Here is a 72,089-nt window from a genome sequence, read left to right as displayed (position 1 = left end):
CAACCAACCAGACCTTCCAGGAACTACTAAACCACTACATGGACTGACTCATGGCGCCAGCTGCATATATAGCAGAAGATGGACTGGTTTGACAAAAATGGAAGGAGAAGCCCTTGGTTCTGCCAAGGCTGGATGCCCCAGTATAGGGGGAATGTTGGGGGGAGAAGGTGGATGAGGGACCACACTTATAGAAGAAGGGAGGGGATACCATTATGTCTGGGAACCCGAAAAAGGATAACATTTTAAATGTAAAATAAAAATATCCAATAAAAAGAAAAAAAGGAAAGAAAGATGGCAAATAAAATAATTCTATTAAAAAAGAAAAGAAAAATAAAAAAGAAAAGCCAATTGGTGCTCTTCCATTGGAAGACTATTTTTCCTGGTCTCAGTAGTTGTTCATTGCCTCTTGTTCTTCCTGTAGGTTTGAGGCCTTGTCAGAATACCTGTGACTACTTTACCATCAACCAAAAATCCCACCCAACTATGACACCCATGATCTACAGCAATATCACCATGGCATCACAACCCGACAGGTACAGTAGTGGCACTCATACATGGCAGTACTCAAGAGTTTTCTGGTTGGACTTAAGATCTACTCCACAACAGGGAAATCATGCCTAGTTGGAAACCTAGTCAACTATCCGGGGCAAGTGAAGTCATAGATCTTGGAAGAAAAATTAGAACCATCATTTTATTAAACTAGTATAACCTCTAGACATCTTTAAATAAACACAAAGATTCCCTGATCTCTTTCTCAGTATGTTTTCTTTTGTTTTTTAGGAAGGCTTGATTATTTTATATTACTGTTGTATCACGCTACTTCACTGAATGTATTTCTCAGCTATAGAAGTTTTCAGGTACAATTTGTTTTAGGAAGTCCTATCATTTGACTCTAAGGATACTTTGACTACTCATATTTTTGTTTCCTACAACTTTTTCACCTGTCTTCTAGCTGGAAATATTAGTACAACTTTTGTTCATGAATTTACATAGTGTTCAATCAATAACTGTACTCTGATCCTTAGCAAATTCTGCCTCACTACTTCCCGCTTGTTTATCTGAATGGAGTAATTTGTGAAAAATCTTTTGTAGTTCTCAATCTTGTAGGTCATGATTATTTTTCTATGTTCATAATATATTTTGTCTGGGATTTTGCTAGTTACCTTTGTCTAACTGCAGTAAGCAAAATTTCTTATGGAAAATATACTCTTTTCATACTGTGATTATTTTACCATCTTCAGATATTTAGCACATACCCAATCATTTATCATTTTGAAATATAGATATGTGTTCCTTATAATCTCATAGGTATGCACTTCAACTTTATTTTGCTCTTATTATAATTTCTTTACATACAGCAATTGATTTTCAGATATTCATTTATTTATTGGGTAGAATGATCATTCTTTTACTTTAGTATACTTTTCCTTTCTTTTTTACCATTCTTTTACTTTTTCTATATCACATAATATTGTCTGTGTAATATATCTGTTCTTTTAAAAATAGGGCTTTTTACTTCTTAATACCCACACTGTAGGTACAAGAATTTACAGATATGTAAATAGGCAGAAAATAGAATATGAAATGGTCAATATCTGGGGACTGTAGTCAGATGTGCCAAGAGAACTCAAATATTTTAAAAATATGGGTTTTAGTAGAATAAACATAGAGAACACCTAGAATGGATGCTAAAGTATTATTTTCATTATAGTTAGTTGAACTATGAGAAAAGAGAACCATCTGTCTGAGTCTGTTTGCATAAAACTTAGATTCTTTACCTTTTAATATACAAATCAGTGAAGAATAGCAAGACAGAAAGAAAGAGATAGAAGGACATACAAGCACTCAAAAACATCCACAATTCCAATTTTCAAATAATATTTACATTTATGTTTTTGTACAAATATTAAAGATGGACAATCAAATAAAGGATAAACTTTTAAATTTGTAGACTCTTTTGTCAGGAAAATTATGGCTAAGAATGATCCATTTATCATTTTCTTTTTTATTTAATTTTTTAATATACATTTCAAAGGTTATCCCCTTTCCCCACCCAACCACCCACCTCCCTGCTTTGACATTCCGCTACATTGGGGGTCCAGTGTTGGCAGAACCAAGGGCTTCTCCTCCCTTTGGTGCCCATCAAGGCCATCCTCTGCTACATATGCAGCTGGAGCTATGGGTCTGTCCATGTGTACTCTCTGGATAGTGGTTTAGTCCCTGGGAGCTCTGGTTGTTTGGTATTGTTGTTCTTATGGGGTTTCAAAACCCTTCAGCTCCTTCAATCCTTTCTCTAACTCCTCCATTCTCAGTTCAATGGTTGGCTGCAACCATTCACCTCTGTATTTGTCATGCTATGGCAAAGACTCTCAGGAGACAGCTATATCAGGCTCTCATCAGCATGCACTTCTTCGCCTCTACAATACTATCTGGATTTGGTGGCTGTGTGTATATGGGCTGGATGCCCAGGTGGGGCAAGCTCCGAATGGCCATTCCTTCAGTCTCTGCTCTAAATTTTGTCTCTATATCTCCTCCTATGAATATTTTTGTTCTCCCTTTTAAGAAGAACTAAAGCATCCACACTGTGGTCATCCTCCTTCTTGTGGTTCATGTGGTCTGTGGATTGTATCATTGGATAATCTGAGTTTTTGGTCTAATATCCACTTATCAGTGAGTACATATCGTGTGTGTGTGTGTGTGTGTGTGTGTTTGTGACTGGGTCATCTTACTTAGGATGATATTTTCTAATTCCATGCATTTGCCTATGAATTTCATGAAGTCATTGTTTTTAATAGCTGAGAAATATTCCATTGGGTAGATGTACCACATTTTCTGTATCCATTCCTCTGTTGAATGGCATCTGGGCTATTTCTAGCTTCTGGCCATTTATTATTTCCAATCAACTTCCTCCAATGCTGCAATAGAGTGACCATCTGAAAATGCTCTTTCCTACTGAACAATAGTATTTTTTTTGTTTTGTTTTCTTCTCCCTATATGTGGCTTTCATAAACTTGAGTTACTTGTGCTTTAGTGTTTCTAATAAATCTACTTTGTCCTGATTTTTTTCTGTATGCCAGAAGGATTTTTATAAATCCCTTTTGTCAACATCATGTTTCAGAGCAATATTGATATTATAATGAAAAATGTATCATTGGAGAACTAGATAGATGGTAAGAAAATGGAGGAAAAGAATTGCCCCATGGGAGGATTCAGAAAGACACACCTGTTTGTCATCCACACCATCACGGTTAAGTAAGAAAGCAAGATCAGGAATCATCAGTACCATGATTACAAAACAACAGTGATGCTATCAACTCATCAACCCCAAATACTATTTTTTGGAAACATACCCACACACATGCCAACACCCGCACACACACATGCCAACACCCACACACACACATGCCAACACCCCCGCACACACATGCCAACACCCACACACACACATGCCAACACCCACACATACACATGCCAACACCCCCACACACATATCACTCCCCCACATACACACACGTGTACATGAATAAATAAATACTGGATGTTAAATGAAAAGCACTATACCCACAATATTTTTAGGAAAAAAATCATTTCTATACATGTAGGACAGAAAACTGTCTTGCCAGGAAACTTTAAATTATTTAATAATAAACATGATATTTTTTCCAATTAGATTATATTCCACTTCATGTGAAAGAAAAATAACTAACAGTATGCCATTGAAACATGCAACATGAAAATGAAGAGCAAACAAGTATTTCCCCAAGATAATTCTAAATCAACAACTTTGTCTTTTACTTAAGATGAGAGGCAACTTGGTAACGTGAGCTCTATTAGCATTTAGCATTCGATTCATTTTATGGGGTTGCACCATTATGCCTGGAAGATTTTAAGCTACGGCCTGCCTCTATAACTACTCAATGTTACCTCCCACTTCCTTTCAACCAATAAATACATATACACATGAACACATAATTAAATAAAATGTTTCCAGACAATGTCAAATGGAATGCAAAAGCACTCCTCATAGAGAACCACAGATTTAACCCATCTGTTTAATATGTGAACAATAAAGCAAATTTCACCAATCATTTCTCAGGACATTGGGAATAAAGCACAAGTCAATAGCAGGACTGACATGATCCTATGTAATCCAAACTCCAGCTAACATGACAATGACTCTCTTGGGAGCCTGTGCCTTTCATCATCTGATCTTCACAGCATCGGCTTGCCATAGGCACTTGTCCACGTCACAGTTTTCTGATTGAAGGCTCTATTTTCAAAAATGTTCTTACTTACCTCACAGACTTATATATTCACTTCAGGTTTCACCTCTTCACCCTATTCTGTCTCTCTGGCAGAATATTAACTCTGTAAAAACACAGACTCCATCTGCTTTGCTGGTATAACCTTAATGTATAAAATGATAATTTACACCTGAGAAGGATTCAATGCATTTCTTGAATAAATATTTTTAAAGAACAAATTTCTATAAATCAATAAGAAGACATATCCAGTAGCTACAATAGTAATATAAACAGGAATAAAATTAGAAATAATCAGAAAAAGAAAACTTAAAGTAGATATAATAAGATATGTAAGCTCAGTCAATAATTCAAAATTATTTTTTATTGCCAAGTGTAGATTTAAATAAATGTCCGTATATTCTATCACTGGTACTGTTTCAATGTTGAGGTGGGAGATTGGAAATATTGTGTGGTGTCTGAGAACCCTGACTATTCTAAAGACACAAGTGCAATTCACAGCTCCCATGTCAGGTGGTTCTTAACTGCCCAATGCAAGCTCTGGTATTCCACAGGCACGGACACACACATAGCATATACACACACAGAAACATCATACACATAGAAAGAAAAATCATAAAAATAAGTCATTAAAATGTTTGAAACATGAAAGAACTATTGTTAAAATTAACATACTTGGTGATCTAAACATTTGTCTGAGATTTACATAATTAATAGTTTTAGAAAACAATGTATGTTTGTATATTGTATATTAGAAAATATTGCTTAAATTTTTGATAAAAATTTCTGAAATAAAATTATAATAATTAAATTTGTTGTATATCATATCAACAAGAATAATGTGTTTATAACTTTAAATACCAGGAGTGGGTAATTTTAAGGTTTAGAAAATAATAAAAATATATTATTGATAACTTTTTATCATTTTAAAAACTTTATTTACTTATTTTGCTGTTTGGCAAGTGATAGATGTAGGATTCAATAGGATATCCAAAGATATTTCAAAGATCTGTGTTTTGTTGACTTTTAAGCTTTTCTTCAGAATAACTGTTGACTATGAGGATGGACACTAATACCCTATCTCTGATTAATCTTTATAAATGAATTTCCTGAAAAAAATAGCAAAATGTATCTTTCAACTTTTAGAATATAACTTGCAAATAAATCTTACTAAAAGAGAAAAGACAAAACAAATTGAATTAAACCCCAAAAAAAAGAAGAGAAGAATTGCTACAGAAAAAGAGGAAGGGAAGGGAGGGAAAGGGAAGACCATGTTTCCAAAGTGCAAAGCACTGGCCAGTGGCTATGAAATGAAGGGGTAAGGACAGATGTCAGGAAGGCAAAGAAGGAAGTCAGGAGAGATGGAGGAGGAGAGGTGGTAATAAAACGATCAGTAAATTAAAAAAAAAACATGAATATTTGCATATGAGTGATGGACATTAAGATTAATATTGTTTTGTACAAAAATTAGGGACATTAGATGACACTGAAATTGTTCAGAGCTATGAAAATTCACAGATGATTCCAAAGAGAAAATATTCAGAATCCTTCCTTGATTATTAGCTTTTTAAAAAAACTATATATTTTTTTAAAAAATCATTTATACGAGAATTGATGCTATCATATATGTATATAAGTAATACAAGTAATGTTGAAATGTTATATCAGTAATGCTATTATATTTGTATATGAGTAGTATTAAAATGTGTTATTTCTCTGGAGATACTACAGTAGATTGTTAATACTAAACTAATTCATTAGTTATCCAGATGATCTTCTATTCTCTGCTCACAACTGACTACTAAAGGTTAAGACAAGCATTAATGACTTAGTCTTAACTTCAGAAATGTCCAATATTTTCAAGAAATTCACTAGTCTATTAAACAATAGATTCAGTGACTAGGTTTATATAGAAAATTTTTTTCAAACTATTAATCAAAGCCATCTCCAAATAAGAAGCATACTTCCTGCATTTTTCTGATATTTCCCCTACCCTTTGTATTTGCGTCATGTCCTTTTGCTCTTAGCTTAATAACAAAATATTTCTTCTATTTTCACTGGAGTTAGTGTGTGAACCAGGCAAACACCACCAGCTCCAGCCTCTAGAACAAATACTTGGCATCTACAATTGCTGGACTGTTACTTGGTTCTCTTAGGTGTCACTGTGAAGATTGACTTTATTTGTCTTTGATTAATATGATAAACTATCAATATATATTGAATATATACAAAATGTTTCTGAAGAGATGAGGGCAATGTCAATTATGTTATATTTAGTATATAAGCTATATACTAATGAATGTGAGACTTGTAGTTAAATACAGATGCTGATGTCTAAGATTCCACATAATGAAGAATAAAGACCAGACCATCCTAGGGATGTCCCTACTGAAGGAAAGAATAGGCCAACTCTGAAACACAAGACAACTGGAAAATGATGAAGGCATAAAAAGATAATGATTCCAGAAAAAAGTAAGCACATCAATACCCTCAAACCCAAAGCAGAAGTGGTTTGCATGATGGGGCTTGATTTTTATCTGGGCAGAAAAAATATAGTGTTAGGAACAGGAGCAACTCCTGCCCTTAACCTCCTTTACCACACTGAACCTGCTTCTATTGCTCATCTAAAGGAGCCTGATATAGCTGTCTCCTGAGAGGCTATGCCAGAGCTTGACAAATACAGAGGCAGATGCTCGCAGCCAACCATTGGACTGCAAACAAGGTCCCCAATGGAGGAGTCAGAGAAAGGACTGAAGGTGCTGAAGGGATTTGCAATCCATAGGAAGAACAACAACATCAACCAACCAAATCTCCCAGAACTCCCAAGGCCTAAACCACCAAACAAAGAGTACACATAGAGGAATCCATGGCTCCAGCTACATATGTAGCAGAGGATGACATTGTTGAACATCAATGGGAGGAGAGGCCCTTGGCCTTTTGAAGCCTTAATGCCCAAGTGTAGGGGAATACCAGTGCAGTTGGGAGGGAGTGTGTAGGACTGTGGGAGAGCACCCTCATAGAAGTAAGGTCAGGGGGGATGGGATAAGGTGTTTCCAGAGGGGAAACCAGGAAAGGGAATAACATTTGAAATGTAAATAAAGAAAATATCCAATAAAAGAAAGGGAAAAAATAAGACATTTAAATGGGACGAAAATGGGAAGGGACACATTTTATAGAGCAACAGTAAGGCAAAAAGTAGAAAATAACATTGTATCTCATGAATTAGAGAGTTACCAGGGGCTAAATGTATCAACTGACCCAGGCACTCCATTTATGGATATTCATTAGAAGGACTACAAATCAACATGTCACAGAAATCCTTGAGCCCCAGTATACTTTTTAGCACTTATCACAATTGGTAAGCATAGAACCCACCCAAGTGAATGTCAATAAAATTGAGGATAAAAGAAAGAGGGTCAGTGGATGCAGTAGAGCTTCGTAAATTATAAAGGCGATAGAAGTCATGTCATTTATAGGTGAATAAATCCAACTGAAAGTCATTCTCTGAAAGACAAACATTTGCATGTTTACTGTCATTTATGAGTAATAGATTCACAGTCCTGTTGGTACCTAATTGGATACATGCAGATGGACTGAAAGTTGAACGAAAACTGTCTGGTGGGGGAAAAGTTGACTAATAGGAGAAAGAGGCATTAAAGAGAAGGAAGTAATGAGGTCAGTATATTATTAAACTGCATTATATACTTGCAGGGAATGGCCTCACACAACCAATGGTATGTACAAGGAAAAAGCAGACAGAGCAGAAGATGCAATACGTAAGTTAGTATGTAAGTAAATTTTGGTGGGCTATCACACAACACCAGGGTGACTACAGATAGCCATTATGCTCTGTGTACTTGAAAAATGAGAACTAAAATGAATCAATGTCTGTGGAACTGAGACAAGAAAAGCCCTGGGTCTAAAATTTCTAACCCCATTGCTATCAGTGGTTAAGAATCTTTGTAATGAGGGATACAGAACCTGAAAATGGCAGCCATCTTCTGTAACCAGTGAAGACTTATATTGGAAGGACTGGGACACCAATCCAGCCACAAAACCTTTGATGTAAAATGTGTCCTATCTACAAGTCGTACTGGAATAACATTAGAGCAGAAATTGAGGGAAAGGCCAACCAATGACTTGTTCATCTTTAGAACCACACCACCTCAAGAGAAAAAAAATCCATGTTTGATACAGCCTGGAGGACCAGGACACTGAGGCTAGATAGCCTAGAGACATAGAATAAATTCAAATAAAACTAGAAGATAAAAAAGAAAAGTCAGTGAAATGGTGATTTAATGATATTCTGCTATACTCATAGAGATTCATGCCTAGCCTAATTGTCATCAAAGAGGCTTCACTCAGAGACTGGTAGAAACAGATACAATGAAATATTTAAAAAAAAAAAAAAGAAAGAGCTTGAACAATCCTGCAGAAGAAAGGGAGGAAGAACTGTAGAAGACAGAGGGGTCGGGACATCACAGGAAAAAACCACAGAATCAGCTAACCTAGGTTCTTATGGACTCACAGAGACAGAACTGCCAACCATGGAGCCTGCATGGGATAAACTAGGTCCTCTGCTCATATATTAGATTTATGTAGGGTTCTCTTTCTGTGGAATTTCCCAAGAGTAGGAGAAGGATTTGTTTCTGACTCTGTTGACAGTTTTGGGGACCCTTTCCTGTTACTGGGTTGGCTTGTCTGGCTTTAATAGCAGAGGAGGTACGTAATCTAACTGCAAATTGATATGTCATAGCTACTTAAAATCAATAATAGGTGGCCTCTCTGAAAAGAAAGAGAAGAGAAATGGATGGATAGTGGGGGTTGGGATAGGAGCTGGGTGAGATAAAGGAGAAACTGGTTGGGGTGTGAAATTAATTAGTTTTTTAATCAGTTAAATCAGAATACTTCTAAACCCAATTCAATTATGTTCCCGTAGAATAAAAGGAAAGAAAACAAACAAAACTCTTATTCATGTATTTTAGGGCTCAAAAAATGCTCCCAAATGAATAGATTCTCTTAGCTATCTTATAGTATCTTAGTTTATGGGCATGGTTTGACTCAGCAGATACTGTAGTCCATGCAGTAGCATCAGTTCAAGGCTAGCCTCTGATACAGCAGGCAGTGAATACCTAACAAACTCATGCTTTTCACATTATTCCCTTGTATAAGCAGCAAATCGCAGACATAGAAAAAAATCAAACTGGTTGTCATATATGACCAGTCATATTCTAGCTATCAGACTTATTGATAGCTGCAGATAATTGTGAAAAGCTCTAATGTTAAACAGGGAATGATGGTGCCAGGTATATGAAGTAATACTATCCTAGACTCTGGTGTTGTGAGCTCTGAATTTATATGTTGCATTTTCAACTCTACAGTTTCATGTTGGGCTCTTTGGTTGTATACTGGGTTTTTGTAACATGCTAATAATTTCTCTTGTACCCTTGGAATTATTTAATTTGGGGAGGGGTAGCATCTCAGATATACCTACCTTAACCTCAAAATTATACTTCTTCAGCAGTTTAAGTGGTAAGATTAATGGTGTGTGTAATCACACCTTTATCTTTAAATTTATTTTATTTTTATTTTTATACTGTGGTAATTACACACACACACACACACACACACACACACACACGTGTGCGCACGCACACGCTCACAAATTGGGTCTAAGATTTCTCATCCCATTGCTATCAGTAGTTAAGAATTCTTGCAATGGTGGATATAGAACCTGAACTGACCAGACACTTTCTGTAACCAGGGAAGATTTTTATTGTGTGCGTGTATAAATATAATATCAATATATATTGATTATAACAAATCCATCTCTTTCTTGTTCCCTTTCAACTCCTGCTGAACCCCTCTTCTTCCCATCTATTTCTCCTTTTTTGGTGTGTGAGACTCAGTCTATTTAATTGAGGTTGCTTCTATAAACATAGCCTGAGGATCATTTGCTTGAGTATGGCAACTTACCAGGGAAGAGGACACTAAATAAAATATTTCCAAGACTCTCCCAGCAACTATTAATTTCAATGATTCATCAGAGATCTCCTACAAAATCCATGAGATGCTAATGACAGTCTTAATATCAGATTCTTGTATAGATAGCTTCAGTGGGTTTGTGAGCTCAAAGGCAATGTCATATACAGTATACACTGTTTTCCATCCTCCAGCTCTTCTATTCTCTTTCTCTCTTCTTCTGTATAATATGTAAGCATTGAAAGGAATCTTGTTAATGTCCCATTTAGGGTGAAGTATTAAAATAGTCACTTATTCTCTGCATGTAGACCACTTTTGTCTGCGTTAACAGTTGTCCACTACAAAATGAGGTTTATAGGACCTAAAATGAGCAGCATGAGACTATGGGTAAAAGCAAAGACATTTAGAAAGCAGCTTGAATTGAAGAGTACAACATATTCATTTAGCAAAATAATGTTTTACTTTCCTCCCAGGACGGATGACACCTCCCACCCCTAGGCAGAGGCCTTTGGCTAAGTTTATAGTATGAGGTTGTATCCCCTCCAGGAGTACAGATTTTAGATTCCGTATGAAAGCAGTTATCCCCAGTAGCAGTTATGTCACTCTTGCATGAGTGGGCTCATGTTACCTGCCAGTTTGTTTTAACAGAATATAAATACACAAATGGGTAAAGTTGCCTGTGTTTATTTTGTCCCTAGAAGCCTACATAGCATCCGCTGGTATCAAAAAGCTACCCAGCATCAAAGAACCTTCCAATTCAGTTCCAGCTTGATAACATTGTGTCCTAACCAAAACTGTGTCCTGTATTCAGCAACAGTATTACTAGCATTTTGGTTGTCTAGACAACAAAGAGAAACAGCAATAGCTTGTTTCCTTTTGGGCTATCAGTGCCCAAAAATTTCCAATAAATTTTAGGAATGTACTCCAACGCAGACACAGTGAATTTTTAAAATAATCTATTGGTATTTTCTAGGAACAGTGTTATTGACCCACAAAGAGTATTTCCTCTGTAATTAATTTTAACATATGTTAAACATGCATACACTATCTTGAAATGTCAATGCAACCCAAAATGATCTACATATATTATTGCTATCTCAATGATAAAATGTCCAATAAGTTATTTAAGAAAATTGAAAAATGATACTCTTATAAAAATACAAGAATCTGAGGAAAAAAAGAGGAAAGTTTAACACACTACTAGGAAGTAAAAAGAAAAATATCACAGAGATACAGTGTGTTAGTACAGGTTCTCTGGAGGAATGGAAGTCAGAGACTAAATGTATATTATAATGGCTGGCTTTGATAATAATTACTGGGAGTCCAATAGCAGCCATCTGTGCATTGCAAAGAAAGTAGTTGTTCAGTCTAGACCATTGGATACCTCAGCAGTTGTGTTCAGAATGACAAAACTGTCTGTAAGCCACATATCCAACAAAGAGTTAATCTTAAAAATGTGCAAGGATTTCCAACAGCAAAAATAAATTACAAAACTGATTTAAAATCAGCAACGGACTCAAACAGACATTTCTTCAAAGAAGTACAAGTGGCTAACAGTTACATGACAAAATGTTCAATAGCCTTACTCATATGGGAATGCAAATAAAAGCTGCAATGAGACATCACCTCTCATATGTCAGTGTATCTATCATCAAATTAAATCATAAAGCCATACTGGTGATGATGTACTTTTAGAAACTGAAACTTCTGTGCATGTTCCATAAAAATGTAAAATGTCACAACAACTATGGGAAACTGTGAGGAGATTCTCAAAAGTTTAAGACAATGATACCACATAGGATCTTGAATTCTTACCTCTGGTTGCAAAATCATATGTGGTGGTCTGAATATTAGGTGGTGTGACTTTGTGAAGTAGCTGTGGACTTGCCTTGTGTCATTGTGTGAGTGGGATCTGAGACCCTCTTTCTAGATGCCTGGAAGTCAAGTTTCCCCTGTTTGCCATTGGAATGAGATGTAGAACTCTCAACACCCACTCTAACACCATGCTTGCTTGGACACTGTCATATTTCCTGCCTTCAAGATAACTATCTGAACCTCTGAACATGTAATCCAGCCCCAATTAAACATTGTTCTTTATAAGAGTTGCTTTAGTCGAGTTGTCTCTTCACAGCAATGGAAACCCTAAGATAGTATATACATATAAGAGATAAATAAAATGTGGTACATATTCATCCCTAAAAATCATGGCACAAAACATGAGAGGTTGTAGCACACACAGTTGAATTCCAACATGGAAGCAAAGGCAGATAGATCTCTGTGAGTTTGAAGTCAGCCTGGTCTACCAGATAGTCTCCTGACAGGCAGGACAATGCAGAGAAACCCTATCTCAGAAACCAAACCAAACCAACCAACCAACCACCAACCAACAAAACAAACAAAAGACCAGTGGCACAATAGATTAGCCCAAAGACATTTGTTAATTAGTTTATCAGAGAAGGACACAGTACATATATCCACTTATGCACTATGTATTATTTGCAATGATACAAATAATATAAGCATATAATTCAATAGTAATTATTAGAATCATGAACATTTGGGAATGATTCTCTAAAGGTATAAAATCTCAGGTATTCTGTATGGGCAAAAGCTGGACATATATTCTACAGAGTAGCATAGATTCTCTACAACCACAAGTTTTGTGAGAGATAAATCTCATATTAAGAGCTAATACTATACACACAAAAGTAAAGTTAGCATGATTTTAAATATGCAAGAGTAATCCCAGAAAAATTCAGGAGCCATTGACAATGTATCACAATTTCAGGTTTTCAAACTCATAAAATCATGTGCATTAAGAATGTGTTCAATGCCAAGTATATTTTAATGAAAGCATTTATTATTCACACCAAAGCAAAGTGCACATATGGAAATTACAATGGCATATGAGATGAGACATATCAGGATTATCATCACTTGTGACTGCACTTTAAGCACCTTCTAAGAGAATACAAACAGATGGTCTTACTTAAAGATCAGCATTGAAGCCAGGTGAGGTGACACATGCCTTTAATCCTCATGCTGGGGAGCAAAAAGTAGATAGGCTGTAAGGTTGTGACTGCCTTGAGCTGAACAGTGAGAACCAGGTCTGGAAAAGGAAACAATGTAGAAAATCACACCAAATATTATGATTTAGAAAATGAGAAGGGTATAGATGAGCCCAGGTCAAGCAAACTGAAATACAAGAGGAGAAAACCAGACCAATTAACACAAAAGAAGCATCTTGTAAATCCGAAGCCCAATGCTGGCAATGTAGGTGTCATTCCTGGGAGTAAATCACCCCAAACAACAGAGATTGCTGTGGATATCAGGAAGCTCAGAGATAAGATAGTGAGAGGCTTTAACACCCTTTCTCAAGTCTATGTCAACCCAATTAGACAACGATTGGATAAAGGAGGATAGAACCTAATTCCACTCAATACTCTCTAATCATTAAGAAAAGCACAAAAACATGAGAAAATAGCATTTAGACAGTGGATAAAAGGTGCACGGAACTGACTACCATGAGAAAGAAACCATAGCCAGTCTCCATAATTACTTCAAGTGCTGTGTGGAAAAGTTCTCAGCCTCAGAGTAACTAGAAAAGTCTATGAATGTCTAGAGAGATGAATCATAGAAACAAAGCAGATAAGGGACATTGTAGTACAATAACAAAAAAGAGCAAACTAAAGAGGGAGATAATGGCTGATCCCGGCTCCCAGCTCCCTGTTCCCAAACCCCGTGGGAGAGAGAGCTCACCACCCAGACAGGTGGGCACTACTGAGACTGTAGGACAGAAGAGACCACCAATACTGCCCACCCTTGCCCACATCCCTGGCCCAAAAGGAAACTGTTTAGGACCTCTGGGAACAGGAAGATAGGGGCACTCAAGCGGCAGGTCCCCCACCATCTAGACACCACCCAGATCTGAAGAGACCCAGTTAACAGCTGCCTGCACCCAAATCCCCTGGAAGGGAGAGCTAAACCTTCAGAGGGGCAGACACGCCTGAGAAGCCAGTAGAGACTACACTCTGCCAGCATTTCTCACTACAGAGGAAAACACCTAACGCCATCTGGGACCCCTGTGCACAGGGCCCGAGAAAAGGCAGGGCAGGCCCTTCTGGATGCCGCCCACACAGAGCACTGAAACACAGGCCCCAAGGAGCAACTTCAGGCCTGGGACCAGAGGTAAGACCAACTTTTCTGCTCCAAGTGACCTACCTGGTAGACTCAGGACAAATGCCCACAGGAACAGTTGAAGACCAGTAGACAGGAAAGACTACACGCCTGAAAGCAGAACACTCTGTTCCCATAACTGGCTGAAAGAAAACAGGAAAATAAGTCTACAGCACTCCTGAAACACAGGCCTATAGGACAGTCTAGCCACTGTCAGAAATATCAGAACAAGGTAACACCAGAGACAATCTGATGGAGAGAGGCAAGTGCAGGAACCCAAGCAACAGAAACCAAGACTACATGGCATCATTGGATCCCAATTCTCCCACCAAAGCAAACACTGAATATCCAAACACACCAGAAAAGGAAGATCTTGATTTTAAATGACATTTGATCATGATGATGGAGGACTTCAAGAAAGATATAAAGAACTCCCTTAGAGAAACGCAGGAAAACATAAACAAGTAGAAACATATAGAGAGGAATCAAAAAATCCCTGAAAGAGTTACAGTAAAACACAATCAAAAAGGTGAAGGAATTAAAAATGGAATTAGAAGCAATAAAGAAAGCACAAATGGAGACAACCCTGGATATAGAAAACCAAAGAAAGAGATGAGGAGTCGTAGATACAAGCATCACCAACAGAATACAAGAGATAGAAGAGAGAGTCTCAGGAGCAGAAGACTCCATAGAAATTATCAACATGACTGTTAAAGATAATGTAAAACAAAAAAAGCTACTGGTCCAAAACATACAGGAAATCCAGTACTCAATGAGAAGATCAAACCTAAGTATAATAGGTATAGAAGAGAGTGAAGACACGCAGCTCAAAGGACCAGTAAATATCTTCAACAATATCATAGAAGAAAATTTCCCTAACCTAAAGAAAGAGATGCCCATAAATTTCCAAGAAGCTTACAGAACTCCAAATAGATTGGACCAGAAAAGAAACTCCTCCTGTCACATAATAGTCAAAACACCAAATGCACAAAAAAAGACAGAATACCAAAAGCAGTAAGGGGAAAAGGACAAGTAACATATAAAGGCAGAGTTTTCAGAATTACACCAGACTTCTCAACAGAGACTATGAAAGCCAGAAGATCCTGGACTGATGTCATAGAGACCCTAAGAGAACACAAATGCCAGCCCAGGTTACTGTATCCAGCAAAACTCTCAATTAACATAGATGGAGAAACCAAGATATTCCATTACAAAACCAAATTTACACAATATCTTTCTACAAATCCAGCCCTACAAAGGATAATAATTGGTAAAGCCCAACATAAGGAGGCAAGCTACACCCTAGAAAAAGCAAGAAACTAATCTTCTTGGCAACAAAACAAAGAGAAGACAAGCACACAAACATAACCTCACATCCAAATATGAATGTAACAGGAAACAACAATCACTATTCCTTAGTATCTCTGAACATCAATGGACTCAACTCCCCAATAAAAAGACACAGATTAACAAACTGGATACATAATGAGGGCCCTGCATTCTATTGCCTATGGGAAGCACACCTCAGAGACAAAGACAGACACTACTTCAGAGTGAAAGGCTAGAAAACAACTTTCCAAGCAAATGGTCTGAAAAAGCAAGCTGGAGTAGCCATTCTAATATCGAATAAAATCGATTTTCAACCAAAAGTCATCAAAAAAGATAAGGAAGGACACTTCATATTCATCAAATGAAAAATCCACCAAGATGAACTCTTAATCATAAATAAATATGCTCCAAATACAAGGGCACCTACATACATAAAAGAAACCTTACTAAAGCTCAAAGCACACATTGCACCTTACACAATAATTGTAGGAGATTTCAACACCTCACTCTCATCAATGGACAGATCATGGAAACAGAAATTAAACAGAGAAATAGGCAGACTAAGAGAAGTAATGAACCACATGGACTTAGATATTTATAGAACATTCTATCCTAAAACAAAAGGATATACCTTCTTCTCACCACCTCATTGTACTTTCTCCAAAATTGACCATATACTTGGTCATAAAACAGGCCTCAACAGATACAGAAAGATAGAAATAATCCCATGCCTCATATCAGACCACCATGGGCTAAAGCTGGTCTACATTAAAAATAATGGAAGAATGCCCACATATACATGGAAGTTGAATAATGCTCTACTCAATGATAGCCTGGTCTAGGAAGAAATAAAGAAAGAAATTAAAGACTTCTTAGAATTTAATGAAAATGAAGGTACAACATACCAAAACTTATGGGACACAATGAAAGCTGTGCTAAGAGGAAAACTCATAGCTCTGAGTGCCTGCAGAAAGAAACAGGAGAGACCATATGTCACCAGCTTGACAGCACACCTAAAAATCTCTAGAACAAAAGGAAGCAAATACACCCAGGAAGAGTAGAAGGCAGGAAATAATGAAACTCAGAGTTGAAGTCACCCAAGTAGAAACAAAAAGGAGTATAAGATTTTCAACAGAACCAAAAGATGGTCCTTTGAAAAAAATCAACAAAATACAGAAATCCTTAGCCAAACTAACCAGAGGAAGCAGAGAATGTGTCCATATTTACAAAATCAGAAATGAAAAGGGAGACATAACTACAGAATCAGGGGAAATTCAAAAAATAATCAGATCCCACTACAAAAGCTTATATTCAACAAAACTTGAAAATCTGGAAGAAATGGACAATTTCCTAGACAGATACCAGGTACTGAAGTTAAATAAGGAACAAATAAACCATTTAAACAACCCCATAACTCCTAAAGAAATAGAAGCAGTCATTAAAAGTCTCCCAACTAAAAAGAATCCAAGCCAGATGGGTTTGGTGCAGAATTCTATCAGACCTTCATAGAAGACCTCATACCAATACTATCCAAACTATTCCACAAAATTGAAACAGATGGAGTGCTAACGGATTCCTTCTATGAAGCCACAATTACTCTTATACCTAAACCACACAAAGACCCAACAAAAAAGAGAACTTCAGACCAATTTTCCTTATGAATATCGATGCAAAAATACTCAATAAAATTCTTGCAAACCGAATCTAAGAGCACATCAAAACAATCATCCACCATGATCAAGTAGGCTTCATCCCAGGCATGCAGGGATGGTTTAATATATGGTAAACAATCAACGTAATCCACTATATAAACAAACTGAACAATAAAAACCACATGATTATTTCATTCCATGCTGAGAAAGCATTTGACAAAATTCAACATCCCTTCATCATAAAACTCCTGGAAAGAAGAGGAATTCAAAGCCCATACCTAAACATAGTAAAAGCCATAGACAGCACACCAGTTGCTAACAATAAACTAAATGGAGAAAAACTTGAAGCAATCCCACTAAAATCAGAGAATAGACAAGGCTGCCCACTCTCTCCCTACATATTCAATATAGTTCCTGATGTTCTAGCCAGAGCAATCAGACAACAAAAGGAGATCAGAGGGATACAGATTGAAAAAGAAGAAGTCAAAATATCACTATTTGCAGATGATATGATAGTATATTTAAGTGATCCCAAAAGTTCCACCAGAGAACTACTAAAGCTGATAAACAACTTCAGCAAAGTGGCTGGGTATAAATTTAACTCAAATAAATCAGTATCCTTCCTCTACACAAAAGAGAAACAAGCTGAGAATGAAATTAGGGAAATGACATGCTTCATAATAGTCCCAAATAATATAAAATACCTCGGTGTGACTCTAACCATTAGAGTACAGAATGATCTGTATAATAAGAACCTCAAGCCTCTGAAGAAAGAAATTGAAGAAGATCTCAGAAGATGGAAAGATCTCCCATGCTCATAGATTGGCAGGATTAATATAGTAAAAATGGCCATGTTACCAAAAGCGATCTACAAATTCATTGCAATCCCCATCAAAATACCAATCCAATTCTTCATAGAGTTAGAGAGAACAATTTGCAAATTCATCGGAATAACAAAAAAAAAAAAAAAGCCAGGATAGCTAAAACTATCAACAATAAAAGGAATCCTGGGGGAATTACTATCCCTGAACTCAAGCAGCATTATAGAGCAATAGTGATTTAAAAAAAAAAAACTGTATGGTATTGGCACAGAGACAGGCAGATAAGACAAGTGGAATAGAATTGAAGACCCAGAAATGAACCCACACACCTATGGTTTTTGTTTTTTTGACAAAGGGGCCAAAGCCATCCAATGGAAAAAGGATAGCATTTTCAGCAAATGGTGTTGGTTCAACTGGAGGTCAGCATGTAGAAGAATGCAGATCGATTATTTCTTATCACCCTGTACAAAACTTAAGTCCAAGTGGATCAAGGACCTCCACATAAAACCAGATCCACTCAAACTAATGGAAGAAAAAGTGGGGAAGAATCTCGAACACATGAGCACTGGAGAAAATTTCCTGAACAAAACACCAATGGCTTATGCTCTAAGATCAAGAATGGACAAATGGGATCTCATAAAACTACAAAGCTTCTGTAAGGCAAAGGATACTGTTGTTAGGACAAAACGACAAACAACAGATTGGGAAGAGATCTTTACCAATCCTTCATCTGATAGAGGGCTAATATCCAAAATATACAAAGTACTCAAGAAATTAAGTTCCAGAGAGCCAAATAACCCAAATAAAATGGGGTACAGAGCTAAACACAACATTCTCAGCTGAAGATTATCGAATGGCCAAAAAGCACCTAAAGAAATGTTCAATATCCTTAGTCATCATGGAAATGCAAATCCAAACAACCCTGAGATTCCACCTCACACCTGTCAGAATGACTAAGATCTAAAACTCCAGAGACAGCAGATGCTGGCAAGGATGTGGAGAAAGAGGAACACTCCTCCATTGTTGGTGGGATTGGAAATTGGAACAACCACTCTGGAAATCACTCTGGAGGTTCCTCAGAAAATTGGACATTGAACTACCTGAAGACCCAGCTATACATCTCCTGGGCATATACCCAAAAGATGCTCCAACATACAACAAAGACACATGTTCCACTATGTTCATAGCAGCCTCATTTAAAATAGCCAGAAGCTGGAAAGAACCCAGATGCCCTTCATCAGAGGAATGGATTCAAAAAATTTGGTACATCTACACAATGGAGTACTCAGCTATCAAAAACAATGACTTCATGAAATTCATAGGCAAATGGAATGAACTAGAAAATATCATCCTGAGTGAGGTAATCCTATCACAGAAAAACACACTTGGTATGTATTCATTGATAAGTGGTTATTAGTCCCAAAAGTGGAACTACTCAAGATGCAATCCGCAGACCACAGAAAGCTCAAGAAGGATGAACAAAATGTGGATGCTCCCACTCCTTAAAAGGGGAAAAAATATCCATAGGAGGGGATATGGAAGCAAACTTTAGAGCAGCAACTGCATGAAAGGCCATTCAGAGCCCGCCCCACATGTGGCATACAGACACACACACACACACACACACACACACACACACACACACACACACACACACACACACACACACACATATATATCTCCACCAAAACTAGATAAGATTGATGAAGCTAAAAATGCATGCTGAAACGGACTGGATATAGATTTCTCCTGAGACACACATTCAGAGGGGTCAATGCTAGCAGCAAACCACTGAACTGAGAACAGGATCCCCTTAAGGGGAATTAGAGGAAAGATTGAAAGAATTAAAGGAGCTTGCAACCCCATAAGAATAATAATGCCAACCAATCAGATCTTCCAGGGACTAAACCACTACCGAAAGACTATACATGGACTGACTCAGGGCTCCAACTGCATATGTAGCAGAGAATATCCTTGTTGGGCCACCAGTGGAAGGGGAAACCCTTGGTCCTGCCAAGGTTGGACCCCCAGTGCAGGAGAATATGGGAGGGGCAGTAAAAGGGGTTGGATGAGGGAATACCTGTATAGGGGAGGGTGAGGGTGATGGGGGCTTATGGACAGGAAACCGGGAAAGGGAATAACATTTGACATGTAAGTAAAGAAATATAGCTAATTAAAAAAAAGAAAGAACAGAAAAAAACAAAGAAAAAGAAAAGAAAAGAAGAGAAAAGAAAAGAAAACTAAACAAGCAGGCTTGGGAAAATATGTTCTATAATAAGAGGAAGAAAAATCACTACATATAAGGAAAATGAAGATATATACATTGGAATTCTAATATAATCATAAAACCCCATTATATTTGTCACCTTTAAAAATATAAATGATAAGAAAAGGGAGTTTTATTAAAATATTGAAAATAGAGTTTCTGTGAGTGAAATAATACCTTATTTAAAAAAATAATTTTATCACATTTATAGTTGACTAAGGCATTGAAGGAAAACTATAGGTATTTTGAAGATAATCAAGTGCTATAAAGTAAACTACATAGGGAAAAGCATCTAAAGACAATGGCTGACAGAGCCCTGACTTATGGGAAACCCACAGAATGTACTATGCATTTGGGTAGAACTGCAGGGAACAGTTGTGAGCCGGAAAGGGTATTGGAAGAAATGGTGTTTAAGTTCATTTCAAAATTGCTAGAACAACAATTTAATATGCCCCAGAAATTCAATGGACACCAAGTGAATGTATTTTCACCATACAAAGACAAATATATCAGCCTTTGTATAAACAATGGTAGAAAGATAATCTAAAGAGCTGCCAGGGACAAGAAACATATTATGGATGAGTCATGCAAAAGACATGGAAATCACTGTCAAAATATAGAAGCCGCACAGATATAGACATCTTTAAAGAGCCCCCAAACAAAATGAAAAACAAAAGAAAATTAAATATCTCAGAATAAAAGCAACAACAAAATTCAGAACCTGTGAGCCATTACTATTAAATGTTAGTTTCCAGAATATAAAACAAAATTTTGATCCTTGCCAATGGAAAGATAAAAAGATTTTCAAAGAAATTATTTCAACAGTTTTTAATGCATTAATTTGACCCATAAGATCCTCAATGTGGTTAGTAGTTAAGAAAAAGACTAGGGATTGGATGGCTGCTCAATGGTTAAATCTTTTGGCCTGTAGTTGTGAGGAACAAGATTGGATTACTAGAATCCACACAAGATCCTTGTGTGTGCTGTGGGCTGGCGAGGATCTATTGTGTTAGTGGCTGAGATGGAAAGCCTTAGAGCAAGCTGGTTACTCACGTGAGCCTATACAGCCAGCAGGAGGGTCAGCAAGCGTCCCTTGCTCAGAGCGAGGAAAGAAGACCAACTTGCGGTTGTCTATGGATGGAAGGGACCTTTTTGTTCCTTTAAGGTTCGGAAGCAAAATATTTTCATTCCAGTCACATAAATTCACTACTGGTTGGTAATGTTAGACTCTGCAGTATGGCTGGACAAAGAATTGACCTGATGGTTTCACTGATTTGTTTTCTCTTCCACCTTTTATTTCCATAGAAGAAATATAATAGGGAAGTATGAGGAAATGCAGGAGGAGGTGCAGCATGAAGCAGGAAGAATGGAAGGAACTAGGAAGAAGGGAGGCAACAGGAAGGAAGGGAGAAAAGGATGATGACCATATTGTCTTCTGCGACATTACTTTATCTTGTCTCTGCAGTCCTGGCACCAACTGGCAAAATTCACCCCCTTTGTGAAAGGTCCAAATATAGCGCTTTAATATATACTTTTTCCTTGTATTTGATGAACTTGATTGCCATTTACAACAAAAATTTTTACTTCCACAGATAATGAAAATGTATCCTGAAACTGACATTAATCTCTCCTTTGCAGGCTCTGTAGATGCAAAGGCCATTTAGTGTCTCATTCTGATAATGTTTGGGTTGAATGTCATTTGTTATCGTGATGCAAAAATACAGTCAGCCACTCATTACCCACAGCTTTTCATTTTCATGGCGGGGGTCCATCCTAGATTACCTATTCTACATTCTGCAACAGTGTGACGTGACCTATTAGTGGATGAAGAGTGTGACATTATTTTCATAAAACAAATCATAAAGGAATGTATTAGAAACTATAATACCACTGTGAGCCCCTCACATATTCAAGGGTTCATATCTGTTTCCTGAAGACTTGGACTTGGATATGTGTGTACATCCACTTATGGAATGGGGTTTTCTATTATAATATTTTATTATATTCAAATTAACAGAAATGATAAAAATGATGACTTTATGTTTGTACTAATTATTCATTTAAAGGAGTGTAAGAATTCATGCTACCTCTACTAAGTGCTTGCTTTTGAAATAAAATCACGAAAGCTTTTCCCCTCAGAAGTTAAATGATGTTTAGCTCAGAGCTTTGCAATGAAAGAATGGCTTTTAGCACCATCTGACCTAACTGTGAAATGAACTTCTGTATGCTCAGTGATTAAATATACCTTGGACAGACAATAAATTAAACTTACTACAAAAATGATAAAAGTATTTTTTAAGAAACATAAAAATAAATTCTTATGTTTCATGTGTGTGAGGTGCAGGCTAGTTTGGGTTGAAATCATGTTAGGCATGTGTGGTGTGTGTGTGTGTGTGTGTGTGTGTGTGTGTGTGTGGTGTTAAAATAGATGCATGCATGAAATTTCTCATTTCATCATTTTTCACTGTGGAATTCAGTATTAATTACATTCAAGATTTTGCATAGCCATCACCATTTCCAGAAGTAGAAACCTACTCCAATATTATGCACTAGTCCCATTTTTATATACCTCCTTTCTCTGATATTCTGTACATTAGCTCCATAAATATGTTTTAATTGAAGTTTCTAAATGTAGAATCATGATACATCTGTTATTAATTTCTCGTTTATTTCATCTAACATGTTTTAAAAGTCCATCCATGTTGTTTTATCTATTCTATGTGTATGTATATATGACTTGATTCTTTTTTTTGAGCGAGTGATATGATATACCATGTAACCTACCACACTTGGTGTGCATATGCATGGTAGACACTGGGATAACCAGATTTTTAGCATTATATATGATTCTATGGAAACAGAAGTAATGGACAGGATTCTAAGTGAATTATTTCCAGTTCTTTAGGAGGTGTCGTCTTAGTTCCTGGAGGCAGGGAATTAATTTCAGCTGGTCTGTCCTAGCTCACCTGTGCATTATTATTGTGCAAGCATTCCAGCTTTGCCGTGTCCTTGTCACAGCCATCACAAGATTCCTTTTGCTGTTTTAAGGAATATAAAGTCAAAAGAGTGCCATATGACTTCCCTAACAACTGATAATGTCAAGCAGCTACTTCTGGGCTTATCAGTAATTTATATCTGCTACGTAGATATTATTTAGAGAAGCAAAGAAAGGCTTTACCTACATTGTTTATTTGGGGGTTTTGGAGTTGAAAAGTACTGAACTCTGACGGTAGAATCTTATGCATACTACGCAACTCTACTACTGAGCTACAACCACAACTCTTCCCGGCCTTTTTTGTTTGTTTGTTTGTTTGCTTGTTTGGGGGGATTTGGATTATAGGAGGTTTTCACAAATTCAAAACATTGAGCCTTTATCCAAATCTGGTTTGCCAGTATTTTATCCCATTCCGTCCGCTGTCTTTTCAGTCTTCACAGTAGTTTGCAGGGTGCAGTGTATCATGCATATGCATTTTTTATGTTTGTAAATTCCAATCACACATACAGAGTACTTTGAGAATAGCTATCTACTATTATCTCTTTCTAAATTTGCCCAGGGTTGCCCACTCCAATGTATGTCTTTTTCAAAAATTATTATCAATACTTTCTTGAGTCCAGTTAGTATTGTCTCTATTGGGGAAGCATAGCTTATCTACTTCCTCTTTTTTTTTTTTTTTTCAGGTTTGGGTTGCAAATTTAAGAAGCCACTGTTAAATCCAAGCATCAAGATTCCCCACATTTGTTTTTGTATGTTTGTTTTTTATTGGAAATTACGAGGAAAGTTAGGTCTGGGTTTTGTTTTAGATTTACTTTGAAGCTAGTGTTTAGGTTCACTCTTTTACTCATGAACACACGTTTACAACACAGGTTGCTGAAGAACTATTTCCTGTTGTGCGAAAGAACGGTCTCTGAACTCTTGTTGGAAATAAAAGGAAAAGCAAAGCCAAACAAACTATTTAGTTATAGTATCTCCCACATTTGAACATGCAGAAGCAAGATTTGAGAGCAAACAAGCAAGATAGCGTTTTAGCTACAGAGACATCTAAAAGTGGGAAATATTAAGAGCAGGGACACACAGTTGAAAGATTGTTACCAACCAACATGAATACTAAGAATACCACTTCATACCCAAAGGAAAAACCTACCTAAAAGTCAAAATTCAATTATAACTATGGCTGTGGATACAAGGGACAGGAAGAAAAGAAATAATTATAAAAATAATAACAATTTTTTTTTTGGTTTTATAGAAACTTTGAGTAATGTCACTGCATAAAATATTGGTTTGACAAATACATTAGAAGGTGAGTCAGGCTGATAAATTGTACTGGAAATGGCATAACCAGTAAATGTTACATCTCAAACAAGCTGTATTAAAACACTATTTATAGAAAATTAGGCTTTGGCCACTTACAACTTGATTCTTAATTTTCCAATTTTACTTAACGGAATTTAGCACTACAGTGGACACTGAGAGACCTCGATTCCCCCCCACCCCATCCTGCCACAATTTTCTTTGACACCTTGGAAAGTAATTTAAACTCAATAAAATGAAGATAATTGCACTTACCTCACAGAGATGCAGAGAGCATTAATGAGATCATGTCTACAAAGTGATTCAAAGTATTTAGTTTGTGATATAAATAGCAAGCATAACTATATTTTTCCAGATGTCTAATAATGATAGCCATAAATATGATGAACTGAAAAGTTAAAAGGCTGCCAGTAAAAGTAAAATGTTTCCATTTTAATTGCGAGGCATTTAAATGTCCCCTCTTGCATGTTTGCGTTAAAGGAAATGCAGAGAAATGTTAATTATGAGCGCTGCCTTATTGAGGACATGTCCCCCAAGTTTAGACTCAAGAGTACTTAACTTCCACCCATATAGGGAGAAGCTAAACCACCTCTTCACTGAAATTATGCCTAATAAATCACTCCAGAAGTTTAATCAAATAAATCACAGCATCAATTTTAATGAAACTTATACATTATTTCTTCAAAATGTTTCCTAATATGAAAGAGAAGCTCGTGACTCCAGTTCCAAATCCCATTACTCAATTGTCATACCCTAGGTGTGTCTTTATTCCTGAGCTGACAAAGCCCCAAACGGCTATCCTCTCTTCAGCTGCGGTCCTGTGAAATACTATTCAGTACGGAGATGCTTCTAACCAAACACACACTATTTTTAAGCTCAGATCCTACACTATAATCCTGCCACTGTCAACCATTTGTGAATTAAAATAGTTATCTTTAAAACTGAATTGCATTTTACATTATGAGCCAAAAAGGCAATGTTGATTCTAACGGGAGCAGGCAATAATCTGTTGGCAAGGAGATGCTTCAAAGTTCTAATTGTTGGCAGCTCCCCTAGTTCACTGACTACTGTACTTGGCCCTGGCTTAGGCATTGCAAGCAGGGATTTTTAAATGAGAGCAGACATTAGGTCTGGATTCAGTAATTACCAGAGTAAAGGAGGTCACTCCTTACAGCAAGCAGCAGGGTGACTGGATACTAAAGGGCAGCTGACTTTCTCATCATCTCCCATGAGGGTGAACTGAGTTGTATTGATCTGATTATTGTTAGGCAACATCTAATATGTTGTCAAGATTCTGTCCACCATATTCTACACACACACACACACACACACACACACACACACACACACACACACACACACACACTGAGAGAGTTGAATAAGAAAATCCTAATAGTTCATTACAATAGAACATAAAATTTCAATTTATTTTAATCAATTAAAAATGATTTCTAATAAAATTTAAGGAGCAGAGCAAATATGTTAGGGTCAAGCTAGATGCTTCATATTAGAGGGAAATTAAACAAGAAAACATATATTTCATTAATTGCATAATCATTTGGAAACTGAAAAGAAATAAAATCTGTTTAATCATAGGTAATTCACCATCAATATAAAATCAACTGAGATAACAGCTAACCACATGGATAGCCAATAGCAATGAAGAATTCAAAATGCAATCAGAAAATAAGTTCATTAATAGTATCATGAAAATGTAGTATAACTGGCAATAAATTTAACAAAATAAACTTAAGATTTTTAACTACTTGACATGTTGAAAAAAGGAAGGGTAAAAAGCATTCTATGTTCATGGATCATAAAATAGTGTTAGGATGGTTATACAATGTTATTGGAGTTTTGTTTTTAAGTTTTAATGCTTTCTTTTATTTTGAGATTATATTATAATCACATTGCTTTCCCCTTCCTTTATCTCCTTCATACCCTCTCATATATATACATACATACATATATATATATATATATATATATATATATATATATATATATATATATATATCTTCTCATTATATTTTAGAAATGTATTAAACTGTGTGTGTGTGTGTGTGTGTGTGTGTGTGTGTGTGTGTGTGTGTGTGTACTTTACTTTTTCCAAAGGATGTATTCGGTATATATGTATATATATGTATATATATACATATATATATACATACACATACACACACACACACACACACACACACACACACACACACACATATATATATATATATATATATATATATATATATATATATATATATATAGTCTGACTATCTATTGATAGCATATAACTCATTGGTTTTGCTCTTTCCTAGGAAAGACTGTTTCTCCCACACTGATTAGTCCTTTGCCTTCTATATTTTGTATATTGTTAGAAGCTTGGGGATCTTCCCTCTGTTCTCTTCAGCATGTCTATTTTTTTGTGCTTGTTCAGCTAATGTTTAGGCAATTATGTTGGTGAGACTTTACAGGAGTCGCTTCTGATATTAACAGGAGAAACAATCTCCAAAAATACTTGCCAATCTTCTGTTTCTTAAACTCATTTGCTCCTATTTCACAATGTTCCCTGAGCCTTAGGTCTGGGAGATGATGATGATGATGATGATGATGATGATGATGATGGTGGTGGGGGTGGTGGTGGGGGTGGTGGTGGTGGTGGTGGTGGTGGGGGTGGTGGTGGTGGTAGTGGTGGTGGTGGTGTGGTGGTGGTGTGGTGGTGGTGGTGTGGTGGTGGTGATTACTTACTAATTCATTTTTACATCCTGCTCATTGCTCCCCTCTCAGCCACTCCTCCTCCCACAATCCTTCCCTCCATCCCTCCTTCCCTTCCTTCTAAGCAGGTGAGTCCCCCAGGTATCCCTCTTCCCTGGCACATCAAGTCTCTGTGAGGCTTGGCACAGTCTCTCCCACTGAGGCCAGACAAGGCAGCCCAGCTAGAAGAACTTATGCCATGGACAGGCAACAGCTGTTGAAATAGCCCTTGCTTCAGTTGTCTGGGGACCCACATAAAGACCATGCTGCACATCTGTTAACACACATTCAGGGAGGCCTAGTTCCAATACATGTATGTTCTTTGGTTGCTGGTTTAGTCTGTGAGAGCCCCTCGAGTTCAGGTTAGTTACCTATGTTTGTCTTCCTATGGTCTTTCTATTTCCATCAATCCTCCAGTCCTTCCCCCTATTCTTTTGTATGTGTCCCCAAGCTCCACTACTGTTTCTCTGTGGGTGTCTGCATCTGTCTGAGTCAGCTGCTCAGTGGAACTTCTCAGAGAACAGTCGTGCTAGATATCTGCCTGCAATTATAACAGAGCATCAAGTCAAGGATTGGTGCTTGCCCATGGGATGGATCTGAAGTTGGGTCAGTTATTGTTTGGCCAATGTAGACATTAGGCCTTAGCTCTAAAAATTTGTATTTTGATTGGTTGTGATTTTACATAATATTGCTGATGAGGGGTGAAGACTATCTATGGGATAAGAACAAATACTCCAAATGTAGTTAGAGATTATGCTAGTTTAATCACGACATAATTGTAGATTCTCCCTCAAAATCTATTATTTCCCTAGCTCTGGAGAATTAGCTAGGTTTCTAGGACCAGGTGTAATTTCCTTTTTGTTCAATGGTTACTGCCATTGGTTACTGCCAAGGTATGCATGGGATCACTATGCCCTTAAGGATATAGTGCAATATTGGTCATTGTTGTAGTCCATGGGCGTCATAGTTGGGTAGGATTTATGACCCCCCTCCTCAGTTGAAATAAACTGAAAGATACAGGTACTGAAACTGCAGACAGATAAATGAGATGGAATGAAACTAAAATTTTCATATTAAAGTTAATTATCAACAAAGTTAAGAGAAAAAAGTATAGAATAGGAGAAAATATTTGGAAGCTGTGCATCTGATAACAGATTAGTGTGCAAAATATACAAGAAATTCAAGTTTGTACCACACCTTTTAGAAAGTTGGGAGATCAAAAGTCGGCAAAGCATAAGAATAGACTGTGAAAAGGCCAACTGGGACATGAGACAGAAAAGCACTCAACATTTCTCTTAATTAATTAAATGCTAGATTAAATTAGTTACATGTTACTCTACATCTGTACCATTATATGAACTATTACTCAAAGGAAACAAGGCAAGAAGGGATGGAAAGGCCATGATGAACAGCAAGTCCTTGCACACTATTGTGAGAGAACTCAATACAGCATAGCAATTATGGAAAACAACAGAGGTATTTCTCAAAAAATATAAATTGATTATCAGACTAAGGAAATTAAATATTTGTATATATGTATTCATAGTAAGTGACATCACTACTTCAAAAAACATTTTGGTATTTTGTCTTGCATTGTTATTCAATGTAGCCCAAACTAGATCAACCTGTGTATCAATAGGTAAGCAGATAAGGTATTTTTGATGATACAAGCAATAGAATACAATTAAGCCTTCAAAAAGAAAATGTCCCATCATTTACAACAGTATGGATGAATATGTAAGGCATTATCCTAAGTGAAATTTCCCAGGTACTAAAAATATTTTATGTGTAGAATCTAAAAACTTCAAACTCCAGTAAAAAGGACTAGAGTGGAATTACTAGAACATGAAGGAGAGGTAGTCAAAGGACACAGAAGTTCAGTTAGATAAAATGAGTAAGGTTCAAGAACTATAATGGATATCCAGAAACAAGTATAGTCAATCACAATATATCCTCGAAAACTGCAGAATACATTTTAAATATTCTCCACTATATTTTGTGTGTCCAATGTAATATATATATATATATATATATATATAACATGCATCTCTATATATGTAATTTTCAAGGAAATAGATGAATAATAATTCAAAAATAATAATTACATGCAATTTTCTGTCACGTCATAAATGAACCACCATACGTAATCTATATCGCCACATTTTTAACAAGTAAGCAAAAATGAGGCAACTTTTAGAAACTTGGCTCTCCCGTTTGTGATGGTTAGTTTTAACTGCTAGTTTAAAGAATTTAAATCCACCTGGGAGATGATCTTCTAGGCATCCCTTTACAGAGTCATTTAGATTTGATTATTTTAATACCAATGGGACAAGCTATCCAGTATGGATAGAATCATTCATTCCCTAGTTGGGATCCTGGACTGTACACAGGGGGACAGGGAACTAGCAGACATTGAGTCCTTTCTGCCTCCTGGCTGCAGATGTGATTTGACTAGGTGCTTCAAGGTCATGCTGCTTTTGCTTCCCTGCAATGATGGACTGTATCCTTGAAATGTCTGCTGAAATAACCCCTTCTTCCCTTATTTATTGTCTTCAGGGTATTTTAATCATAGCAATAGGAAAAGTAAACTGAGACGCCATTATTGACATTTACATGTAACAATTACTGTCATTTTTCACATTTTTTTTGTGTTGAATATTCCCCTTTTCTAAAAATGGAGAAGTTATTTATATTCAATCAAGAAAATGTGTCTCAGAAGTATTTATCCATGGGTTTTGAGAACCATGTACAATCTGTAACTCATCCCTTGGCAAAACTGTATATTCTAAATTCCTGAGAGAAGACCAAGTACTTCTTCCTGGTTGATCCTGGAGGAGCAGTTTAGATTTTACTACCACATGTTAGTTTTGCTTACTGTGAAACTTTATTTAAGTGAAATTATACAGCTTGCAACTTAATCGCATTTGCCTCCTTCCATCTAGTGGCATGCTTCTGAGATTTACTCTGTGCTTTGCTATAAACCATTAGCATATTTATTTTTATTGTGTAGTAGAACTCTATTGTTGGGAAATGTTGCTATTTATCAATTCTTTTATGACAGACACACCCTCTGTTATATCTAAGTTTTATTTTTTGGTTTATAAATGGTCCTGGTGAGTAGAGGTTATTATGAATACCCCTGTAGGGTATATGAGTGTTTCTGTAGCTCTGAACTCTTGGTAAAATGTGTGACAATACTATTTAACTTGAATATAAAGTGATATTTCACTGATGTTTTGATTTGCACATTTCTGATAACTAAAGATTTTGAGCACATTTTTGTGCATAAGCCGTTGAAAGGTTTCCTTTGTAAAATGCTGGTTTAAGTCTTTTCTGGACGAATTTTGTAGGTTGTCATTTTGGTGTTGTAAGGTAATTATTTGTATATTTGGAACAAACTATTGACAAAAGATGTGGGAGTATTTTCTGTCAATTTCTGACTTGCCTATTTATACGTTGGCCCTTGTTTAGATATTTTGTTGTTTCAAGGAGTTCATTTTACCATAAATGTATTCTCTAATTAGTGTGCCCTAGTACCTTCTGTAAAAAAAAATTTTACTCTTGCCAATGTCATGGATATATTCTTTTCTCTTCTTTTTTTTTAATTCTAGAAATTCTATTGCTCTAAACTTCTAATCTTAGAGTGTCTCTATGAAACCTCTTGAATTGACCTTGGTTAGTGGTTCAAGTCATTTATAGTACTGATCAAAATTAAGTTTTCTTTTTCATAGAAATTTATTGTCAATTCAACAGCATTAGTTGGAAAATTTTGTCCTTCAATTAATATTAAGACTGTTGAATTATTTGGTAGTATTTTTTTTAAATTATGTTGGGAAATCCTCACATTGTTTTCCACAATGGCTGCTCTGATCTACAGCCACATCAATGGTGACAGACACCGCCTTACTTTTCATTCTTCTCTCCATCTGTCATCATTCCTTGTGAACTCGGTGTGCCTTTCCAGGATACTGAGTGACTTGAGAAGCTTATATAGACCTTCTCACTATAGATGCTTCTTCATAAAAATATAACGTTAGTCCTTTCCATCATGTTTCACTTCACTTTTTGAGAGTTTTGCTGCTATTGAACTTTTGGAATTCCAGACATTTCCTAGATGAAACCCTTTTCAGGGTTGTTTAGTTGGCAAATATTTTCTTTCCAATCTGCTGGCTGCCTTTAGTATGTTGATTTTTTATTCCCCATGAAGAGAATTTTTGGTTTGGTATAATCCCATCTGTCTGGTTTTGCTTTTGTCTACTCTATTTTTAGGGACCCTGTTTAAAAAAAACTGCTTAGCTTATTTCAATTTTTCAGTGTTCCCTGCTTTTCTGTATTTGGTCTAGTTTCCGGAATAACATTTATTTCTTAAATTCATTAGAGTTTTTAAAACTGGCAAACTAGGTGCTTGTTTCCTATAATGTTTGGGTCGATCAAGTTTCCCAAGCACTTTTTTTCCCACTGTTTTTAATATCAATATAGTAAGACTTTGTGGAAATCAACTGGTTATAGATTCAGGGTTCGAGTTTTAGGCTCTATGTTCTCTTTCTGATATATTTTATTGGGAGAGCCATGCTGTTTGGATCATAACAGTTTTGTAGGAATTTCAGAAGGCAGCACAGTCTCTATGCTTTACTTTACCTTTGGCTATTTACTTTGGCTATTTTGGCTTTGTGCTGGGCATGCGTGTGCATGTGTGCACATGTGCATTATTGCACATGTGTATATGTATGCATGTGCATATGGTTTGAAATTTTATGCAGACTTAAAGAATTTTTGTTTCTATTTTATAAATAATATTCTTGTTAGCAGTATGGATGATTTAACAACATTGAGTCTTCCAAGCCACGGACATGTGATAACTTTTCATGCTTTAATTCCTTGTACCTGTGGTTATTTCTTAACCTTACAAAATGTCTAAAAATATCTGTAATTTTTATGAAAATCACGTTTATGTATGCCTGCTATTATGTCCAATTTATGTATTTCATGATTCCTCTTAAAATACATTCTTTGATCTAGGAACCATTTAATACTGTTTTATTTAGTTGCACAGCGTTTGAAAAATTTGTGGCCTTTTCTTTCTTCTTTTTCCATTAAAAACCATTCACTTGCAGCAGAGAAGTTATGAAAATGTTGATTTTTTAAAAAAAATTTCAAAGGAGTATTTCATGGCCTGGCATGAATTAATCCTAGTAATGTTTTCTAGAGAATGAAAATATGTGTCAGCCATTGTTGTATATAAAATAATAGTTTGGAGGAACTGTTGTAAGTCTATGTGGTTCAGACTTTCTAATGGTTTTAAATCACAGAACTGTTGAAAGGGTGACTGGTCAGACAGGGTGCACATTTGCCCATCTCCTTCAGCTTTCACCTCAGATTTTCTTCCCACATTGCACTCTGCCGTCTTGGGAATTTGACACTTCATTGTCCATAGACAACAGCATGTTTACGGAAATCTTTATCATGAAGTTTGCTTTATCTAATATTATAACACCAAGAAGTTTTCTTATGACTGCTCTTTCCATGGTGTGTGAGTTTTTCATTTTTTAATAGTGAAAGACATGAATTTATGTTAAAATAACATAGTTGTTTTCCCATTTCTTGCATACTTTGATTTTTTTTATTTTGAATGTTCTTGTGATTACTGATAAAAGTAATTGTTATTCTCAGTTATTACTTTCTCTTGTTTTACCTTTTCCTTTAGATTATATTTGTCTTTCTACCCTTTTTTGATTTCTAGTACTTCATACTTTTTCTATTGGCTTAAAAATTGCAATCATGTTTTCTTGTTAATGCTTGCCTAAATTATTGATTAAATAATTGAGTTTATTGTCAGATATTTTCTTTACTTACATTTCAAATATTATCCCCTTTCCCCATTTCCCATTTGGAATCCCCTTATATCTCCCCCCTCCTCCTGCCTCTATGAAAGTGATTTCCAGCCCACTACCCACTCCCTCCCATTTCCCCACCTTGGCAATCTCCTATATCGGAGCATTGAGCCTTCACAGGGCCAAGGACTCTTCTCTCATTGATGCTAGATAAGGCGATCCTCTGCTACATATGTGGTTCAAGCCATGGGTCCCTCCATGTGTACTTTTTGGTTGGTGGTTTAGTCTCTGGGAACTCTGATGGGGGGGGTCTGGTCAGTTGATATTGTTGATCATCCTATGGGGTTGAAAATCCCTTCAGCTTTTTCAGTCCTATTTCTAACTCTTCCGTTGGGGGCCCTGTTTTCAGTCCAATGTTTAGTTGAGAGCCTCTGACTCTGTATTTGTCAGGCTCTGGCATAACCTCTTAGGAGACAGCTATATCAGGCTCCTGTCAGCACCTACTTCCTGGCATCCACAATATTTTCTGGGTTTGGTGATAGTATATGTGATGGATCCCCGGGTGAAGCTGGTTCTGGATGATCTTTCCCTCAGCCCCTGCTCCACTCTTTGTCTCTGTATTTCCTCCTGTGAATATTTTCTTCTCCCTTCTAAGAAGGAATGAAGCATCCACTATTTGGTCTTCCAACTTCTTGGGCTTCATGTGGTATGTGGATTGGTCTTGGGTAACCTGAGCTTTTGAGCTAATATGTTCCTTTGTGATTGGGTTACCTCACTGAAGATGATATTTTCTAGTTCCATCCATTTGCCTAAGAATTTCATGAAGCTTATTATCATCTGCATTTACATAGATTATGAGACTGATATTGCAAGAGCATAATTTGCCTCTTTTATCAACCTACTGAGATGTTAAATCTTGCATTTAATGTAAATTTTACAATAGTTTGATATTTCTTTCTTTTAGTTTATAAGCACCTGCCTCTTAAAAACATTTGAGTGAGAAAATGTCTTTAGCTATAAACATATTAACAATTTCACTCTTCGTGTATTAAAGAAATTTCTATAGATCAAGCATTACATATTCAGAATAACTTTTAATAATGTGTTGTGTATGTGTATATATGTGTGTGTGTATGTGTGTGTATGTGTGTGGTGTGTGTGTGTGTGTGTGTGTGTGTGTGTGTGTGTGTGTGCATGTGTAAGCAAAATCAATTATCTATCCTTGCTTGTTTCAAAACTCACAGAATAAACCAGTTTGGTCTCAACCCACAAATATCTAGAAACACATGCCCACAGTGTTCTTGGACTTAAAGTGGGCACCACCAAGGACAAGCATTCATTTTTCCCATATTTGACACGTTGAAAAAACTTTTATTTTAGGCCAATCTTCTACTTGTAAGGTAGAAGGTAAAATATTAGATATGTATTGCTAATAGAGAAGGTGGTCCCACCTTTCTACATTTTAATTTCTTCTGCATTATAAATGTGTGGAGAAATTCAGATATACATTAGTGTTGACAAGTGTGTGGGCACAAATGTGTGTGGTGTGGACAGAAACTCAGCATTTATATTGGAATTATTGGTACTGTCCATGTTACTGACTGAAGCTCACCAGTCTAGCTAGCCAGCATATTCTTGGACCTCAACGTCTTGAGTTCCTGAGTGCTAGGATTACAGGAGACTGCCATTCCTGCTTGGCATTTACCTCAGTTCTGAGAATCTGAACTCCGGTCTTCTTGCTTAGGGAGGAAGTATTTTATCCACGGAACTATCTGCCCAGTCTTCTGCACTTTGAAGGCACCATTACTTATTTTTTTCTCAGTTTATATTTCTGTGACTTTTTACTGCTTACTTTTATCCTAGAAAGGATCTCTATGAAAAATATAAATCTTAAAAAGAAGGGAATCAAAAAAAGCCTAAGATAGAGGATTTTTGTTTGATATACGTCAGTAGAAGGAAGATACTGGACTGTATCACCAGTAACTAGGAGCTGAGCCCAAGCACGCATTGTTCTTTCATTGCCTGGCTGTATATGTGATGGGAACAGTGCTTCAGATGTCTGCCATTATGCCTGTGATGCCATGACATACCACACCTTTGAAATTTGAACAAAAATAAGCCTTTTTTCCCCATGAGTTGATTTTGTCAGTGTGTTCCATCACAGCATCAGAGGAAGTATCAGAGACCCTCAATATCCTACTTTTGCATTACTCCCAACTGGAAACATTGCCTACTCTGATGCACAGTGCTGATCATCTCACACCAGGCTAGAGCAAACATGGAATTTTGGAATGAGAGAAAGAATTTTATTCCATCTTTGGCATCCATTTTCCAGTCACTTCCTCAAAGACGTCAGCAAAGCATCTGCTCTCTTGACAGCAGGAGCAGTTTGACATTTCTTTTGAGGAGTGAATGATTAGAACTCTTGGAAGGCATGGCAGACCCCAGCAGTAGGCACAACAGCTCAGTGCCACCTGCATCAATGGCCTCTAGAGCATCATGGGTACCATTATATTTATGCCTGTTATTTTGTGAACAAAATGACAAGGTAAAACAAGGTCTGTTACCAATACCAAATCCTATGTAATCATAGTTCTCAAGATTCTATGTCCAATGTGTACAAAGGATGAATGAAATCACTCTTTACAACCACTCCATTTGGTATAAGCCCCAATGGTGGTTACAGTCCCGTAATGGGTCATTTGTTTGCATCACTTCTTGTTTTTACTTCTAAAATAGGTTTAAATGCCTATGGAAAAAATAAAAGTAACAAAATAAAGCCACGCTAGATTGTGTGTGACGTGATGCAAATATTTGCTACTGATTTGAGATATTTAGGACATGTCTCTGTATTCCCTGGGACCACGGGGGTCTCACGTTTCCAATGATTTCTGTTCCTGATGATTTTCCACTTTAGAAAGGTATTTCACAATGTGTTTGTCTATCCCATGGCATTTATGCTATTTCTTATAGGGTATTGATAAAACTATGCCAATGAGTGATATTCATAGAAGGCAGTAAAATTTAGTTAAGAGCCATCTGGCATTTGGAGTCAGTTTATCTAGGATCAAATTTCAGCCTTTAAAAGAACTTACGACTTTTGATCTTTAGCAAAGTAATGCTCTTTATATTTGTTTTAGTCATATCATAAGTTACCTGGGATTATAATGAACTCTGTTTTATAGGACTAGTCAGGCTTGTCCAAACACCAGTACAAAATAAATATGCATGTTGAAATGTATGACATTCCTGTTATAGCCAACAGCATCGGAGAAAGCCAGCTTGCACTCATCTTTATGAGCCAATATACTAATGGAAAATATCCTTTGCAGGGATGAGACAATGACACAGTTTGTAAAGTACTTGCCCTGCAAATGTGAGGACCACTGTTCAGATAACCTAAACTCATGAAAACAAAAACAAAAGGTAGGCACGGTAACTGTTTGCAAATTTGGCTGCTGAAGGGAAAGCCTACCACCACTGAAAAAGATACTGTCATAAATAAAACCTAAATCCACCAAATAGGAGATATTTGAAACTCATTTAATCAATAAATTTTATATCTAGAATTTGGAAATAATTGTTTTTAAATCAATGGAAAAATATACAAATATCCAAATGCAATAAAAGTTAAACAGGACTTCCCTAAAATAATATATTAAAATGGAAAAGACACATATAGGTGAAAATTTATTACTAATCAATGTAAGGTAGCCTAAACAATAATAATAAAATATCATGTGTGTATACCATGAGAAACCAGAGATACCAAATCACAGAAAACATGAAACACAGTGCTATCAGAAAAGCCTTACACTGTCAAATCATTTGACAGAATCAACTAAATGATCCTGGTGCTTTGGCACAGACTGGGTAGAATGGGTGCTCAAGGTACCTAAATTATGAATAAGACCCGATAGGGGAAATTGCAGTAAAAGAGATCACGTGGCCAAGAAGAAAAGGTAACATCAACGATGATTCCCTGTTTGAATCTTTCAGGAGACTGTTGGAAATGAAAGTCTGCCTAAGTCAATTTAACCTAGATAGATAAAAAAAAGAAAGTATTAACAAATGTAGGCAAAGCTCTTTAGCAGTTATGCTGCATGGAAAAGGAAAGAAAAAGAGAAGTGGCCAAAGGAAAACACAGTAGAGGGAATAGCATATAGGGGCTAATGTACAAGGGAAGCATTCATGATTAAAAACCAATGGTATTGGTACAGCACACTCCAGCAGGCAAAAAAAGGATGGGATCTCATGTGCAAGCTGATAGACCATAGCTAGAAGCAAGCCATTCACCTGTGACAGCCAGAGAAAAGAGTCTCATGGCTGCCACTGTGGAAATGACAGATGCTTAGGAAAGGTCGTTTATACTCACTTCGACTTTTCTTTGCAAAGACAGGGCAGAAAACCATCACTTGCTCATAGAGGCTTAAAGAAGTTTTTGAAGAGAGAGAAAATTACATAAGAAACTCTTCCAGATGAGTGACAGCATGAATGGGCTAGAGAATTGTCATAAGAGAGCCCACATACATTAAACTTGTCATTTGTATGTGTTTTCTGCAAGGATGCTACAACATGACTTTTAACATCACAAGCCAGTATTTCCCCATGCATATGAAAATCATTGATGAGGTTCTGATAATAATGGTGACTCAAAAACATTGGTGACTTTGGGCAGAGAAACTTCCAGAGCACTTCTCAGTCTCAGACAGAATCTTGAAAAGCTAGTTAATTATTTTATTGTTGATTTAGGCAGACTCTGATTCATCATTTAGGTATACAGTGCAAGTGCTGTGACCATACACAGAAATTTAATTTCAGTTATATTTTATTTTAAAATACCTTCATATTGTTTCAAACTAAAATATCTATTCTTTATTAAATTTTAAATCTATTCTCTTCTTTATCATTTTTATTATGCCAGGAGATTAACATGACAGCAAAAACACCAGTATCATCTTCCAAACTGGACAGTCTTTATGTCCAATAATGGTGCTGGCAAAAGGTAAGAACTACAAAATCATTTGTTGAATATACACATTAATGAACACAAGCAATGAATCAGCATGAGCTCCTTGAAGAAACTCCTGAGGAGAACAAAAATAATATGTTCCATTTCTGTATCCTACCCAGCTTTTTTTAAAAAAATGGAGACTTAATGAAATTTGGATGAATTTGATTAGCCCATTCAAAATATTTTGACAAGATGTATGTAGCTTTAAAATATCATAGGAATACAAGGTAATGGAACTCACAGGGAATTATGCTCTATAGTGTTTAAAAAGATTAGGAAAAGTTCTCAGCTCATTGAGTTTCAGTCTTTGGCAAATAAAGAAAATGTCATTAATTATTAATTGCAGCCTTTCCACTTATTAATCTGTGAATTGTATGTGTGGAGATGAATCACTAGTTAATAACAAAACACAAATGGGGGAGATAGCACACCGGGCCATCAAGTTTGCTGAACAGAGGAAAGTTCTGCTTTTCTTGAGATGGATGTCTTTAAGAGAAATGAATTGAGTATTGTTGAGGACCCAGAACAATCAGACATGGTTGAGGGAGTTTTGACATTGACACATATACTCTCTAAGTACCCAAATTCATTCTGTGCATCATTCAATAAATATTTGTTAAAGCTTGAATTAAAGGATCTCACATCGGTGATCTATGAAACATAATGTGAGAAAGATGATAAATTAAATGATTGATTGTTCATGTTTTAATAGCTCACACCTCAACCGATACTGCAAAACAAAACAGGTTTGTTTCTTTAGGCTCATTAATTATAAACTGAGGAACAACTCAGAGATAAAAAAATTCTAGTTAATCTTTCCTTGTCAGGTTTTTAATAAATTGCTAAAGAAAACTAGTAAACTGGTTAATTGTAGAATACTGCTTTTCAAGTTAGTTTGTTGGCTTCAGTGAAAGCTTCTAATAATTTATCTATAAAATATATTTTCCTATATGATTTATATTCATATATAATTTATGCATCTATTAAAGACAGAGACCATGTATTATTTCAGATTCTTAAAATATCTATAAAATGCATGTTTTGATTATTTAAACAAAGTGGATAGATATTACCCTGTTAATATTCCAACTTTGGGGGCCAAAAAGATGGCTAAACAGAATAGAGTGTCAATTTAAGTTGTTTTTCCTTTTTAGAGAAATCACATTTACATGACTGTAGAAGTTTGCTTAAGAGATTCTAATAAATCTATCAACACAACTAACTCAATTTTATTGATCCCATAGGAACCTAAATTATGTAAATAGTTCACTTCCTTTTCTTCATCTGGACAACATTCACTAACACAATGTATGACTCTCTTGGCTTAAGCCTATCCCTTATATGTTACAACATCAGTGGTTTTTCTAGGGTGTTGTATTTACTGATTGTGAATAGGGGTCTCTTTAAGAGCAACTTTTGTGAAACGTCCCATCATTCTCTGATATCAGAGGTGGTGCAGGACAAAGGAGCCCAACCATGTTTTTGTGTATTTTATACAAGAGAAACTCCTCAGGAATGTACTGTGCATCAGAGAGATATAGGTTTTGTCCTAGATAGATACTCAAAATTATTCATATTCATATTTAATATGCCTAAGTTTTCATTCATCATTTTGAATTGAATATTGTCTTCACCATTGTTACAGGATCATTTCCCCAGATTTTTGAGTGCCTACCCTTACCTTCACCTGTCATTTGTTCCAGTTTTAATTCTTTTCTGAGTTGAGGTCTTGGACTTAAGGTTATAGATCCAGTGGCACAGATTCACTGCTTTATCATAGAGCCTACACGATTGCCTAAAGACATCATCACTTTGAAGGTTAGACAAAGTATATGATTCAACTCCTATGTAAACAGCAATGCTGTTTAAGGAAAATGGAGCCTTCCCATAACTACAGGCTACTAACACTCCCCTAAGAGAGCTTATTTTGCAGAACTATTGCGTTCTCAAAACAGAGAGGATTTTTATAGTCTCTACACAAAGCTAGACTGAAAGGCATATGTACTTTATTATCAAGGCATCCCTAGTTAAAAAAGTAAAGAGAGATGGTTACCTGAATATAAATTTTTATTAAAACTGAACAATAAGTTAATGTAACCCATTGTTTTTGTGTACATGTGTGTATGTGTATGTGTGTGCATATGCGTGTGTATGTGTGACACAGAGTTGTGTCTGTGTGTACAAATATGTATGGTACATTGCATGTGAGAGTACATTTTGCCACATTATATTTATGGAGGTCAAGAGAACAACTTGGGTTTCCAGTCTTTACCTCCCATCATTTTTGAGAGAGGGTCTTCTTGTTATTTACAAATGTGTATGCCAGACTATTTAGTTTGGTCCATGAACTTCTAGGAATTCTCATCTCTTTGCCTTCCAACTCACTGCAGTGGCACTTGAAACACAGATGAGTGTCACTGCCTCCAGATTTTGGTGGTTCTACTGATTCAAATTCATACTGTCCCACCTATGAGGAGAGTTCTTCATTGAGCCATCTCTCAAACCTCCAGGGTAATCTATTTATTTTTATGGACAGTAAAGAAAAGATACAGTATTTGCTGCATTATTGGGGCTTCACTTAATTAAAGAAAATAACTTGGTAGGGAATAGCCATGCCAAAATATTTCATGTTTCCCATCAATTAATTCATTAGGTTAAGCAATTGAGTCTATAATTAACAGAGATGTTGGATAATGCATTGAAAATTTACCTTCCTGCTCTACTGTCAAGGGATCACTTTACCAATAATAGACTAATTTCCCATTAGTGTCTGCCCAGAAATAATACAGCTAGATAAATATTTTGCCACAAAAGTTAAAAAGTAATTATAATAGTTTATTAATCAGGTCTACTTATCCATATAGTATCTAAGACTAGAAATCCCATTTCTTGTCTCAAATTTTTAGAAGTAATTTTGTCCAAACATCCTATCAAGACTCTGTAATACGATCAAATGACAATGTCAAGATTGATGTAAATGCCGATAAAAGTATGGAGTGATTTGAATATCAATCATTTCCATTATCATATTTTCCAGAATAAAATTATGTAGAAAGCTTTAGGTATTAAGTGAAAATATGTAATTTTCAAGTCAATCTTAAAAAAGAAAATGTTAAATCAAATTCACTGTCATCATTCCTTACTTCATTTTTTCCTGAAAATAAATTAAAGCCACGCGTTTCTATTTTCTTTGTGGAAAAAAAAAGACAAAGAAGAGAAGAGTGATCAGTAGAGAGAAATGAAGAATGCAAAAGGCTGGGTATGAGAAGAAACAGACAGAAAGAGGAGAGGGCAGTAAAAGGAGATGAGTCAAAGGATAGAAAAATAAGAAGGAAGAAAATCGTGGCCTGAGTCTCTCATTCTCCAAAAGTGCAGGTGAAAATCAACTGATGTCCCAAATTCTCCCCTGTGGATTCTTTTACTTGTGAGTAGCGAAGCCTTTTATTCATCCTACAGGCATTATTTGGCACAAATAGAGCACCACAGTGAGGAATAATGAGCCGTCTTGTCAATGGCCCTGATAGTCTTCAGCTTATACAAACACCTGATTTTTCTATTATCAAGTTTTCTTTGTATTTCAAACGTTTCTCCTGATGCAGCTTTTTCCTGACACTGGACTGTTTACATCAATGACAGGCAATCCTACTGACAAAATACATTGATTCATAATTTGGACAACTCTAGTTATTTGCTCTCCAAATATTAGTTGACCTCATTCAGTCATATTTGGATATCTTCAATTTCCTCATGTCCCTAAACATCTATCAACCTCATTCTGTCTCTGATTCTGACTTGGGTGTTGCCCTCAGATATCCCTGTCATTCCCACTTGATGTGTAAATGTTTATTGTTCGGAGTGTTGAAGAAACAGCTCAGCTTCGTCTTCTGTGTTGAGTGGTCTTTTGCTATTTTCTTTATTTCATTATATCTCCAATTCTGTTGGTATCCTCCAAAGAAAAAAATATGTTACCTTTCATTTCTGATCCTGTCAAAACCAAGTTTTGCTTTTCTCCCAAGTGTAGCAATCCTGTGTTAAGTTATCCCTCTGCTTTCTAAATTAGTCCTGTTCTGGATTGACTTACTGAGATCAGTCTCTCTTTCCCTAGTTCATATATCATACCCCATATATTACGTTAGCCTTCTTAGGCATGAATTTTTCATAGTATATTACCTAACAAACTACTACTATTTGTGAGTTTGCTTCTAATTATCAAGTGTCCTTAAACCAAAGTTAACTTAAGCATTTTGTACTAGCATTCTAGTACTTTTCTTATATTTTTAGTATAAATCAATTATTAAGAGGATCATGATCTTACATCTGTAGATGAAGAACCTGTAGGTCCTGAGGGATGATTTTCCATAAACATTCTACCAAACTGTATAGTGACTAGTATTAGAAAAGACCACATAGAGATAAATTACATACATCCTGGCTTTTGTTTTTTACATTTCTTACATGTGCTTTTCTATTTTATAGTTGTTCTTTTTATGGGTTCATGTCCTCATGACCTGCTGTAGGTGTATAAACATTCACAGATATACCTACAAACACTAATTTATAGCACAAGACCTGTCAGTGTCACCCCATGACAAAAAGTGTCTGCTAATGCCTAAGATAAGAACAAGGTAACATTATAGTATTATTACTTAAGACAAGTAGTAGAGGGTCTAAACAAAGATCAAGAGTTGTGACATTGGTGAATGTTCTGTACAGGCCCCCAAAGCTGGACCCAGGTATCTTGTTTTTAAAACATTATGCTATACTTAATTTTATTTTGATTCAAAGAAAGTCATGAGAAAATGCATTTGGATCACTATTGAGAATAATATTAAGTAATGAATCTGATTATATTGAGAGGACTGGAAGCTACCACATCTTGCTATCTCACTAGCTTGACACAAAGCAAGGCCTTCTTTTCTGAATGCATTCATTCCTGAGTTTCAATGATTCATTAAGAAATTGTAAATTTCTTTTAATGGGTTTTAACCCATTAGATCCCGTGTCAGTTGGTTGTCTTTTCTGAAGCTTTCCATGGTGGTGCATATAAAATAAAACTTCAGTCTGAGTTGGCTGCCATTGTTAGGCAATATATGAAGAAGAAGAAAAGAATCAAGCACATGAACACTACTCACTTGATATGTCATTCATGCAAATGAAAATGACTAGAACCTATCTTTATTAGAGCTATCAGCTGTGATGTAGTGTCTGAGAAGGCATTTGACTGAGTTTCTCTTCACCTATAGTAAAACCACTTCAAGTCTGTAGTATGGAGAACTTAGAATCGCAGCTCATCACACTGGAATGACACAATAAGCTTACTTTACTTTTTAGGGTTTGAGAACTGAACATACATGTATAATGCATTTTAGCCAAAACCAACCCACATTCCTTCCATGTCACCCCCAAACCCACACATAATTTTCCCACCCTAATGCATGGGCTGTAGTGTTTAGACCCACTGATTAGATTTGGTAATACCAGTATCTGCACGAGTCTAGGGCATAAAGTGGAGCTACCGTTCCCTAGAAAATCCAACCTTTCTCATCCAGTACTCACCAATTGCCAGTAGTTCCTAAGCTCTAAGTAGGACTTGGTGAGCCTCTCTCCAGTCCATCCTAGGACATTTTGGCTAGCAAGATCATACTCAGGTCTTGTGCATGCAGTCACAGGTTTTGCAAATTTATATGAGTAACAGTCCTATCATGTCTAGAAACATTGTTTTGCATTAATCATCCACTACTCTGAGTCTTCCAATCTTTCTGTCTCCTGTCCCATGATAAATTCTGAGGGTTTTTTGGGGAGGGGGTTGATATATACATGTCATTTAGAGCTAGCTAATTCACACTCTTTTAATCTATGTATGTTGACCAGGCATGGGTCTGTATTAATTGCCAGCTACTAAAATTATAAGCTTCTTTGATGATGGTTGAGAAACGCATGCAAATATTGGTGTGGAGATAAGGACTTAAAGAGTCCTTTAATACTATAGCCATTTAATAGAATCGTGGCAACAATTTCTCCTGTAGGGTCCATGATTTGTACATAATGGATTCTTGGCCCAGTTAACAGTTTCAGGTATGAGTTCCCTCTCCTAGATTGGGCCTTAAGTCTGATCGGAAAGTGGTTAGTTACTCCTATAACATATATACCACTATGTTATCACAGGCCATTGTGTTAATCCAGATATGAAAGTAGGTTGCAGAAATCATAACTAGGTAAGGCTATTTATTATTTTCTTGCTTGGTAGCATGCATAGAACTTTCCAGCTATAAAGTCTAGACAGCAAGAGTGAAGATTATAAGTTGGTACTGGCTTCATGTCTGTATGTCTTTTGATTCAAATTTACAATATCTTTAGCAATATGGTCTTATCATAAAGTTCTGGAAGGTGACCAAACAACCATTAGCCCATAAAGTATATGTGTGTATGTTGGGGGGCATATGAAATTCCACTTATCAGCAACTCAGAAAGAGATAACCTGTATCAGGCAGTGTGGTTTTCATTTGCTTGTCTATGATATTGCCTCTCTTATAGTGTAACTCAAATTAAACTCCTTTTTATATGTATATTTTAGGAGCCAGCCACACTGCTTTTATCCTTTGAACAGAAGCCTAAGGGTCATTTGTCAAAACATTATTGGACAACAATGCTATTCATTCATTGACTGAGGTCTGTCTAGTAGAAAAAACCCTTTGAACTGTTTATTTTTGCTCAAAGACTTTATACAAAATAACAAATAATAGGATCATAGTTCATCTTCTGTTTATATTTTTTTTTACAGTACAGACAAACACTTGGTATCAAGCAGGGGTTGGGGGAGGAAAGTTGGGGGGGAAATCACAGCCTAAGCTTTTTCTGTAATTATCTAAAATGATCTAGATTAAAATGGAATATATCTACTGTACCTCATTAAGCATACGGTTCCACCATGTGCCCTTTCTATCTGAAAATGTTCTCTCATTTTCAAATTGAATTTCTCCCCCATTAACTTACTGCTAAGGTATATTTTAATGGTCTTCTTTTCAATGCAAGCCCACTTGTTTTGGCTGGGAAATTATCTCATTTCACTGCATAAAGCCGAGCTTCTTTTCTAATTTTCAGTAATTGTGTCCATTTCTAGGTGAAAAATATATACTCAAACAAAAGGTCCCTTAAAGCTGGCCTGTCATTTTCAGTTCTTTCTCTCCCAGATACTGGCTGTTAATTTCCCTTACAATAAAGCATGTCTTCTCTCGCTCTTCAACACACCGTTATGAAAACCCACGGAGGAAAATTATGGCGTCTTGCTATGTCAGGTCATCTCATCATAGGACACTGACATCTCCACGCTGCCACCGGCAGAGCAGGTGCGGCAGCTTCCAGGGAACTCTCCCTTTGTTTGTCTCATAAGCAAATTCTTTAATAGAATCTCAAGCCTATCTTTGTTTTATCCAATAACAGTAATTCTAGACAAATACACACTTAATGAAATCATAAATATGGTTTACCATACACTCACTATATGCATGTAAACACACAGACATAAATGCAAATGCTTACCCAGTTAGCATATATACTCTGTGCCTCCTCTGTTCTATGTTGAACAACCAGACATGCATTTATGCACACTTCTATGAAGGATCATTTCAAATGTTTTGTATCATTATTTGTTCATACTTTTCTATCTTTCATCTGTTCTCTTTTGTCAGTAGGAAAAGGAGTGGGTGTTATTGCAAGTACCAAGCCAACCTGGTACAAATGAAAAAAAAAAAACTATACTGCTACAACAGATAGTGGAGCTACAATTAGAATGGATAAACCAAGACTCAGGGCTACTAAGTAAAGTTCTAAATTCTCATAGTAGCCCTAAATGGATGGCTCCAAATCCATTCAGTTAAATCCTATTTCACTAAGTCAGATATGGTAGCTCAGATTAGACAGAGGAAGAATGGCTCCTGGCAATGTGTCTTCTTGTATGTCTACCAAAAAAATCCTGTTAGAAAACCAGTACAGATTATCCTAAGTGGGAAGGACCATCTACTTTGACAGTATTCTGTTAGGGTATCACAAAGGGGTAAGTTATAATAATGTATGTGTTATTGAATGTAAAGGTTTTAAAAAAAAGTAGTGTGTACTATATGAATGACATGTGCTCATTATGATCAATCTTTAATATAATATATAATATCCCCTACATAATCTAAAGATAAATAAAAGATAAGTTTGTTTTAAGCAATAAAAGTACGGCAAGCAATTATAGTGAGAATGGTTTCCAATGTAATCACTGTCTAGTGCCATATCATTTGCTGATAATTCTGCCTTCCATTAATCTATCAACAGAAACACAGGAAACTGAAAGAAATATTCCAATTTAATATTGGGATTTTCCTTCCCCATTTTACACTCCTCTGTCTAAACTTTTCAGTGAATTGAGTAGTACTTTCCAAGGTAGAGAGTTTGACCCCCATTGTTAAAATGCCGAGGTACTTCCTGTCTTCCGTTCAGGTGACAAGGGAGGTTTCTGAGCATGAGAAATTTTGATCACAAACAATTAAAAGTCATTTGCTGAATGCCTACTACATGCTGGATAAAGGAGACTTTCTGGAATTAAGTGAAATCCACAGATGTGCAAATAAGAAGTACCATGTGGTAGTTTGTATATGCTTGGCCCATGGGAGGTGGCAGTATTTAGAGGTATGGCCTTGGAGTAGGTGTGGCCTTACTGAAGGAAGTACATCACTGTAGGGTGGGATTTGAGGTTCTATGCTTAAGCTCTGCCCAGGGCAGATGAGAATCCTCTCTTGGCTGCCTGCCTTTGGATCAAGAAGTAGAACACTTGGCTCATTGGGCATCACGTCTGGCTGCATGCTGCCATGTTTCCCACCATGGAGATAATAGACTGAGCCTCTGAAACTGCAAGCCAACTGCAATTAAATGTTGTCTTTTATAGGCACTGCCTTGGTCATGGTGTCTCTTCCTAGGAATAAAACTCAAACTAAGATACCAATGTCACTGTGATTCCTGGAATTGCCTCGTATAACAGGACGGTACAGGAGGGTTGGGAAGCTATGTATCAAAAATAATCTTGGAGTTGAAGATATTGTACTGCCATTATGACTGATACTGTTCTTGTACTGGATCTGAGTTCGCTTCCTAGAACCCTCCTCTGGAATCTCACAACCATTTGTTACTTCAGATCCAATAATGATGTCCCCCTCTTCTGGAGCTGATGGGGCCCTGCTTTCACCAGAATGAAGCTCTTATCCCACATACTTACAAATTAAAAAAAAAAAATCTTCCATTTCCAAACAATCTTTTGCAAAGAATTTATAAAAGAGTTGAATGGGGAGAAAAACTGAAAGGATAAAAATTATCCTTTGTGGAAGATACAAAATGAACGTAAATAATGCATGAAAACCCCAAGGGGAACAAGACTGTTGACATGGTAAAGAGTTAAATGGTTTTAGTAATTAATTGTCTGTGATGTGTGTGCTATAGACTGAAGAAATAAGTTCGCACATGACAAACCTGGTCACATCCTATACATAACAAGAAACAGATAAAAGCCAGGGGTCAGTGATAAAGTATGGAGATTTTAAGGTAGTGCCAGAGAGAGCAGTGCGCTAAAAGTCTCATTCATATTTTCATGTGTTTATACGACTGTGGAATACAATACTGGCTAGATACAGCCACCTGTTTAGGGGACTATTCCAATAATTCCAGAAGAAGATGACAAGTCTGAGGATTTAAAATAAAATAAAGAGAAGGTTTACACTCTCTGACCCTTAGATTCTGTTATGAACAGTGAGTTATGGGTCCGATTAATATAGGGTTTTTCTTCATGAGAAGATTTGGATACACAGCGGTTCTTAACATGTAGTCCATGGCATCCTTGACAAACCTCTATCTCTAAATCTATTTACACTATGGATCATAACAGTAGCAAAATTATAGTGAGGATATAGTACCAAAAATAATTACACGATGGGGTTTGTTACCACAACATGATGAACTCTATTAAAGGGTAGTAGCATTAGGAATGGTGAGAACCGCTCAGATACTGTGTCAGTGCAGAGATGCAATGGGAAACAAACAAATAAAGCTATAACAAATTCGATTTGCCCAGAAATATTTTAAAATATCTTTTGAAAACACTAGGTCATGCAAATTAGCAAGAACACGATAGAGATCTAGAGAAGCAGCTGCTTCGAGATGTCCTAAGTCTATTTTATATGTGTGAATTGGGAGGAGGTGAAACCCTTACAGACTGATTTGACAAGCTGAAGTCAAAATTAGAAAGCTTCAAAGCTAACCAAGTGTTGGAGGCATGTAGAAATCTCCACATTAGATAATCTGGGAGAACGGAGGTACTGCTTGGAAATATATGCTCCTGTGTGTGCTAGAGAGAAGAATACTTTGGGGAGGGGGTAGGCACCGAAAATGTTTTAAAAATGCAATTATGGAGTAGATGAAATTCATACCCACTTCTAAGTGACATTTGGATACATCTGTATTTTTCAAGTTTTCTACAATGAGGAGATAGCATAAGACCCTTGACATTTGCAAGGGATAAATCCCAAGACCTTTGCAAATTCCTAGCTCTGCAAATAGAAAAGTTTGTACAGTCTCTTGACTTTCTCAAAAATTATCTTTCCTTCGACAGGCATTTCTAGTGTCCCCTCATACCATGAGCCACATCCCTCTCTCCTTTGCTTCTGTACCATTTTCTCTATAGTTGAAATCAAGACTGCTTAAACCCTTTCACGTGAGAAAATTTTATGTTTCCCAAGATGATATACTATTATATAATGCAGGTCTATAATTCATATATATATATATATTGATAATAAATCACAAAGAATTTAATTCAAATCTAGTCTTTGATCTCCATATTAATTTGCCATTTACTGAAGACAGAAGAAATTTGTTTAATTGTATGATGGGCTTGCTTACTTCTGTTTTTGTATAGATTTAAACCTTGGCTAGATGTTTGATAATGACAAAAATAGAGTACTTTCCAAAATGGTCAGCAAGATTTAAATTTTATTTCAGAAATTTTTAAGAATTCTGTTCTATTCCAAACCAAAATACATTTAACACTTTGGGATGTATCTTCCCACATCTCAAGATAATGTGAGTAAGCCAAGTTGATCGAGACCAATCTCAATTGAGGTCTTCTGCTCAAGTGATTTAAAAATATGGCAAGTTGTATTTTAAAACAACCACCACATTCCACACACGTAAATTGTGTCCTGTGTTCGTGGTTCATAGCATTAATTTTATTTCATAATTTTAAATCCCAACCTGAGAGGAGGTGATTCAAGCAACATTTCTGTTTTGAGAAAAATCTATACTGTTTTATGTCATGTCCTGATTTGCTTTCACTACCAGAATGTATGGACTCAGTTTTGTCTTCATCCTCACCAAACTTATTGTTCATTGTTTTGATAATAGCTGTTTGCTCAAGTGTAAGGTGGACTGCACTCGGGTTTGAATTTACATTTCTGTGATCATAAGTTATTTTGAGCATTTATCTGATTGGAGGTCAATCCTCTTTTGCCGAATGTCTTCTCTAGTTCTTTGCCACTTTCTGCTCATTATACAGATGTGTTTAGGCTTGACTTGTATCAACATATTACATATTTGAGATATTATAACTTTATCAGATAGATAAGTCAACCCTTAGTTCTCTCACAAAATCCTGAGATACATAACTTAAAGGACAAAAGATTTCTTTGGCTCTTTGTTTCCAAACAGGTCAGCTCAGGGTTACTCAGCCTTGCTAATCTGGGCCCCTTGTTCAGGAAGCATATAATGGCAGAAGCAACTTCTCCCTTCATGAAAGATGGGGAGCAAAGAGAAAGTGAAGACAGACAAAGTTGCATATTGTCTTCAAGTGACAGAACATGACATCACCGTCTAATAGTTTCACCACATCCCAGTGTTGTCAAAGGCTTGCAATCAACTCCTCAAATGCAGAGGATTTAGAGGCCTGTCAGAACCAAGAATATGGTAATACCATACACGGACACATACTTTCAGTTCGGAGACTGTGTCTTTCCATCTGCCCCTGTGCTATGAGTAAGCATTCTGTTTGAGGCAATCTCATTTGTTTATTTTGAATTTTACTACCTATGTTTTTTTGATCAGTTCTTTTTTTTTTTTTTTTTGTTCTTTTTTTTTTGTTTTTTTTTTTTAGAGCTGGGGACCGAACCCAGGGCCTTGCGCTTCCTAGGCAAGCGGTCTACCACTGAGCTAAATCCCCAACCCCTTTTTGATCAGTTCTTAAAACATCATTGTCCAGAACAATGTTTCTTGAGTTTTTTTCTTTTTCTTTTGTTGCTCTTATATTTTCAAATCTTTTTTTTTTTTTTCTGCAGCTGAGGACTGACCCCAGGGCCTTGCGCTTGCTAGGCAAGCACTCTACCACTGAGCTAAATCCCCAACCCCATATTTCCAAATCTTACATTTATCTTTAGTCTATTTTGAGTTGATTTCTAAGCCTGTCATATAAGAATATAAGTTCACTGCATTGCATGTTGATGTCACATTGTCCCTTACACCATTTAATGAAGAGAGTATAATCTTCCAACGTGTATTCTTGACACCATTGTTCAATAGCAATTGACAGAAAATGTCAGTACTAATTCGTAGGATCTCTGTTATGGTTCATTGGTCCCTTTGGTTTTATTCCATGTTGCTTAGGTAAAATAATTTTGTAATATGGCTAAAAGTTAGGAGTGTGATACCTCCCTCTGACTTTATTCTTTAGGCTCAGGTTTGGTTTTGGTTATTTGGAGTCTATTATAGGAATATACAAGTTTTGAAATTTTTCCTTATTTGTTGAAAATATCTGGGTTTTGATACAGCAGTTTGAGCTGTGTGACATTTTTCTAGAAAATGTTGGATGTATTTTATTTGTCTTACCATCAACATGTATTTATTTAAGGTAATATTGGAGTTCGGCTGATTTATTATCTGCCTCTAATGAGATGATTACCCTGGTTTTGCTTTTCACTATGAAGTTCTAGCAGTTTACCTTTATAGACTGTCCACTACTGCGCCATCCTCGAATTCCTTCAGTAAATCCTGCCGAAACGTGTGCTTTTGTGTGTCGTGGAATTCACTTTGAGAGTATGTTTCTTTTTGAAGGGTTTGATATTAGAAATATATGGCCTATAGTTTTTCTTCCTTATCCTTTTCTTATCCTTTATAGCATACTATTGACATTATAAAATATATTTGGAAAATTTTCTGCTCTCCTCATTGATTGCTTTTTCATGCATCTGCAAATACTTCAAATAGGCAAATACAGATCTCTGAGCTTTGTACAACAGTATTAATTTCTTGTTTTTAAGTTCAGGTGAGGACTTGGAAGTACTCTGTGGAAACTCCTCTATTTATTTTTGGGCTCTTTGAACCTGGCCATCTTTTATTTTTAATTAGTAATTGTTTTATTTATTTACATGCCAAATGCTGCCCCTTTGCAGTTCCCCTTCACATAGTTCTTCCTCACATCACTCAACCCCTTCACCTCTGAGAGGGTGCGACAAACTGTGAAGGAGTGTTCCCCTTTCTCCACATCTCCTCATCAGCATGTCCTGTCACATCAGTTTTTTTTTTTTTTTTTGGTTCTTTTTTTTTTTTGGAGCTGGGGACCCGAACCCAGGGCCTTGTGCTTCCTAGGCAAGCGCTCTACCACTGAGCTAAATCCCAACCACGTCACATCAGTTTTTGATCTTAGCCATTCTGATTGGTGTGAGGTGTACTCTCAGGGTCCTTTTGATTTGTATTTCCCTAATGACTAAAGATATTGAACATTTCTTTTTTTTCTTTATTTTTAAATTGGATATTTTTTTTATTAACTTGAGTATTTCTTATGTACATTTCGAGTGTTATTCCCTTTCCCGGTTTCCGGGCCAACATCCCCCTAGTCCCCCCCCCTCCCCTTTTTTTTGGGGGTTCCCCTCCCCCTCCTTCCCTCCCCCCAACAATCATGTTCGCCGGGGGGTCAGGCTTTGCGGGACCCAGGGCTTCCCCCTTCCACTGGTGCTCTTACTAGAATATTCATTGCTACCTATGAGGTCAGAGTCCAGGGTCAGTCCATGTATAGTCTTTAGGTAGTGGCTTAGTCCTGGAAGCTCTGGTTGCTTGGCATTGTTGTACATATGGGTCTCAAGCCCCTTCAAGCTCTTCCAGTTCTTTCTCTGATTCCTTCAACAGGGCTCCTATTCTCAGTTCAGTGGTTTGCTGCTGGCATTCGCCTCTGTATTTGCTGTATTCTGGCTGTGTCTCTCAGGATCGATCTACATCCGACTCCTGTCGGTCTGCACTTCTTTGCTTCATCCATCTTGTCTAATTGGGTGGCTCTATATGTATGGGCCACATGTGGGGCAGGCTCTGAATGGGTGTTCCTTCAGTCTCTGTTTTAATCTTTGCCTCTCTCTTCCCTGCCAAGGGTATTCTTATTCCCCTTTTAAAGAAGGTGAAGCCTTCACATTTTGATCATCCGTCTTGAGTTTCATTTGTTCTAGGCATCTAGGGTAATTCAAGCATTTGGGCTAATAGCCACTTATCAGTGAGTGCATACCATGTATGTCTTTCTGTGATTGGTTAGCTCACTCAGGATGATATTTTCCAGTTCAACCATTTGCCTACAATTTCATAAACTCGTTGTTTTTGATAGCTGAGTAATATTCCATTGTGTAGATGTACCACATTTTCTGTATCCATTCCTCTGTTGAAGGGCATCTGGGTTCTTTCCAGCTTCTGGCTATTATAAATAAGGCTGCGATGAACATAGTGGAGCACGTGTCTTTTTTATATGTTGGGGCATCTTTTGGGTATATGCCCAAGAGAGGTATAGCTGGATCCTCAGGCAGTTCAATGTCCAATTTTCTGAGAAACCTCAGACTGATTTCCAGAATGGTTGTAGCAGTCTGCCCCCCACCAACAATGGAGGAGTGTTCCTCTTTCTCCGCATCCTCGCCAGCATTTGCTGTCACCTGAGTTTTTGATCTTAGCCATTCTCACTGGTGTGAGGTGAAATCTCAGGGTTGTTTTGATTTGCATTTCCCTGATGACTAAAGATGTTGAACATTTCTTTAGGTGTTTCTCAGCCATTGGCATTCCTCAGCTGTGAATTCTTTCTTTAGCTCTGAACCCCATTTTTTAATAGGTTATTTGTCTCCCTAGGTCTAACTTTTTGAGTTCTTTGTATATTTTGGATATAAGGCCTCTATCTGTTTGTAGGATTGGTAAAGATCTTTTCCCAATCTGTTGGTTGCCGTTTGTCCTGACCACAGTGTCCTTTGCCTTACAGAAGCTTTGTAGTTTTATGAGATCCCATTTGTCAATTCTTGATCTTAGAGCATAAGCCATTGGTGTTTTGTTCAGGAAATTTTTTTCCAGTGCCCATGTGTTCCAGATGCTTCCCTAGTTTTCTTCTATTAGTTTGAGTGTGTCTGGTTTGATGTGGAGGTCCTTGATCCACTTGGACTTAAGCTTTGTACAGGGTGATAAGCATGGATCGATCTGCATTCTTCTACATGTTGACCTCCAGTTGAACCAGCACCATTTGCTGAAAATGCTATCTTTTTTCCATTGGATGGTTTTGGCTCCTTTGTCAAAAATCAAGTGCCCATAGGTGTGTGGGTTCATTTCTGGGTCTTCAATTCTATTCCATTGGTCTATCTGTCTGTCTCTGTACCAATACCATGCAGTTTTTATCACTATTGCTCTGTAATACTGCTTGAGTTCTGGGATAGTGATTCCCCCTGAAGTCCTTTTATTGTTGAGGATAGTTTTAGCTATCCTGGGTTTTTTGTTATTCCAGATGAATTTGCAAATTGTTCTGTCTAACTCTTTGAAGAATTGGATTGGTATTTTGATGGGGATTGCATTGAATCTGTAGATCGCTTTTGATAAAATGGCCATTTTTACTATATTAATCCTGCCAATCCATGAGCATGGGAGATCTTTCCATCTTCTGAGGTCTTCTTCAATTTCTTTCTTCAGTGTCTTGAAAGTTCTTGTTGTACAAATCTTTTTACTTGCTTGGTTAAAGTCACACAGGTACTTTATATTATTTGGGTCTATTATGAAGGGTGTCTTTTCCTAATTTCTTTCTCGGCTTGTTTCTCTTTTGTGTGAGGAAGGCTACTGATTTATTTGAGTTAATTTTATACCCAGCCACTTTGCTGAAGTTGTTTATCAGCTTTAGTAGTTCTCTGAGTGGAACTTTTGGGATCACTTAAATATACTATCATATCATCTGCAAATAGTGATATTTTGACTTCTTCTTTTCGATCTGTATCCCCTTGACCTCCTTTTGTTGTCTGATTGCTCTGGCTAGAACTTCAAGAACTATATTGAATAAGTAGGGAGAGAGTGGGCAGCCTTGTCTAGTCCCTGATTTTAGTGGGATTGCTTCAAGTTTCTCTCCATTTAGTTTAATGTTAGCAACTGGTTTGCTGTATATGGCTTTTACTATGTTTAGGTATGGGCCTTGAATTCCTATTCTTTCCAGGACTTTTTTTTTATCATGAAGGGGTGTTGAATTTTGTCAAATGCTTTCTCAGCATCTAATGAAATGATCATGTGGTTTTGTTCTTTCAGTTTGTTTATATAATGGATCCGTTGATGGTTTTCCGTATATTAAACCATCCCTGCATGCCTGGGATGAAGCCTACTTGATCATGGTGGATGATTGTTTTTTTTTGTTTTTTTTTTTTTTTTTTTTTTTTTTTTTTTTTTTTTTTTTGTTTTTTTTTTTTTTTTATTTTTTTTTTTCGGAGCTGGGGACCGAACCCAGGGCATTGTGCTTGCTAGGCAAGCACTCTACCACTGAGCTAAATCCCCAACCCTGGATGATTGTTTTGTTGTGCTCTTGGATTCCGTTTGCCAGAATTTTGTTGAGTTTTTTTGCGTCGATGTTCATAAGGGAAATTGGTCTGAAGTTCTCTTTCTTTGTTGGGTCTTTGTGTGGTTTAGGTATAAGAGTAATTGTGGCTTCATAGAAGGAATTCGGTAGTGCTCCATCTGTTTCAATTTTGTGGAATAGTTTGGATAATATTGGTATGAGGTCTTCTATGAAGGTCTGATAGAATTCTGCACTAAACCTGTCTGGACCTGGGCTCTTTTTGGTTGGGAGACCTTTAATGACTGCTTCTATTTCCTTAGGAGTTATGGGGTTGTTTAACTGGTTTATCTGTTCCTGATTTAACTTCGGTACCTGGTATCTGTCTAGGAAATTGTCCATTTCCTGCAGATTTTCAAGTTTTGTTGAGTATAGGCTTTTATAGTAAGATCTGGTGATTTTTTGAATTTCCTCCGAATCTGTAGTTATGTCTCCCTTTTCATTTCTGATTTTGTTAATTTGGACACACTCTCTGTGTCCTCTCGTTAATCTGGCTAAGGGTTTATCTATCTTGTTGATTTTCTCAAAGAACCAACTTTTGGTTCTGTTGATTCTTTCTATGGTCCTTTTTGTTTCTACTTGGTTGATTTCAGCTCTGAGTTTGATTATTTCCTGCCTTCTACTCCTCCTGGGTGTATTTGCTTCTTTTTGTTCTAGAGCTTTTAGGTGTGCTGTCAAGCTGCTGACATATCCTCTTTCCTGTTTCTTTCTGCAGGCACTCAGCGCTATGAGTTTTCCTCTTAGCACAGCTTTCGTCGTGTCCCATAAGTTTGGGTATGTTGTACCTTCATTTTCATTAAATTCTAAAAAGTTTTTAATTTCTTTCTTTATTTCTTCCTTGACCAGGTTATCATTGAGTAGAGCATTGTTCAATTTCCACGTATATGTGGGCATTCTTCCCTTATTGTTATTGAAGACCAGCTTTAGGCCATGGTGGTCCGACAGCACGCATGGGATTATTTCTATCTTTCTGTACCTGTTGAGGCCCGTTTTTTGACCAATTATATGGTCAATTTTGGAGAAAAAATACCATGAGGAGCTGAGAAGAAGGTATATCCTTTTGCATTAGGGTGAAACGTTCTATAAATATCCGTTAAGTCCATTTGGCTCATGACTTCTCTTAGTCTGTCTCGTCTCTGTTTAATTTCTGTTTCCATGATCTGTCCATTGATGAGGTGGGGTTGTTGAAGTCTCCTACTATTATGTTGTGAGGTGCAATATGTGTTTTGAGCTTTAGTAAGGTTTCTTTTACGTATGTAGGTGCCCTTGTATTTGGGGCATAGATATTTAGGATTGAGAGTTCATCTTGGTGGATTTTTCCTTTGATAAATATAAAGTGTCCTTCCTTATCTTTTTTGATGACTTTTAGTTGAAAATTGACTTTATTTGATATTAGAATGGCTACTCTAGCTTGCTTCTTCCGACCATTTGCCTGGAAATTGTTTTCCAGCCTTTCACTCTGAGATAGTGTCTGTCTTTGTCTCTGAGGTGTGTTTCCTGTAGGCAGCAGAATGCAGGGTCCTCGTTGCGTATCCAGTTTGTTAATCTATGTCTTTTTATTGGGGAGTTGAGGCCATTGATGTTGAGAGATATTAAGGAATAGTGATTATTGCTTCCTGTTATATTCATACTTGGATGTGTTATGTTTGTGTGCTTTTCTTCTCTTTGTTTTGTTGCCAAGACGATTAGTTTCTTGCCTCTTCTTGGGTATAACTTGCCTCCTTATGTTGGGCTTTACCATTTATTATCCTTTGTAGTGCTGGATTTGTAGAAAGATATTGTGTAAATTTGGTTTTGTCATGGAATATCTTGGTTTCTCCATCTATGTTAATTGAGAGTTTTGCAGGATACAGTAGCCTGGGCTGGCATTTGTGTTCTCTTAGGGTCTGTATGACATCAGTCCAGGATCTTCTGGCCTTCATAGTTTGTGGCGAAAAGTCTGGTGTGATTCTGATAGGTCTGACTTTATATGTTACTTGACCTTTTTCCCTTACTGCTTTTAATATTCTTGCTTTAGTTTGTGCGTTTGGTGTTTTGACTATTATGTGACGGGAGGTGTTTCTTTTCTGGTCCAATCTATTTGGAGTTCTGTAGGCTTCTTGTATGCCTATGGGTATCTCTTTTTTTAGGTTAGGGAAGTTTTCTTCTATGATTTTGTTGAAGATATTTACTGGTCCTTTGAGCTGGGAGTCTTCACTCTCTTCTATACCTATTATCCTTAGGTTTGATCTTCTCATTGAGTCCTGGATTTCCTGTATGTTTTGGACCAGTAGCTTTTCCGCTTTACATTATCTTTGACAGTTGAGTCAATGATTTCTATAGAATCTTCTGCTCCTGAGATTCTCTCTTCCATCTCTTGTATTCGGTTGGTGATGATTGTATCTACGGTTACTTGTCTCTTCCTTTGTTTTTCTATATCCAGGGTTGTTTCCATGTGTTCTTTCTTGATTGCTTCTATTTCCATTTTTAATTCCTTCAACTGTTTGATTGTGTTTTCCTGGAATTCTTTCAGGGATTTTGTGACTCCTCTCTATGGGCTTCTACTTGTTTATTTATATTTTCCTGGAATTCTTTTTGGGATTTTTGTGACTTCTCTCTTTGGGCTTCTACTTTTTTATTTAAATTTTCCTGGAATTCTTTTAGGAATTTTTGTGATTCCTCTCTGTAGGCTTCTACTTGTTTATTTATGTTTTCCTGTGTTTCTCTAAGGGAGTTCTTCATGTCTTTCTTGAAGTCCTCCAACATCATGATCAAATATGATTTTGAAACTAGATCTTGCTTTTCTGGTGTGTTTGGATATTCCATGTTTGTTTTGATGGGAGAATTGGGCTCTGATGGTGCCATGTAGTCTTGGTTTCTGTTGCTTGGGTTCCTGCGCTTGCCTCTCGCCATCAAATTATCTCTAGTGTTACTTTGTTCTGCTATTTCTGACAGTGGCTAAACTGTCCTATAGGCCTGTGTGTCAGGAGTGCTGTAGACCTGTTTTCCTCTCTTTCAGTCAGTTATGGGGACAGAGTGTTCTGCTTTCTGGCATGTAGTTTTTCCTTTCTACAGGTCTTCAGCTGTTCCTGTGGACCTGTGCCTTGAGTTCACCAGGCAGGTCACTTGCAGCAGAAAAGTTGGTCTTACCTGTGGTCCCGAGGCTCAAGTTCGCTCGGGGGGTGCTGCTCACGGGCTCTCCGAGGTGGCAGCAACCAGAAAGATCTGCGCCGCCTCTTCCGGGAGCCTCAGTGCACCAGGGTTTCAGATGGACTCTGGTGCTTTCCTCTGGAATCAGTAATGTGTGCAGAGAGCAGTCTCTTCTGGTTTGGGCGTGTCTGCCTCTCTGAAGGTTTAGCTCTCCCTCCCAGGGGATTTGGGTGCAGAGAACTGTTTATCCGGTCTGTTTCCTTCAGGTTCCGGCGGTGTCTCAGGCAGGGCTCCTGCTGCTCCTGGGCCCTCTCCCACGGGAGCCCAGAGGCCTTATACAGTTTCCTCTTGGGTCAGGGATGTGGGCAGGGGTGGGCAGTGTTGGTGGTTTCTTCCGCTCTGCAGCCTCAGGAGTGCCCACCTGACCAGGCGGTGAGGTCTCTCTCCCACGGGTTCTGGGAGCAGAGAGCTGCTGCGGGCCGGGATCCGCGGGTGTGGGACTTCCGGTAAACACAGGACGTGCCTGGTCCTAGAGGGATTCTGCCTCTGTTGTCCCGATTCCACCAGGCAAGTCACTTGCAGCAGATAAGTTAGTCTTACCTGTGGTCCCGAGGCTCAAGTTCGCTCGCGGGGATCTTTTCACGTGAACTACACCGTAACAGCAACCAGCAAAATTTGTGCCGCGTCTTCATGGCGCCTGCGTGCACCGGCGTTACAGAAAGCCTCAGGTGTTTTCCTCTGGAATCAGCAATGTGTGCAGAAAGCAGTCTCTTCTGGTTTCGCAGGCGTGTCTGCCTCTCTGAAGGTTTAGCTCTCCCTCCCACGGGATTTGGGTGCAGAGAACTGTTTATCCGGTCTGTTTCCTTCAGGTTCCGGAGGTGTCTCAGGCAGGGCTCCTGCTGCTCCTGGGCCCTCCCCACAGGAACAGGGCCTTGTACAGTTTCCTCTTGGGTCAGGGATGTGGGCAGGGGTGGGCAGTGTTGGTGGTCTCTTCCGCTATGCAGCCTCAGGAGTGCCCACCTGACCAGGCGGTGAGGTCTCTCTCCCACGGGGTCTGGGAGCAGAGAGCTGCTGCGGGCCGGGATCCGTGGGTGTCTTAAATTGGATATTTTGTTTATTTACATTTCTAAAGTTATCTATCTCCTTTCCAAGTTTCCCCTCCACAAATTCCCTATCCCATTCCCCTCCCCCTGCTTCTATAGGGTGCTTCCCCACCCACCCAGCCACTCCCATCTCATTTCCCCTGCATTCCCCTAAATCCTCCATTGGAGTCCTGGGCGCTCAGTCCAATGGTTGGCTGTGAGCATGTGCCACTGTATCTGTCAGACTCTGGCAGAACCTCTCAGGATACAGCTATATCAGGCTCCTGTCATCAAGCACTTCTTGGCATAGGCAATAGTGACTGGGTTTGGTGGTTATTTATGGGATGGATCCCCAGGTGGGGCAGTCTTTGCTTCATACTTTTCCCCCATATTTCCTTTAGACAGGAGCAATTTTGGGTTAAAAATTTTGAGATGAGTTGGTGGCCCCAGCTCTCAATCAGGGGCCTTGCCTAACCTCTGGATATGGTTTTAAATGCTTCTCACTCATTCAAGAGTCCTCTGTCGGGAATTCTCTGTTTATCTCTGTACCCCATTTTAAACTGGGTTATTTCGTTTTGTGGAATCTATCTTCTAAAGTTCTTTATGTATTTTAGATATTAGACCTCTGTTGGGTGTAGGGTTAGTGAAGATCTTTTCCCAATCTATATGTTGCCATTTTTTCTCATTGACAGTGTCCTTTGCCTTCCAGAAGCTTTTCAGTTTCAAGAGGGACCTGGCCACCTTATCACAATGACTTCATAGTAATTGCAATATTACCAAGTAATAATAGTTTTGTTAATGTTACCTCAGGCACTCACATAGTTATAATTTATTTGTATCAGCACTGGCCTTAAGGTGCCACTCAATTGTAAGAATAATTTAAAATTCCTATACTCGAAGCCAAAACAGAAAGACTTTACTCTGAACAATTAGAAACTTTGCCACAGTTTTCAATTTTAGTTAGTTAATGTAGTATTAACTAATTTTTTCTGCCAAATATTCTCTTCCCCCTTCAAAAAAGGCCATGGAGGCTTTATGAAACAAGTGTAAAGATATGCTAACCACTGTAGGGAAATTCCAGGGTAAAGGCTGAGGGAGTGGGTGGGTGGGTTGGGGACCACCCTTATAAAAGCAAGAGGATGGGGGATGGGATAGGAGGTTTCTAGAGAAGAAACCAGGAAAGGTAATAAACTTTGAAATTTAAATGAAGAAAATATTCAATTAAATAAATAAATAAATAAAGTCTAATTGTGTCCTTTCTTAGTTGAAGCTACACAGTATATAAAGTAATCATCTTTCTACCATACACACTTCCTATACAATGCAGACTGCTAACAGACAATTGCAGTACCCACACTTATCCTGAGAGGAATGAATGAAAGATACCCAGCAGGCTCTGCTCTTTATCAACTCCAATATCCTACTAGATAAAACTGGGAGTAGAAGACACTCCTTAAATATGGGCTCTCTAATTCCACCCTCCTGAAGGAAGTTCATTTTCTCGTTGTCTTCAACATCATCCTGCTCTACCTTGTGAAACTCTCTCTCTCTCTCTCTCTCTCTCACTGTCTCTGTCTCTGTCTCTCTCTCTCTCGCTGTCTCTCTCTTTGTGTGTCTCTGTCTCTGTCTGTCTCTCTCTTCATGTGTCTCTCTGTCTCTGTCTCTCTTTCTCTGTCATTATCTTCTTCTGTATATATCTGAATTATTGTAGGCAATGTGCTCTTCATTTTATGAGACTATCATGCTTTCTCAAGCCACTGCTTACCAATCTATGCCAACCTATGCATGAATACCTAGGGACCATTTACACTAGTTGCAATCAAATACTAGCATATATTAATATCATCATGACCCTTTGAAACAACATGATGGTTGCTTCTGTGTAACTATTCCAGTATTCCACAGACAACCTTTATTGAAACTTGAATCCAAGCACTAAACCAATCACTAAAGTTTCCTTCAGCATTACTGTCTTCATAGTCATAATAACAAAGTTTATTTTAGGAATTGTTAAAAATTGTTTCCTTAGTGGGTGGCTACAATCTATATTTTCCACAACACAAATCATTTCCTGTCTCCCAGAAACATAAGCCTAAAAGAAAAGTTTCCTTAGCAACAGAATAATACTTTTTAAAAGCAAACACAATTGGACCAGTACATATTTGAATCAATTTTGATGCATGTACTAGGAACCAACTTGTGGTTGCTCTTATGATCTAGGCATTAATTTGATTTTTATGATTTCCTTATTTGTTTTAAAATAATATTACCGTGTTGAGTACCAAAGACAAACTGGTACAATGAATTTGATAATCAACTCAGTACAGTTGAAAAATATATTATAAAAGATTACCATTAAATTTTCATTTATATTTTCATGAGTTTGCATGTATATATGCACACATGCATGTACATCCCAGGTAGCTGAAGGTACAGGAGATTGTGAATTACCATATGGATGCTAGGAATCGAACCAGAGCCTCAGAAACACCACTCAATGCTCTTAACTGGGTAGCCATCTTTATAGCCCCTTGTACAACAAAGTTCAGACATGATATTAGCCGAGTGTGGATAATTCTTGACCTCATTTTTGTCTTAAGGATCTTAAACATCCTTTGAGAAGATTCACCACATTGTAGTTAAAGTTTTTAACAGGAGAGTGACTTTCAAATTCTTTAGTTAAGCATCACTTATAGCAGACAGCCAAAGTGAGTCAGCTTCAATAATATTTTAAGAATTTGATCTTACTTTTCCCCATAGCCAATTAGTTACTTAACTTACCACTTTTTAAATAGCTCTATAAAATTTAGTTCAAATCACAGTGCTACAGTGTGTTTCTCAGGTATCCTAGATCTAGAGAACAAGTGAATTGTTTATATCATCACATTCTCAAATTATACCAGGCACATTTTATCACTCTATTACCTATGACAAATGGTATACCACTTTATAACACAAATCACAACACCTTTAGGGTCCCATGACAACAGTGACACATAATTTAGGGATTTAATGAGACAGCAGCCTGTTTCTAGGTCTGCTTAGTGCTGGGTAGGAAAAGTATATCTGTAGTCCACTAGACAAGTCCAAGTTTCATAATTAAAAACAAAACAAACAAAACAAAACAAAACAAAACAAAAACAAAATGCTCACAGAGCTAAGTACTATACCAGGCAAAATGGGGTAGGAGCCAGGAGAATATTTTTAAAAGTTGTCTCTCCTCATGGTCACTGAAGGTATATTCAATTTTTCCTGCTACTTGATTAATCTTGAACCATCAAGGGATAATTTTGAGGTTTATCTTATCATCCCTTTCTGTCTTAATAAGCAGCATAACTAGTTACTTTCACTAGAGACCCACTCTCTTATTCCAATGGCTCTCATATCTGGACAAAACAGTGTTCTTTGATTCGAGTTCCAATCGAGCACCTTTAAAACATTGGCATTTGTTGGAACATCGCACAAAGGAAGAGAAGTTTGGAGAATACTAGAGGAGACCTCATTGCATCAGTCACAAACATGATACCGGATAACACAGCATTCTTTCTTACATGAACTTGTCCAATCACAAAACAATGAGAACCTTAGACCCATTTTTTTTGTTTTTTAGAATTTGTGGCATATATCAAATTTAAAATAATTAATAATACGGTTATTAGACATGTTAATTACAGACAGGTCCTATGCACACCTAATATCAGGATATGTAAGAAAACATACTTAGGAGGAACCCTGACAATCAGGGAGACTTGGTAGTTACAGCATGTGATAAAACGAAGAGTCTCCTGTGTTTATCCCTATCTCTCAAACTTTCTGAACAACAGTATTAGCTTTCCCTTCTAAGGAAGGAGGTCTCACCTAATTATAAAAACAGGAAAATATGTAAATGGGTTTAAAAGCCTTTGGTGAAATTCTGTGCAGTATTCCAAAATAAAAGATATTTTTTCCCCATGGCCCATTTCTATAAATCCTCCAGAGGTGTGGTTTGGTGTCTCTATTATGTTTGAATGCCACTAATTCCCTTTATAGGTTGACATTTTGCTAAGAAAACTAAATGTCTTCGATTTTCATTTTTACTCCTTTCAGGAATCCTTTGAAAGAGTCCTCGCTTCAGTCCAAGCAAAGAACTAACCATAAATTAACTTGAAGAAATAGTCAAGTCAGATTAGAAATACAGGTTTGTCTCTTGCTCCAAACCCATGCTCATAATTGTTATACAATTCCTCATTCGAGGGAAAATGACCAAAGACAGGATTTCAACTATGATCAACAAGAGTGGGCAAGCAGTGCAATTGAAGCTGCCATTCACTCTAAATATGGCTGGTCAGATCATCCTTTCTCTTATCATCACGAAAGTGATGAACAGACTGTCAGAAAATCCTAAAAGCATGTTTATGATCGTATCCCCTTCTGCCTATGCTGCATTATCAGGCTTCTCTCGTGGCTGCAGAAGGCAGAGGATACAGGAAGCCAAGGCTAAGCACAAGTGCTACAGAAACATCGGAAGAAAAGGTTTGAATAAAAATTTGTAATAAAGAAGGGGTGAATCAGGCAACGAAGAAGGAATACATTGTGAATATTTCATATGCTTAGTCATATAGAAATCTTTTTTACATAACGTGAACAGACAACAAATATTCTCTACATGTAATCATGCACTCTACAATGAGATTTTAGTCAATAGTATGGTGTAAAACGCAACACAGAAGAGCTGTAGCCTAAATACTAGGTGTGTAAATGTGCCCTCTTGTTCCTGAGATGATGAAATCCATCAATAATAAAATTTTATTGTGTGTTTTTGAGCTGTGTATGTGTTGAAATAATTATTAATTAATAAATCCTGGTGGTGGGTTCACTACCCACCTCAATAATTTATTTTCCACACATGCACAGCTTTTATATTTTAATATGCTATTTTTAAACAGCACAATAGCTGGGCCAATGCCTAATCTCCATGCTATTAATCCTGAGTTATTTTACTTATTAATTCTATGTTACATCCTGGCAGCTTTGGACTGACTTGTGGCACCCTTTGTGCCATGCTTGTCTTAGCCCAGAGCCCAGCGCACCCTCCTTGTTTCTCTGCCACATCGCTGCCTCTGTGTCTCTACTCTGCCCACACTCTCCTCCAAGCATGGTGACTCTCCTCTCCCCTCCTCTAGGTTCCAAGCCAGGGAATCCTGAATTCCTGCCATTGTGTGTCCTGCCCATTCATTGGCTGATGGCATCTTTATTTACCAATCAGAACCAACTCGGGGCAAGTTCCCAGAGGCTATGTGGACATGGTCATATAAACAATTTTGGGAGGAACATAATTAGCATTTGATACACAAGCAGCTATATGCTGTGTGTGTGTGTGTGTGTGTGTGTGTGTGTGTGTGTGTGCCTGTGTGCAGGGGGGGAAGGGAGGAAGGGAGGTAGGGAGGGAGACGGAAATTAAAACTAGGGGTTTTCTCTCCTGTCTTCAAGAATATAGTTTTTAAGCTAATCTTTTTAAAGATTTATTTATGTATTATCTGGGTACTTCGGTCTGAATATACATGTGAACACTAGAAGATGACCTCAGACAGATGTGAGCTGCCATGTGGGTGCTGAAAACTGAACTTAGGCCCATGAATGCTCTTAAACACTGAGCCATTTCTGCAGCAGCATACATACATACATACATACATACATACATACATAGCATGCACGTGCACATGCACGCATGCATGCACACACACACACACACACACACACACACACACACACACACACACACACACACACATCAAACCTGAAGCAGCTAGCTACTTGATCAAAACTGGCTTAGCACCCAACCCCCTGGAACCTGATATTTTGCATTCTAATCCCAGCATCACAGTTACACAGTACTCTATTCCTGGCACTTATGTGGGTGCTGAGAATTCAAACTCTGGAACTTATGCACAGCAAACACTTTACACACTGAGCTGACTCACCAGCCTTTAAAGTAACATTATTTATGACTATTTCCCATTGCTAAATTATATATATATATATATATATATATATATATTTCTTGTAAAAGCAAAAGTGGTAATGAGACATGAATGTCACTAAAGAAAGGCCATTAAAGAAGGCTTCACAGATTATATTTGAAAATGGGACAATGAAGAAGGGAATGAAAAGCATTAGTATTTTGAGCTATATTCAAAGTGGAATTAAATGTGAAAAATTAATTTTTAGGAGCTATATGATTTTAATTTTTAAAAAATACTTATAAGTTATAATGGCCATCTTTAAATTTGAATTGAGGAGAAAGACAATGTCTTGGGTTTGGAGACAAGATTCATGGAAAATAAGGTGTAGGTTATATTTAGAATATTGCTTGACATGAAGGCCTCAGTGTCCCCCTGTTCCCCACAGTAGCTTCAAGACTCTAAGTCAGATTTTATTTACTGCTAAACCTACTTACATCTTTCCTGACAAATTTTCATATTCTGTTTACCTGGGATTGAGTGCTGTGGAAACCAGATGTTAGGAGTTTGTATTTTTATGGGAGGACATACAAAAAAAAAAAAATCCAGTGGATAGGTATGGCTCCCACTTGAGGGATAGGGCTATCCATCCACCTCAAAAATATCAATCCAGGATTTTACCCATCAAAAGGAAATGCAGGGACAAAGAGTAGAGCAGAAATTGAAAGAAAGGTCATCCAGAGATTGCCCCACCTACGCATCTGTCCCATTTGCTGACACCAAACACATACACTATTGCCGATGCCAAGAAGTGCTTATTGACAGGAGCCTACTATAGCTATCCCAACAGGCTTTGCCAGAGCCTGAGAAATATAGATGCAGATATACACAGCCAAACCTTGGACTAAGTGTTGGGACCCCAATGGAGAAGTTAGGGCAAGGACTGTAGGAGCCGAAGGGGTTTGTACTTCACAGTAAAAACAATGATGTTAATGAACCAGATACCCCAAAACTCACAGGAACTAAACCACAAACCGAAGACTACACATGGGGGGACCCATGTCTCCAGCTGGATATGTAGCAGAGGACTGCCTTATCTGGCATCACTGGGAGAGGAGGCCCAGGATAGGGGAACTCTAGGCTGCTGAGGCAAGAGTGGGTAGGTGGGTGGGTGAACACCCTCATATAGGCAGGGGGGAGAGAAGAGGGGACAAGGAGCTGGTGGACGGGAAACTAGGAAGGGGGAAACATTTGAAATGTAAACAAATAAAGTGAATAAAAAATTTATCCATGTTTATCTGAATATCGGTGTGGGCTATGAGTTAGCTTAATGTATGGTGTGATAGTAAATTGTGTGCAAATGCAGATAGAGAAATCATTATAACTGTGGTGATCTATAAATGAGAAGCAAGTAGAAAACAATGTTTCAGCATCTATGACAGTCACAAAGACAAGGTTATGAAGGGTGACCTTCATGAGCTTCATAGCATTGATGAGTGGCCAGAGTATAGTGAGTAAAAAGAACAGGCAAAAGACAGACTGGGGAGGAGCATTGATCAGAGTCTCTAAGTCTTTCCAAACCTCAGGAATGGATCAGACTGGCCTAGCTTCCAAGGAAAGCTGAGGCAGACACATGAAAGGGGTGCACTTTGCTTAGGAGAGATGCTGTGTGAGGAATCCATTGTGCAGAAGCGGAGAACTCTGAGTGCCATGCTTAGGAATTTAAACAGTCTCATTATCCTACTTCAAAACCCAGATCCACACTTCTCAAGCATCCTAGCATCCGTTTTTCTTGCTTGACCAAATGTGATCATTAGTAGATTCACATTTTTCCCCAGCCCATTTCTTCTAGACCATTGATCCATGTAGCCTGGTCCAGCCATGCTGAATTTTCATTCCAATGAATAAACTCCCTTTCACTGCCTTTCTGACCATCCCCAGTGCAATTTCCCTGGGTGTTTCTTCCATTTTGTTCCTTGTCATGCCTCTGTTACTGTTTTCATTATTTTAAAAATGGAGAGGATGTGTTTCTGCTGAAGTTGCCCAATCTTGTTTGCACTCTATTGGATTCTACCGTGTGCTGTCTGGGTGCTGGCAGATGGATGAGGCGGAAAAGCCAGTGATTTGATTTTCCCTTCCGATGTTTAGATCTTTCTTTGCTTGCTGCTTTTGTTTTCTCTTCTAACGGGGCACCTAAACATGTCTGTTCTCTCTCCCTTCTATCTCTCTTCTCTCTCTGTCTTTCTTTCTTCCTCCCTCCCCTTTTCTCCCCCCCTACCTTTGATAGCTTTTGCCTGTCACTGCTGACTTCGTGGATGTTTCTGGAGATGAGTTTAGGATCAAAATTAGTTTTGTTCTGTGCTTAGTTATCGTGTTTGTGTCTTTACTTGGTTTTCTTCTATGCTGTGGTTTACTTTTCAGTTCTACCTTCTCAGAAATTTCTGCAGGATGGTGGCGAGGCAGTGCTCTGTAATAAACTTCCAGCCTCTACAAATTTAAATGTGTCACCTAGTATCCTATTGTTATTAGTTTGAAAAGAAAAATATCACCTCAGAGAGAGCTCGGCATCCCTGTACAGATCTGTGGTTTTACTCCATTTTAATAGCTCCCAATTAATTATTTGCTATATACTCCCTAAATCTGTTCTCTATTCACACTAAAGGAAGGCTACTCATCTGAATCTGCCAGTGCACACTACAAAGATGCTCGCTCCAGTAAGTATCTTCAGGATACTTTAAATTATGTTTTAACACACACAGACGTCCTGCTTCCTCAGAAGCACAGTAATCTCAGGAATTCAAAATGGCATTTTATGTCTATGATGGTGCAGGACACACAGAAATTAAATAATTAGGAAAGGGAAATGTCCTGGCTAATTATTTTTGATCTCTATATTTATCCTAATTTTCCCCATATTCTCATGTTCTGAAACAGTTACCACCTATAATAGCTGCTCGGGCTTCAGCAGAGCTGTTTCCACATTTAAGGAATAACAATTCCTAACTGATTGGTGGGTTCGGTGTCTTAGTATAGTTTCTGATGATCTTAGAGTTGCTTTCTATGATCAATTTTATTCTGGTTTCACCTACGTATATCTTAATTCTGATACTGTAATTTTAAAAACACATGTTTTCTTATTAAATAAACCTTAATTATTTATATGTAGTGTGCCATTTACTAGTTTAACTTAGAGTTGTTTGGTAGAATTATAGGCAGTGTTGACTATGTCAGTTTCATGCCTTCTCTTTGAAGGGCTATGGTCTGGTTGTTATGAAAACCATATTGCCAAAACATAAAAATAAAGAAAACATTTGAAAGCAATAGCAAATGCAGATACACAGGAAAAATAATTTCTGTTTTGTCTTTGTTGTTTTGTTTTTATCTTGATCCAAATATAAGCTGAGGTAAAAACAATAAAGCAAGAAAAATAGGTAATTCCAGAAAATCAGACATGAAAAAAATCCAGGCAATAGCTTCATTTTATGTACCATAACAAAATTAGTGTTGTATGAATATAAGAACAAATGTTACAAATTAAAGTTTTTTGACTAATTATATTCTGGTCCCAGAATGAGGCTTAAACATAGCTTTTATATAAGGGTGGTTGGAATGATACTCCTTGTTGTAGACATACATACACATACATATATACTCATTCATGCAATGCCATTTAGATATATGTCACATAGTTAATATGGCATGAGATCAAAGGCTACATTTTACTTTGTATAACAATTCTTTACGTAAGTCACTATCCTGACAATTGCTCAAACTAATACTATCAATCATGTTTTTCCTGTTCTGTTTCTTTTTTTACTATATTATATTTCTAAATTTCTGTCGATTATGCTGAGATATAAAATCACTTTGTGAATTTTGATTTTATATTTATATATACATATATATATGTATATATATGAGTGTGTTATAGATAATAAGATAGTTGGATTGTTTTAATAAAAGAATAATTTGTACAAATTTAAGTTCCCACTTATCATACATGTTGAATGCATAAAATTTTAATGTATACAGTGTGTATGGGGTAACTTACCCCCATCTTAAATCTTTTAACTTATTCAGAAAGATAATTTTGTCTTTAGTATCATTCTTGATATACAATGAGATCATATTAATATCTTAATGATTTTATCAGAATTAGTTTAAGTAATGAGTGAAAATTGTTGAACAAACGTGCACATAAAAATGTTCAATAGATTATATCTATCATGTTATTATCTTTTATATAACAAAAACTACCTTGATCTATTATCCTTTCCTCATGGCTCTATTAGAGAAATAAGCAGTTAATGAGTACTTGATGATAATTTTCCTGAGCATTTGTATTTCATACTAATGACTATCAACACAGAAAGCCTACAGCTATGATCAGATACAAATGTGATGTGATAATATCAAGACTCCCCACATAAATCTCCAGCCTTGTAGACCCTCAGCTTTAATATAACTTGAACAAACTCCTGAGATGTGTGTAAAAGGACAAAGGAGCTAGGCAGAGTCATAAATCTCAGACAAGAGAAATGAGTCTTTAACTTCATTTTTTTATATATTGTCCAAATATTTTGGATATCCTAGAACCTACACAAAATCCAAGGCAAGAAAATGTTTTAATACATAATCTGTTCCTGTTGGATGGTAGAGAAATAAGTGTAAAAATGAGTGTGCCCTCTTGGAATAGTTTGAGGCTGAACTAATGCTATCAAATGTTGGACTGGCTTATAGAAGCAAAACAAACCAGCTTTTCAAATCTGCTGCTGCTTAAGAAGCTGGACTTTTGTTTATGTAATAAAATAGACCAGTGTCTCTTCTAAGTTGTATTTGCTAAAGTACAGTTTATAATTTATGTATAATAAATTCACCACCTTAGCGGTCTCAAAGTTCTAGTCTAATGCTGATGTCATCATTGTCTGACGTCGTAAATCTCTCTTTTTTTTTTTTTTTATTAACTTGAGTATTTCTTATATACATTTCAGTGTTATTCCCTTTCCCGGTTTCTGGGCAAACATCCCCCTCCCCCCTCCCTTCCTTATGGGTGTTCCCCTCCCAACCCTCCCCCCATTGCCGCCCTCCCCTTATTCTTCATATTGGCAACCTCTCTCTTCTTTTCTCTTTCAGGATGACTCTTACTTGAGCCTACCAATTTTACCTTTGAAATTACCTCCTTTTTTTCAGGTGAGTAAAAACTCATAATTTACTGTTTTTATAACGAAATCAGCTCAAATCAGCTCAGAACTGATTCACTTGGCCTTCTGTCTCCTTGTAACCTCTCAGTTCAAAATCCTCACATCTTTTACCTACCCACATTCCCTTAGGCACACCTTTCTGCTCAACACAGTCCAGCCTCTGTACGCTCCACTTTTCTTTGTACATTTACAATTGGTTTGAGAATAGGCTCAACCTGCCTACCAGTGCTGCTCCATTTCTTTTCATAGCTCCTCTTTCACTGGGCAGAAGAAGGATCCTTGACCTTCTGGTAGGGCTTGAATTCCAGGGGCTGGCACTGGTCACATTTCTTGCAGAAAGTCCATGAGCTCTTGGCCATTTTCACCATGTTTGCAGAAGGGATATAGACATAGAAAGAAGGAAGACTGGCCAGCAACAGGAGTTTATTATTGATATTTTTCTAGGATCATTTGGGTGTTTTATAGCTTTTTTTCTGTTTCTTTTGTATTTTCAGTTCTCCCTATATTTTATCTTATCTTTACTGTTTCTTTCCTTCTTTCTGTGAGTTAAATGAGCGTATCTTTTTCAGTTGCTTAGGTTAATTTCCAAAAGTTTCCTTCTTCTTCTATGTCAAATACTTTAAGTACTAATTAATCTGCATATTTTTATTTTCACTTGCATTTCATTCAAAACCCTCTATTTTCTGTTTCTTTTTGATGAAGTACTTATTCAAAACTACATTTAAAATAGTCTACATATTTGAGAACTTAAATTTTCAACTCTTTTTTATTGTGTTACAGTGGTGTTCCATGGTGATCAGAAGTATGTTATACAATTCAATTCTCCAGAATTTTTTGAGAATTTTCATGTACCAAAATACTGTTTATCTTGTTGTATGTGCACATATGCACTAAAAATAATAAAATAAAAAAGTAGAAAACTGTCTATCTCATGTGAGGCTTCTGCCTTTGTCACGTAAATGTCAGTGAGGTCAACTGTGTGTGGGTATTGTTTCAGTTTCTCTTCCTTTGCTATATTTCACTGTATTTGTTTCTTCAATGACTCAGGCACTTCCAATTACAACTGTAGATTTTACGCATTGACACTAATCTATAACATCTAATAAAATAGGAACATTTTCTATTTCTTTAGGTTCAAATAATTAGCTAAACAGTGTGTGCTGATGCTTAAATGTAATTTGGAATTTAGTCAAAACAGGGATCGTAAGAGAGGCTTCGCCAAGAACAGAGCATAAGGATGTCTATTTACATGATCATGCATAATTGAATTGAGTCACTCTGGTGTTTGGGGAGCTATTTATGTTCAAAGTCTTTTCTAATACCACTAAATCTAAATTTAGGTGGCTAAGAAGCCTATGACATCATAGTTCTGGGTGGACGATGTTTAGAAAAATTTCTAATTTAAGGTCCATTTTATAGATTATTCTATACTATACTATACTATACCC

Source organism: Rattus rattus, chromosome 7 (genome assembly GCF_011064425.1).
Source record: "Rattus rattus isolate New Zealand chromosome 7, Rrattus_CSIRO_v1, whole genome shotgun sequence".
NCBI classification, from domain to species: Eukaryota; Metazoa; Chordata; class Mammalia; order Rodentia; family Muridae; genus Rattus; species Rattus rattus.
The sequence above is the reverse complement of the archived record's forward strand: the minus strand, read 5'-3'. Positions refer to the sequence as shown.